We start from the raw sequence: 56,893 nt of genomic DNA on the forward strand, positions 1-56,893 counted from the left end.
TTTTGATATGATTTGACAGGTCAGGCACACCTTGGTTTAATTAAACCTTATACAGAAAATTAAAAGGAAAAGAAAATGCCCAGCAACCCACCAACAATTGGTTACCCAAGATGGAGTCAATCTACAGTTGACGAAGGGGGCTGGAGGAGCAGATGGGGATGTGGACAAAAGTCCAGACTCAGCAGATGCTCCTGCGTGGCTGCCCTGATGGAGCAACGGCAAATGTCAATATGCTTATTGGCATCTTCTCATAATGTGGCCTTTAGGAGGCAAGCCGTTTGCACACGGTGATGGATGATTTTGCTGGCAGGAGTGAACGCCACGTCGAGAAACCAATATCACTTAGTCCTCCCTTGGAGGAGCCAGAATGCTGAAACCGGCAACCTCAGAGCAGCCATCAGAAGGAGCATGTAGAAACCGATGATGATTGTCTTCCCAACAAAAGGGAGACAGTCCTGAAACCTGGTGGAGAAGTATCATCAGGGTGAGCTTCTTGGTGGCACTTTCCGAGTTTTCTACCCCCCAAGCTCAGCAGGATCTCCTCGCTTTTTGTTACATTCTGTTAGAGAGATCTCAGTGGAATCTTTCAGTTTTCAACCATATCCCCCCTGTCCTCTGGACGTGGGTGTGAATCTTTGAGGAGGTAGGCCTAGGGTAAACTCAAGTAACTGTCCAATTCAGAATGGTATCTCCACCAGGGGACACTGAGGTTTGTTGCTCCATCAGGCTAGTCACCTGATATGCCCTCTCCCCAGAGGACAGCTTCTCACTCAGGGGTCCTCGGTCCCACCCAACATCTGCTAGACATGGCCAGACATGTCTCAGAGCCAGAAGTGGATAAGCCCCAGGTGGCAAATGAGTAGCACACAGACCTGCCTCCTCACTGCCTGGTCCATGGCAGACATTACCAATCCATCCCTGCATGTTCTCTTGATGGGGAGGAAGTGGGAAGCCTGAAGCCCAGCCCTTCCCGCCCATGCAAACTACAGGAAGTTCCAGGTAGACAGGGAAGGGCAGGAAGTGGAGAAATGCAGAGGAGAGGTAGGAGGGGAGCACGTGTGTCCCCGTACCCCCTCTCCAGACTTTGGTCTGGAGACCAAAGTTAAATGTTTAGTCTAGAAAGCAAGGGATACTTCCAAGTCCTATGAAGTGCTACATTGGTCCAGAGGAAAATTGGGAGCAGGGAGGTTTCTGTCCAAGTTCACATTTGAAACTCTGGGAAAAGATCACTTCCCAGGCTGCCCGCAGCCAACCTGGGAAACCCTGGCCCCTGCAGCTCCCCTATGGCCTGGATGGGTTGCAGCGACCCCACATGCCCGGAAGCAGCTGAGAGTCTGTGGGACCAGCTCGCAAAGCCGTGAGGACCCTGCCGCCGAGGCTGCGGGGGTTGATAAGAGGCCAGGGGTCCCTTGGAGCACACGGGGGAGACACAGAAGGGCTGGGAAGGCGGACCGGGCTAGCCAGAGAGCAAGCACCCCAGGGCCCAGGCAAGAGGGACCGCCGGGACATTACCTGAAGCCTCACCAGTAGTGCTCAGTCCTGAGGGCTCCTGGGCAGCCACCCCCTGCAGAGAGTGGCGAGGAGGGAGCTGCTGTGCCCCCGCAGAGCCCTGCCCTCAGCCGCCGCCCCATTTCCTGCACCACCAGCAGGCAGGTTGGGGTAGAGTAGGGCCGTGTGGGACTCGGGAAGTTCGTCTGCCCGAAGCGACGGGCTGATGGTTTCATGAGGGTGGGTCTATCCGAGCGGAACTCCCAACTCCCACTCACAGAGTGAGCAGAGGAGAAGAGTCTCCATTTCCGCACAGCAGGCAGAGGAGGCCAAACAGGAGGTCCAGCCAGCAGTTCCCCCAGCTCCGGCTCCCAGGCAACTCGTGCAGCTGACCTTGCGCCTGTCCCTGGAGCTCAGACTCTGCGGTGGTCGGCAGGCTTCCAAGAGCCGCTCATCCTCTCCGGCACAGCCCTGCTCGCCTCTGCTGGCCCAGCATCTGTCCCACCTGATTTGGAGGCAGCGCGCCGAGGTGGCGTTGGGAGCCCCCGGCCCAGGCCAGACACACACATGCTGTCTTGGAAGGGCTGTCATTGGAGGCGCCCCCTTCCCCTGAACAAGGGATGGACACAGGACCCTCACCAAGCCAGCTGACCCCCGCTCCCTGGGATGCTGACCCCTGAGCTGAGTGATCCGAGGGCTGGACGCCGGCTGCAGCCTCTTCTCCCTCAGAGCCAAGAAGCGCCTGGCCTCGCTCCCGTTTCCCTCGCCCCCGAGCTGCCTCCCACCTGCCCTTTCCGCCACCGACTTCTTCACCTTTGCTTTGTATTTTTCAGTTTAATTTTTCTTATTGTAGCAAAATACACATCACATGAGATTTACCATTTTAACCATTTTTTAAATGGTTTTTTTAAATTTTTTAATTTAATTTTATTTATTTTTGGCTGCGTTGGGGCTTCGTTGCTGCCTGTGGGCTGTCTCTAGTTGCGGCGAGCGGGGGGCTACTATTCATTGCAGCGCATGGGCTTCTCATTGCGGTGGCTTCTCTTGTTGCAGAGCACGGGCTCTAGGCGCGCAGGCTTCAGTAGTTGTGGCACGTGGGCTTCAGTAGTTGTGGCATGTGGGCTTCAGTAGTTGTGGCTCGCGGGCTCTAGAGCGCAGGCTCAGTAGTTGTGGCGCAAGGGCTTAGTTGCTCCGCGGCATGTGGGATCTTCCCGGACCAGGGCTCGAACCCGTGTCCCCTGCATTGGCAGGAGGATTCTTAATCACTGCACCACCAGGGAAGCCCAGTTTTAACCATTTTTAAGTGCACAGTTCATTGGCATTAAGTACATTCACGGTCCTGTGGCCCCGTCACCACGATACATCCACAGAACTTTCCATCTTCCCAAACTGAAACTCTGCCCCCATGAAACGCTAATTCCCCCTCCCCCCAGCCCCTGCACCCACTGTTCTACTCCCTGCCTCTGAGGATTGGGCCACTCTCGATAGCCCACAACGGTGAAGTCATACAGTATTTATCCTTTTGCGTCTGGCTTATTTCCCTTCCGTAATGTCTTTAAGGTTCATCCACGTTGCAGCTTGTGTTGGGATTTCCTTCCTTTTTAAGACTGAGTAACGTTCTGTCGTGTGGATGGACCGCGTTTTGTTTATCTGTCATCCGTCAAGGGACACTTACGTTGCGTCCGCCTCTTGGCCGTTGTGAATAATGCTGCTGTGAACACGGGTGTACAAACATCTGTTCAAGCCCCTGTCTTTGATTCTTTTGAGAATACACCCAGGATGGAATGACTGGATCAAATGGCAGTTCTGTGTTTAATTTTGTGAGGACCCCTCCACAGCGGCTGCACCATTTTACGTTCCCACCAGCAGCGCACGAGGGTTCATAATCGTCCGCACCCTCACCATACCTGCTGTATTCTGGCTTTTTGACCGTTGCCGTCCTGGTGGGTGTGAGACGTTTACTGCTGCTTTCGATTCTGTGAGCCCCATTTCCTTTCACAAATCCTTCTGTATTCTTCCTGATTCTTCACTTTCCGTTGCGTAGACCCCAGTAACCCTGACGGATCCAAGAGGGGAGACTGTCACGTGTGTCCGAACCGCGGGGCCACGAGGAGCCCATCGGAGCCCATCGGAGCCACAGCCCCCTCTCAGCTGCCGTAGGACCTCCCGTGTGCAGGGCCCTGGGGGGAGCGGGGAGGAGCTACGTCCATGCTCAGAGGACACCCCTGCTGGACAGGAGCGCGGGGCTATTTGGAGGATGAGCTGCGTGCCTGGAAAGCACACCCCGCACTCCCTTCAATCTGAATTTCCAGGGCCGGGAACCCGAATGTACGCTGGCATTGAGAACCGTGGGCCACCGAGAGGCTGCGGTGGCTGCTGGCCCGGAGGGTGTGGCTGAGGGAGGACCGGCGAGGCTGGGGGATGGGCACGGGTCGAAGCAGCATCACAGACGTTGCCCCACGGGCGATGGTGCGCAGAGGGCCCGGGCCGCAGCCGGGCAGCCCAGAACGAGAGGGGGGGTCCCCAGGTCACCCAGACGCCACCGTGACCCGGCCGGCCGCTCCCTGGCCCGGGTCTCTGGGAAAGTCACTTCCTCTGAGTTTCACAGCCCTCGTCTGCTAAGTGGTAGTAAAACATGGCGTCCCAGCCAGGGCAGCTGGGACCTGGGCGCGCTGGGCCGCCGCGGGGAGCTAGGCCGGCAGCGGCTCCCAGGGGTTTCCTTTCGGGGTCCTGGGACTCCGGCCCAGGCGGGGCTTGGGGCCCAGCTGTGCCCTGAGAGGAGGCCGTCACGGCAGCCGTCTGGCCCAGGCGGCTCTGGCCCTGTTGCACCTTGTGTCTCCTGCTGAAGTGGGTTGAATGGTGCCCCGCGCCCCGCCCCCCCGACCAAAGGTGTGTCCACCCAGAACCTCAGCTCAACCTTACTGGGAATAAGAGTCTTTGCAGCTGTAATTAAGGTAAGGATCTTGAGATCGTCTTGAATTAGGGTGGGCCCTGAATCCAGTGACACGTGTCCTTATAGAAAGGAGAGACACAGATAGAGAAACAGCGTGTGGAGCTGGAGGCAGAGACCGCGGTGACGTGTCCACAAACCAGGGGAGGCTGGGGTGTTGCCGGAGCCCCCAGACGCCAGGAGAGGGGAAGCCACGGGTCCCCCCCGGAGCCTGCTGACACTTTGCGCGCGGCCTCCTGAACTGTGAGGAGGCGCGTTGCTGTCATCGTGAGCCACGCGGCCTGGTGGCATCTGTTACGGGTACATCGCCCTCCCGGGTCCATCTCCCGCTTCTCTGAGGGCCGGGGTGCCCAGTGGCCACGCACCCACCTCCACTCCCTCGCTTTGCCTCTGCCCTGCCCCCCGCTGATCCCGCTCTTGAGGCCTGGACGGAGCGACTCAGCACCTCCCGTCCAGGAGCCGGACCACCCGCCACTGGGCCGGGGCCGTGGGCTGGGAGTGGCCGTCTCGTCAGCTGCACAGGAGGCTCGTGGTGTGGCTGAAACCATCCCCACCCGAGGTGACCGTCTCACGACAAACCTGGCGCTGGCATCGGCTGTTCTCGAGGAGCATCTTGGAACGCGCTCGAGACACACGGGCCAGGGTTTTTTGTTGTTACCCCCTCCCCTGCCTTTAAAGACATTTGTCACATCTGCGCCTGGCAGAGAATCAGAGAGACGGGGCGCTGGGGAGGGGCGGGGAGCGGAGCGCCCAGGGCTCGGCCGGCACGGGCGGGGGGCACGGGCGGGGGGCTCTCGCGGCGGCCCCACGGCGGCCCGGAAAGCCGCATCGCTGCTCCTCCGCCCAGAGGGAGCTGGCGGCCAGCCGCCGGGGCCTTTGATTCCTCTCTGACGGGGTGTTGACAGATTGATCTGGCGCCCGTACATAATTCATGAGCCTTGAGCGAGCAGCTGTGAATCCTGAGCAGGCCTCTTCCACCGCGGAGCTGGGCTGGAGCGAAGGCTTTGGGGAGCGGGTATGGGTGGGGAGACGGGACCTGCCCCTGCCTGTCCCTCTGCCGGCCGCCCCCCCCCCACTGCTGTCACCCCCAGATGTTTCTCCAGGAGGAGGGGAAGAGCTAAAGCGAGGTTCCGGGGCTGGGAGAGGGCGGTCCTCGGAAAAGCGGTCCAGGGTCTCTGCCGTCTCAGAGGCAAGGGCCATGGGACACAGCCCGCTCCCTTCCAGAGGGCCTACGGAGTCGGGGCTGCAGGACCCCTCAGTCCCGCAGCCCCGCTAGCTGGTGACCTTGGACAGGTCACACGGGCTGCCTGAGCCCCGCCCTCTCCCTGCAGAATCCCAGGGACAATGTGGGGTGAGGCGCTTTCCCTCCAGGGGCAAGCACCTTGGGCCATGGCTGTGAGAGGTGATGGATTCTTCTAGCACATCCCATCTTTCCCCCTTGGCTCCCCGGGGGTGAGGGCACCACTTCCTGGGGTCTGGCCGCAGACGGGCTCTAACGACCCAGTTCACACTCGGATCAGGATGCAAACCAAACAGCAGTAGAGCCACAGCAGGTGAAGGAGGCCTTTGCAAACGCAGTGTCAAGGAACCTAGAGATGGGTTCCCAAGCCCAGTGAACCGTCAGACCACCTGGAATTTTTACCGTGCAGCGCCCGCGCCCCCGGGGGTTCCGAGTCGGAGGCCTGGGTGGCCAGGAACCCACGCAGTCCTCCCGGTCACGACCCCGGTGGCCACCCGGCCAGAAACGCGTTCCTCAGAAGAGGCCCCGGCATGTTCCACACAGTATTTTCCAATTGGAGTACGACTTGAGGTGTTTTTGCAAAAAAGGAGGTTGTCCTTATTTTTCCAATATTGCTGTTTGGTTGAGGACATTGATTTTTTTTTTTCCCCTCATAGTATTTATTGTTAATAGAATTTTTTTCCAAATTACAGAAGTAATATGTACATAAATGTTTGTTTTATTTTCTCCATGCTTTTCTGTATTTGAAATTTTTCACATTAAAAAAGCAATATATACCCCATGCCAAAAAAAAGTGGGAAATAGAAAAGCAGAAAGAGACCTATCTCCCACAATCCCTTCACCCGGAGGTGACGGCCATGAATGAGCGGGTCGGGCTGTGCCTTTCCAAGACTGTGACCGTGTGAACACAGAGACATCCTATTTTATTGTTTTTTGTTGTTGTTTTTTTTTTTTTTTTTTTTTTTTTACTGTGGTAAAATATACGTAGCACAAAATTTACCATTCTAACCATTTTTAAGTGTACAGTTCAGGGGCATTCAGTACATTCATATTGCTGTGCAGCCGTCACCACCATCCATCTCCACACCTTTTCATCTCCCCAGACTGAAACTCTGCCCCATTAAACACTAATTCCCAGTTTCCCCTCCCCCAGCCCCTGACAACCACCATTCTACTTCCTGTCTGTATGGATTCGATTTCTCTAGGGACCTCATACACGTGGAATCATAACGGTGTTTGTCCTTCTGTGTCTGGCTTGTTTCACGTAGCAAAATACCCTCCAGGTTCATCCAAGCTGTAGCATGAGTCAGGATTTCCTTACTTTTTAATGCTGAGACATCCTATTTATGAAATGAAATTATGTCGCGTGGTACAGACTGCTCTGTACCCACTTCTTTTTCGCACAGCGTCAGATTGCAAACATTCTCCCGTCAGAAAGTGAAATGTAACTTGCTTCCTCCTACTTCTTCTCCCACCAGTCACACCCTCCTGGAAGCAGCCCCGGTCCAGGGGCAGCAAGCTGTGATCCTCTGTGTCGGGGGTCCTCAAGACCACCCCCCTCCAGGACTGATGATTCAGTGACAGGCTGGCAGGACCCAGCACGTCGTTGTATCGCAGCTGTGACTTATTGCAGCAAAAGGACACAAGGCAAAATCAGCAAAGGGGAAGGCGGATGGGACGAAACCCAAAGGAAGCCAGGTGCGGGCCTCCAAGAGCCTTCTCCCGGTGGAGTCATGCAGGATGCTCTTGTAGTGTGTCCCCCAGGGAAGCTCCTTAGAGACGCAGCACCCAGGGTTTTTATTGGCAGCTGGTCACGTAGCCACCTTCAGCCCAGCACGTGCCAGAAATCCAGATTCCCCGGGACTTCCCTGGTGGTGCAGCAGTTAAGACTCCACGCTTCCAGTGCAGGGGGCCCGGGTTCGATCCCTGGTCGGGGAACTAGATCCCACATGTTGGTGCAAACCAACACTTCGGGCACAGTGAGCCACTCTTATACGTTAGGGAGTAGTGGGTGCTCTCCCAAAATCCAAGTTCCCAGATGCCAGTCCAAGGCCCACCTTGCATGCAGGCCTTTCAAAGGGTAGCTGTCTCAGGCCTGCTATGGCACAGCTACCTCTTTCCTGCACACACACCAAAGTCTAGGGTTTTTATAGTCCAAGATTTAGGGCTTCCCTGGTGGTGCAGTGGTTGAGGGCCTGCCTGCCGATGCGGGGGACGCGGGTTCGTGCCCCGGTCCGGGAAGATCCCACGTGCCGCAGAGCGGCTGGGCCTGTGAGCCGTGGCCGCTGAGCCTGCGCGTCCGGAGCCTGTGCTCCGCAACGGGAGAGGCCACAGCAGTGAGAGGCCCGCGTACCGCAAGGAAAAAAAAAAAAAGTCCAAGATTTAAAACAAAATTGAAGACCATCTGGCCATGATGGGCCCCTCTCCCACAGGCCAACTCAGCTGGGGCAGAACAGCTGTCTCTTTAGGGCAGGTGGGCAAGGTTTAGAATTGCCATTATTTTATTCTTGTGAATTAGCTGTACATTTGAAAGTCGGAAGAAGTCTAATGAAGACACCCAAGACCTTTACACTGAAACATACAAAATGTTATTGAGAGAGATTAATGAGGTTATAGAGGAATATACTATGTTCATGGACTGGAAAACTACAGTACTGTAAATCTGCTTTCCCCTGATTAATACCTAAACTCAATGCAATGCCAACCGAAATGCAAGTGGTTTCTTTTTGGTAGAAATTGACAAGCTGATATAAAATTTTATATGGAAAAGCAAAGAGCCAAGAACAAACAAGAAGATCTTGAAAACAGAGCAAGATGGCACCTATTATGAGGCCGTGGTAATTAGGACAGCATGGAATTGACACAAGGATAGACATTCTGACCAATGGAACAGAGAGAGATTCCAAAAACAGAAGCTTCCCCCGCCCACCCAACACAGTCAACAGGGGCACCCCTACAGTATAACGGTGAAAGGAAGTCACCTCAAAAACATACCTCACAAATTACAGAAAGCACACTCCACATGGATCACAGCTCTACGTGTGAAAGGCAAAGCAATAAAGCATTTAGAGGATACATCTTTGTGACCTCAGAATAGGCAAAGATGTCTTAAATATGGCAAAAAAAAAAAAAAGCACTAACCATAAATTTAAAAAATTAGTAGATTGGACTGTTGTAAGAATATCTACTCGGTCTGCCTGCCGATGCAGGGGACACGGGTTCGTGCCCCGGTCCGGGAAGATCCCACATGCAGCAGAGCAGCTGGGCCCGTGAGCCATGGCCGCTGAGCCAGCACATCCAGAGGCTGTGCTCCGCAGTGGGAGAGACCACAGCAGTGAGAGGCCAGCGTACCGCTAAAAAAAAAAAAGAATATCTACTCAACAGAAGAACCTACTAAGAGAAGGAAAAGGTAAATCCACAGAATAGAAGTTATTTGCAATAAAAGGACTTGTATTTAAAACATGCCTATAAACCAGTAAGAAAAAGACAAACATACCAGGAGAAAAAAAGGGCCAGAACCATGGCCCAGAAAAATGGTCAATAACCGTACAACAAGAGGCTCAACCTCACTGGCCATTGGGGAAATGCAAAGAGCAGCCGTGGTGTGATCCCACTACACATCCCCTGGAACAGCTAAAATGAAAAGATGGAGAATACCAAGAAGTTGGCAAGGATGTGGAACAACTGCAGCTGTCATGCATTGCCGGTAGAAGGTAGATTGGAGCAACACTTTGGAAAACTGTGTGGCAAATCTAATAAAGCTGAACATATGCATACCCAATGACCCAGCAGTTCTGCTCCAACCAGAAACGCATGAACACATTCAGGAAAGACATGCCTCAGACCATTCATAGCATGTTTATAATTACCCAGAGGCCCAACAACAGTAGCATGGGTAAAATGTCGTATTCTCACCCAAAGGAATACTACACAGCAGTGAGAATGAGTCATCTACCATGACAGGCAACAACACGGGTGAATCTCCCAGGCATGATTTTGAGTGATACGGGCCAGACACAAAGAGGACATGCTGTACGATTTCACTTACAAGAAATGCACACATAGATGGGAGGGGCCTTCTGGGGTGCTGGTTACACGGGCGTCCGGTGTGTGTAAATTCATACACTCGTGGGCACTCATTCACATACTCACTTACACTCTGGGCACTTTTCTATGTGTGTTATACTTAGAGGCAAACAAACAAAAACTGGGGGGGAGAAAGGTGGGGCATGCTCTGGGTTACCATACCCCACCAGGAGCCTTCTTCCTTATTTGCCATTGTGACCTCTGACCTGGGTGACCTCTGAGGTGCCTTCACCCCTTGTCCCTGGAGGCCTCCAGTAGAATGTATGTGTTCCCAGCTGCAGTCCAGACTCGTGCCAACGAGCCAGTGGATCAAAGTGTCATCATTTTTTGCTACGTTCTAAAGGTTCTGGCAGTCCGGGGAGCTCTAAAACCTCCTGGGTGAGACCCAGCCCTGCCTCAGGGTCCAGCTCCAAGACTAGGAGTCCAAGAGGGACCAAGGGAAGGAATTGGGAAGACCCCACCCATACGTCCCCTGGGAGAGAGGCTCCAGCTCCCTCCTGACCCGGGGCTGGCCCTATCGCCTTACACACCAAAGCCAGGGCAGCCCAGTCCCACCACAGATGCGTCTAGTAGCAGAGGCTTTAGAAGCCAGCGGCAATAATCCCAGCCCTGCCTCTTACTGACTGTGTGACCCCCGGCAAGTCACACACCCTCTCTGGACTTCCATCCCCTCATCTGTGACTAGTCACACCACCCATCAATGGGGCTGTTGCAGAAATTAACCGAATCACTTAGCACAGAGCCTGGCACGAGGTCGGCCCCCGGCACGTGGCCCCTGGCACGCCCCTGTGATTACCATCACCACTGCCTTTCTTACTCTCCTGTTCATTTCCACTTCCAGATTCCTCTGCTCTGAATGAGGACCGTGCGCTCCCGTTTCCTGAGCCCTGTAAGGTAGGACAATCAAAGGCGGAAAACCAGTTTCCGAGGCGAACTCTTTTTAGCCAATGTGGTCAGCACAGCTAAGCAGGTCCAGTGCCGAACTGGCACACTTGTTCCTTCCTTTCTCTGACACACGTAATATACCCTCGATGTCGCAAGGTCCTGCGCCGCCTCCCAACACCCACAGCGGGTCGGGGAAATGCACCTCTGCACGCTTCACGGAGGAAGATTTATTATTGCAGCATTGAGATGCAGAAGCAGCCCGAGGTTGTGGTTTGGCAGCCAAAGGCAGCTGGAGCTTGAATTTCATTTGGTTCTTATGAAAATGGTGCAGTAGATTCCGAATGGCCCTCCTCGTCTTCAGATCCCAGGGCAGTTCTTCTATGATAATACAGACCAGCTCCAAAAGCTGTTCTCTGGAAAGGTTTATTAAAACCCCCAGCATTCTCCCTGCTGTGGCTCAGGCTAAGACCCAAAGTGCAGAAAGCCTTGGGCACCAGGGCATCACCGCTAACGCCCAGTGGCTGCGCCAGCTCAGGTTCTCGAAGGCTGTCACAGTCCCCTAAGTCCCTCCGTGAAGCCCCCAGACTGTAGCTCTAGGACCGATGGGCCTGTAAGGCCCCCAGGGAAATCAAATTGACTTCTTGACTGCCAGGGTAGGAAGGCGTCCGTCAGCTCAGGGCTAGCAGGGTATGATCCAGCAGGGCAACGTGTGACAGGCAGGCCGCTGCTCCCCTGCCCACACCCTTGGCAGACATTGCTAATCAACCCCAGTGCCCTTTCCCACTGGGCCCAAACATGGCTTCTGAATCCTTCTTAGCCCAGGGCTCCAGGCAGCCAGATCGACTCATGGCAGGCAGCCAGTGAAATGTCTGCCATCCCAGGTCAAGAGGAAGATCCCCAGGCTCTAGATCTACCCGATTACCCGTGATACCTCGAGGTGGTCATTGAACTCACTGGCCTCTATTTTCTGGTCTCTAAAATGGGGATGAATTCAGGGGCGGGGCTGGTCATTCATCTGGCTTCGAACGCTCCCCATTGGCTGAGAGACAGTTCCTGCCGTGGCTGTGAGACCCTGGGCCACTTCCAGGCCTCTGTTTCGTAAGGTGGGGACAGTGTCAGGCCCCTCTCAGACGTGCATGCGTAGGAGGCGCTGCAAGTAAGAAGTGCTGAAAAAATGGGGGGCAGCATGGCTGTTTTCTTACTCAATGTACTAAAGGGCGATCTTGCATCATTCCTGCCACTAAATCAGCCTAAGAAAAAGAGTCAAAGTCTCTTCCTCCCTCCCCCTCCTTCCCTGCCCCCAGTGTGTCAGACACACGCAGAGGAAAGACTGGTCCATCTCAGGATGCTGACTGGGAACTTGGGAAGCTGCTTGGACACCGTCAGGCCATCAGAACTGGATGGTTCACTATGAAGGGTCCACTATTCCATGGGTGTGAAATGACCTGCGCCCCCTCCACCCCTCCATATGCCTCATGGCAACTGCTTAGAGTGTGGCCGGCCCAGAGGGGTAAAGGTGCTCAGTGGAGCTGAGGGCAATCCAGGAAGGCTTCCTGGGGGAGGAGAGGTGGGCCCCACCTGGGACAGGGTCATAGGAGTGTGACCCTTGGAGTGGCCACCATAGTGGCCACTTGGTCACCTAATTACTTCTTCTGCCAGGATGGTGTCAAACCCCAGAGGAAGATGGCATTGAGGGAGGGGAGGAAACCCTGGCCATTTCACGGGAAAAGCACTGCTCCCGGGCCATGACAGCGTGTGATGACCTCCCTCACTCCTGCTTAATGGCCAAGGAGGCCCCCCACCTTGTCTCTCTTTCCCCTCCCCGTCTCCATCTCCCTGCTTTCCCTCCTCATCTTGCCCATCTGCTTGTCTGCAGGAAGGGGAGATGGGGACAGAGTTGCCTGTCACCCAGCTGTGCCCTCGCCATCTCCCTCTCCACGCCTGGCCCTGGTCAGCCTTCCCCCTCCGCCTTCTGGGCGGAGACAGGCGGCTCCCCCGCCGCCCCCCCGTAAGAATGTTTGGAAGCTGCCTCTGGGTCGGTGCCAGGAGCTCTGCACAGACTGGCAGGTTGGCCAGGGTCTGTGCTCCTGCAGGCAGGTCCTGGAAAATTCCAACCGTCCCGTCCCATGGCCTCAAGATGCTGGCTGTCCAGAGCCCCCCCCTCCCCAGTGCTCTCACCGGCCGGGCCCTCAGGAACACCAGCAGTGCTGGGGGAAGGCAGCTTGGCTTACGGAGAAACATAGGTTCTGGGGCACAGTGACCTTGGCCGAGTCCACTCCCTCCAGAAGCCAGTCCAGCCGTGAAACACGGCTGCCCAGTCCAAGGGCAAAAAGCTAGATATTTTCTCAAAGCAGCCAGGTTGGTAGGAGCCTGGAAACGTCTGCCCCTCCCCGGGCCTCGAGCTGTATCCCCGTAGCCCTGCTGCTGCTGCTGGCAGACGAGGTTTTGGGGCTGATGAGTTTTTCGAACACTCTGCTAGCTCCTGGTATAGAAAGTAAGCACAGCAGCAGCGGCAACTAGGACGGGCAGGGCGTGCCGCATGCCGGGCCCCACCCTAAAGCCTTCACCTGTGGAGCCCATGTGGTCCTCAGAGCAGCCCTGGGGGATAGGAATCGGCACCGGTTACCACCCACATTTCACAGAGGAGGAAGCTCAGAGAGGTCAAGAGGCTTATCCAGGGTCACACAGCCAGGGAGTGGAGAAGCTGGGCTTTCACGCCTTATCTCTGGGGACACCAGCCCCTCCTCACTCTCCCTCCTCCCACCCCCTCATTCGTCCCATTCAGCCTGAAAATCTCTTGCCCCAAGAGCCAGTCCTGAAATGTCACCGTTACTGCCCAGTTCCCATGGCTAATGGCAAAGTCTTCCTCATCAACGCTGCCTCCTGCTGGGGAGAAGCCGCTCTGTGCCTGAACTCTGCTGTCGGAAGGGGATTGGGAGCCCCTCCTAAGACCAGAGAGAAGGACCCTGCTTCTAGGATGGAGGTGAGGGGGACAGGAGCACGGTGCAGGGAAGTTGTGGGCTGAGAGTCAGGAACCGAGACTATTAAGGACCTATTTCGTGCCAGGCAGTTTTGTGAATGTCTTCTCGTTGCGCACAGTAGGGATTTCCACCCCCAAGCCACAGATGAGGAAACCGAGCCTCCAGAGGTGAAGCGAGCCCCTCGAGATTGTGCTGCTGGCTTCCCTCCCAGCTGGGCATCTCCCGGGGTCTGAGCAGCTCTGGGGAAGGCCATGGGCTTTCGGGGCAGCGGGTCCGGGCGGGCGTAGGTAGCCGGCTTCCTCCAGGGCGCCCAGCCCCCCTTGTTCTTCCCAAAGGCTCCGCTGGCCCTGGACGCAGAGGGGCCGGTGGTGAGTGCCAGTAGCTCCTCTCAGAGTCATTGGGCTGGACTGGAGCCACTGCCACCGACTGTGCCTGCAGCCCAGAGCCTTCCAGGTCTCCACAGGGCCCTGCCTGCCCGGCCAGCTCGGGGCAGCTGCCGCTTTGCATGGCTCCGGGGCAGCCAGAGGAGGTCCCCTGCCCCCACCCCGGGGCAAGAGTAAACAGCATCCAGGCCTGCAGAGAGCGCGGGACCCGCAGAATCGCTGGCCCCACTGCCAGCCAAGCCCGCCCCGTGCCAGGCCCTGCACCCAGGGCGCCTTGTCCTTTATATTCTCACTGACTCCTCCCACCGCTGTGTTCAGGGAACAGGTGACACCACCTCTCAGAGAGAGAGGTCACCTGACTTACCTGAAGCCACCACTAAGTCAGTCAATGGCAGAATGGAAATTTGAACCCAGGGCCGGGTCTAGGAACACTCTCTAAACCACTGAACCCCCTTGTCAGGAATTCCGGCCACTCCAAGGAGCACGGGCTCCTGCTCTGGTGGCATCACTCCTCTGAGAAAGCCTGTGAGCCAAGCTTGTGCTGGCCTCTGGGGATAAAACAGTGACCAAGTAAGACAGCGTCCCCTCTCCCGGGAATCCTACAGCCAGGCGGGCACATGGCACGTGATTCAGAGTGTGGCATCAAGCTGGGAGTCCCACTCTGGGGGAAAGCGGTGAGGTTTGGTGAGAACCCAGGACGAAGGGCCCTGGGCTGGCCTGGGAGTCAGGGAAGGCAGGAAAGGAAGGCTCGATTTGACATCTGATCATGTTGGCATCAAAAGACAGAGGTCGGCAGCTGGGGGAGGGGAGGAGAGAGCCCTGGAGCAGAGGGAACAGTGTGTGCAAAGGCCCTGTGGTGAGGGGTCACAGACATGGAGGATTCAGGGAAGCACAGGCCAGGGCAGCTGGAGGGCAGGGCCGGGCTCTGATAGAACGTGGTGAGGGTCCTAAAACCAGCAGGGTTTGTTGGAGATTTGTTGAGCACGTTAACAAGTCGACTGTCCTGCGAGGTGCCTCCCCTGCAGAAATGGCCCCTAGTGTAGTGTCCTCCGCCCGCGTCCTTTGTTGACAGATGTCGTCTCTCTGCTACTGGGGGCCGCCTGCTCTCACAGGAGCCGAGGCCTTCTCTGCTCAGCTGCGGGCTGGGCACAGACTCCTTCGTGTCTGCCTGTTGCTGGAAGAGCTCTGTCTGAGCAAGACGTCTGGTTTTCGCAGCCCCTCTTCTGACCCCCACGAGGGATTCTGCTTACTCTCTGCTGGAGCCTGGCCTCTGGGTGGCGCCTGCCCTCATGAGCTCCCGTCTTTAGGCACACACCCTCTCACAGAGAAGTCAGGTGCCTGCCCAGCGGCAAACACCCCCCCCCCCCGCCCCCGCCGCCCCCTGCCACCGCTCCACACACACACCCTCCAGCAGCGTGTCCGGCCTTGGGGAATCCCGGGGCGCTGCCATCAGCGTGTGGCTGTCCTCCCAGGCTCCCACCAAGAGATTGAACGCCCATAGGTGACCAGTCCTGGTGACACCCTGGCCCACCCCCTGGGCGCTTCTCCATCACCCCACAATTAATGACAAGTTGTTAATTATTCATGACAAGCGTCAAGCACTGTGCTCAAGGGGCCCGTGGGAGACACGTCCAGGTGAGGAAAAGCTCACGCTACCGTGGACCAAGTGCTAAACCTGAAACGGGCCCAGAGAGCTGTGGGTCCTCCGTTCCAACCTCGAGCAACGCGGTGCAAAAGGCCTTCCTTGCATTTAGCTGACAGCTGTCTCCTTGTCGCTTTCCCCCTCCTGATACCAATTCAAGCGCCATCCAGGCTCCTTGACTGCAGGATTCTAGATTCATTCTGGAAGCAGGACCCAGAAGGGCAGTCAAGAGGCCTCTCCTCCACCGAGGGAAAACAGAACACTCACAAAACTATTTGTCAAGCAGATTCATGCTAAGCTGGTTTGGTTTTTTTAATTGGCCGGGGGCCTAGAATCCACTGGCAGCAAATAGAGCGGACAGATGGGAGCCTATATGAAGCTACTGATGCGTTCAACTTAGAAAGAGAAGAAAACCTTATTAGTCAAGGTTTCAAAGGCTGCGACTTCACAGGAAGCCTTCTCCGGCCCAGCCAGCTGGGCCTGCATCCCTGGCCGGTGCCGCCCGGCTTTGCCAGGCCCTGCTCGAGGCTCCCAGCGTCTCAGTCAGGTGCCAGCAGCCGAAAGCCGGCCCCATTCTTGTCCCCCAAGAGCTGCTGCTTCCTGAGCCCCTGAGCGTTTCTGTCTGCCCTCCCGCGGGCTGGACCAGGCAGGAAGCTCTCCACAGCTACCGCACTCTCCCATCCTTTTGCTCTGAGCTCACAGTGACCTGTTCTAGGTTGAAGTGTGCCCCCCACCCAAATGCATATTTTTTTGGGGGGGGGACACCCAAATCTCTCTTACTGCGGGGGGGAGCGGAGTGGTCTCTCACTGCACGGTTTGCTCTTTGGCACAAGGCGTCCTGAGTCCCGCGGCTTCGTCACAGCCAGAAGCTCGCGCGCGCTGGAGAAGGGCTCCGTGCGCAGGGCCTCAGAGGCTTCATGTGCCCTGAAGGCCAGCCCCACGCTGGCTGGGGCCTGTGGCTGTGCTGTCTGGCTGGTGAAGCCACACTCGCCCGGTGTCTTGCCATCTTCCGGAAGCTGGGTGTCCTGGCACAAGCCGCTGCGCCTCCGGCGGCCGCTTGAGGATGCCCTCGCCGACGCGTTTCAGCTCGAACCCGGTGCTCGATTCCTTGGCGTCCGTGAAGATGGCGGTCTTGTGGCGCTGGATGGCGCGGAACACACCCATCACGGCTGCTGCCTCTCCCCCTCGACGCGCCGGCGCGGCCGCGCCTCCGGATTCGCATGTTGATGTCCTAACCCCCGGTATCTCAGAGTGTGACCTTGTTTGGAGACAAGGTCTTTGTAGAGGTCATAGTTAAAGAGAGGTCCTTAGGGCGGGCTCTACTCCAAGATGATGTCCTTACAAAAGAGGGAGACGTGGACACAGACACACGCACCGAGAGAAGAGACTCAGGTAGAAGGCGGCCCTCCACAAGCCAAGGATGGAGGCCTGGGGCAGATCCTTTCCTTGGGGCCCTCGGGAGGAATCAGTCCTGCCGACACACTGATCTCAAGCTTCTGGCCTCCAGACAAATGTCAGTTGTTTAAGTCGCCCGCTTTGCAGTCCTGTGTCAGAGCAGCCCTGGCGAAGGAATACACGGCCTTACCCAAGAGGCCTCCCATCTCATGGGCTCCACCCCCCAGGATCCCAGCATGTGGCCTGGACGCAGACGTCTGCCCAGCCCGGGGATGCTCGCCAGACCTGCTCTCCTGTCACGCCCACCTGGCCCCCCGCCACGGCCACCCACTGGTCCGTATATCCCCTCGCTGTGGCCAGGCGGAAATCTCCCTTCCGAGGAGCTGGGGGCGTGGTCTGGGCTTGCCTTCATCATCACCTTCTGAGAGCCCTGGAAGAGGTGTCCGAACCCTCAGTGCCGAGCCAGGCACCCCGGGACAGAGCCTCGGAGCGCCCTGAGTCCCAGATGCCCCACCTCGCCCGACATCTGCGCACCTGCAGGGTTCCTGGTACCGGGCAGCCCTGTCGAAGACACTAGAATGGGTGAGACTGGGCTTCCCTGTGGCTACAGCACTCCCAGTAAAATCCTTCACGTCTGTTTTCAAGGCACGTGCTTTCAGGAGGTCAACAAGCAAAGCGTACTATACAGCGTTATATCCTCGCTCACCAGGGTGGAGACAACCAGGTCAGCCCTCCTTCTACGGCTCATCGTGAGCGCCCACTCCACGCCACGCATCAGCGCCCTCACGCAAGCCCTTCAAAGATCCTTGCAGGGTAGCTAAGATCATCCCACGCCACAGATGAGGAAAGGCGCTGCTCTGAGAGGTTGTGAGTTCGCAGAAGGGGACAGAGCTGCTAAGGGACCCATTTGGGGTTCAAACGTGACCCCAGAGTTTGTGCTGAGACCACCCTGGCACGCTCCCTCTCCAGGCTCGGCCCACATGCTCTGCACAGGGTGTCTGTCTTTCTGAGGACCAGGAGGCACAGTTCCACCAGGCTGTGGGCTCTGGGCTCACCCCCTACCCCCAACCTCTCTCAGAGCACCTGGCGTTTCCGAATTTTGCTTTATGGAAAAGTTTCGAGTCGCACAGCCACTGAGCAAATAGAAGAGTGGCTTCGTTTTACAGTGTGTGGAGCTGGTTTCCCGTACTCCTGACAGCTTCACATCATTCTCCTCCGGGAGTTGGGAGGGGGGGCCAGGCGGCCCTCATCCCGCTACGCAGTGTTTGTGCTGGACCACAGAGGTGGATAAACCCGGGACCCCGCCCTCAGCCCCCCCCCCGACCCCCGATGGCTGTTTGACAGCCATCACACAAAACTCTCAGGTCCCGCATGGGTGCATATCAAGGTCTGCGGGCGCCCCAGGGGAGGGCCTGGGCCTCCCAGCCGCCCACAGCCCAGCGGCTGCTGCTCTGCTGCACGACAATGAGGGCGACGGTCCTGGGAAGGAGGAAGGAGAGCTCAGCTTCACGGGGCTTCCAGTCCAGGCGGGCCGAGGGGCTGGGAGGGTGGGGGAGACGATGAAGAGTTTGGGGGGGCTCTTCGGACAAAGCTTTCTTAGGAAACACTGCACTTAATCTCCCCATTTAGAAGCGAGGAAAACTGAGGTCCACTGGTCGCGGTGGGAGATCCTGGGCCAAGCCACGTGACGGGCCTCCCCCTACACTCCCCCACTCCCGGCCCACCCGGGCACTGGGAAACCTCAGCTTCCCGCCCCCGCCCCGACCCCTGCCTGACTAACGGAGCCAGGTTCGTCAGGCTCGCTGATCCATTCAGGTCAGAGCCACCAGCCGGAGGCCAGGCAGAGAGGTCACTGCTAACTGTATGCTAATGACAGCAGGGACCAATCAATCTCCCCCTTAATCAGGCAATCAGTGCGCGTGGGCTGCAGGTGTGTCCGATCCAGGCCTGCAACTGAGGGAGAAGGGAAGCGGGAGGGAGGGGAGGGAGGGGAGGGAGGGGGCGAGGAGGCTGGGTAGCCGGGGAGCTCACTCCCAGCCCCGTCCGCCGCTAGTTGAAATCACTTCTCAGGAAATAACTGAAGGGGAAAGAGAAAGGGAATAAAAGATGGCATCTTTTTTTTTTTTTTTTTTTTAGCATCTGTATCGGAGTATAACTGCTTTACAATGGTGTGTTAGTTTCTGCTTTATAACAAAGTGGATCAGTTATACATATACACATGTCCCCATATCTCTTCCCTCTTGCGTCTCCCTCCCTCCCACCCTCCCTATCACCCTCCTCTAGGTGGTCACAAGGCACCAAGCTGATCTCCCTGTGCTATGCGGCAGCTTCCCACTAGCTAGCTACTTTACGTTAGGTAGTGTATATACGTCCCTGCCACTCTCTCACTTCGTCACATCTTACCCTTCCCCCTCCCCATATCCTCAAGTCCATGCTCTAGTAGGTCTGCGTCTCCATTCCCGTCTTACCCCTAGGTTCTTCATGACCTTTTTTTTTCTCTTAGATTCCATATATATGTGTTAGCGTACGGTATTTGTTGTTCTCCTTCTGACTTACTTCACTCTGTATGACAGACTCTAGGTCCACCCACCCCACTACAAACAACTCAATTTCGTTTCTCTTTATGGCTGAGTAATATTCCATTGTATATATGTGCCACATCTTCTTTATCCATTCATCTGTCAATGGGCATTTAGGTAGCTTCCATCTCCTGGCTTTTTTTTTTTTTTTTTTGCGGTATGCGGGCCTCTCACTGTTGTGGCCTCTCCCGTTGCGGAGCACAGGCTCCGGACGCACAGGCTCAGCGGCCATGGCTCACGGGCTTAGTTGCTCCGCGGCATGTGGGATCTTCCCGGACCAGGGCACGAACCCGTGTCTCCTGCATTGGCAGGCGGATTCTCAACCACTGCGCCACCAGGGAAGCCCCATCTCCTGGCTATTGTAAATAGAGCTGCAATGAACATTGTGGTACATGACTCTTTTTGAATTATGGTTTTCTCAGGGTATATGCCCAGTAGTGGGATTGCTGGGTCATATGGTAGTTTTATTTGTAGTTTTTTAAGGAACCTCCATACTGTTCTCCACAGTGGCTGTATCAATTTACATTCCCACCAGCAGTGCAAGAGTGTTCCCTTTTCTGCACACCCTCTCCAGCATTTATTGTTTCTAGATTTTTTGATGATGGCCATTCTGACCGGTGTGAGGTGATACCTCATTGTAGTTTTGATTTGCATTTCTCTAATGATTAGTGATGTTGAGCATTCTTTCATGTGTTTGTTGGCAATCTGTATATCCTCTTTGGAGAAATGTCTCAAAATGGTTTAAAGACCTAAATGTAAGGCCAGAAACTATCAAACTCTTAGAGGAAAACATAGGCAGAGCACTCTATGAAGTAAATCACAGCAAGATCCTTTCTGACCCACCTCCTAGAGAAATGGAAATAAAAACAAAAATAAACAAATGGGACCTAATGAAACTTAAAAGCTTTTGCACAGCAAAGGAAACCAGAAACAAGACCAAAAGACAACCCTCAGAATGGGAGAAAATATTTACAAATGAAGCAACTGACAAAGGATTAATCTCCAAAATCTACAAGCAGCTCATGCAGCTCAACATCCAAAAAACAAACAACCCAATCCAAAAATGGGCAGAAGACCTCAAAGATGGCATCTTTCTAATCAAGGCTTAGAGCTGCAGTCGCTAATGAAGTCAACGTTCTCGGGAACCCCAGGGCAAGTCAGGGTGGATAGAAGCCAAGACGCTTCCTCCTTCCCCTCCCCTGCGTGTCCCCTTAACCGGGGGAGGGGGGGCGCGTTTAAACCTTCGACTGGAGGACCAGGAGGTTCCCCGTGTCCTCCTGCTTTTTAGAGTCGGAAGGGTCACCCAAGGTCACGGCCAGCCCCCTCCCGCCCAGGACTCCTCCGTCAGGGTCCCTCTCAGCCTTGCTTTAGGAGGGACAGTTCTTAGGAGAGGTGCCAACAGGCTGTTTCCTGGCTCTTTCTCTGAACAGCCCTCCTCTGCGCCCGCTGGAGTTTTCAACATTTACCACTGATTACGTACCTACTGTGCGCCGGCTTTAGCTCTCACAGCCCCCTCATGTATGTAACCTAGTTGCTAAGATTATCCCATTTTACAGATGAGAAAACCAAGGCTCAGTCAGGATCAGGGAATCTGCCAACATTGCAGCCAAGGTGGGAGGGCGGGGACACAGCCCCTTGGCCTCCAAATTCTCTCCCCAGGAGCCCGGCAGCCACTCCAGCTCCAAGATCCTAGTTAGGGTCACAGCACCCCCCACCCCCCATGCTCTGAGGTGCCCTGATGCTGCCCCCGAGCTCTGCAGCTCCTCAGCCCCCCACCACCGGCCTCAGCTTTTCCCCTTTTACAGAGTAGCCTAGGATTCAGATCTCATTGTCTGTGGAGTTCCTTCACTTCCCAAGCGTGAAGGTACCGAGTTCTGGCAGTTGGCACTTAGGCTGTGTTTGCTCCTTACCGGCTGTGTGCTTATAGGCAAGTTGCTGGCTGTCTCTGGGCTCAGCAGGCAACGTGTGGCGTGACCCGGCTACCAGGCCCTGGCCCGCTGTGCCTCACTTCCCCATCTCGACAGACGAGTCGTCTGAGACCCAGAGAGGTTAACTCACTTGCCCAGGGTCACCCAGCAAACCCAGGCAGCACAGGCGCTGAGCACGTCTCTGTGCCCAGAAAACCTGAGAAACTTCCACTCCCACCTCTTCGCCGCCCCCAGAGCCGTCAGATGAAGGAGTAGATTGCAGAGCTGGCCGGAGAAGGAAAGGGGTAAATGACGCTGGTTAAGGAATTCGCCGCGGCCTGGGAGACGCATTCCCAGGGCGGCTCACTTCCAAAGTTCTGTCGTTAAGGGCTCTACGCAGGGAAACCGTGCAAAAACTGAGGTTCTGGGCCTCGCCCGTGGAGGGGAGAAGGCGGGCCTCATCTGCTTCTCCACCAGGCCTGCCCGGCCTCACCTCCCTTCCCGAGTGGCATATGCTCTCCCACCGTGCACAGACACACGCACGCAGCTATAGCCTTGGGAGGCCCCGGCCCCCAGCCTGAGACCCGCCCCCCCGCCCCCGGGGCAGCTTAACCGCGGAGGCAGGGGTCGCTCCTGGCCCCTCTACCCAGGAAAGACCTCGGCCTGGAGGAACGGCAGCTTGGCCGTCCGAGGTGACCTCCAGCTGCCACATTTGAATTAGAACTAATTTAACGAAATAAGTGTGGGCAGAGTTTACGTTCCTCTCACCTAACTGAAGCTGTCCATCGGCTCAGCTGCCCTTGTCACACCTCAGGAGGTCAGTAGCCACACATCATAACCGAGCCCGAGCCTGAGAGCCGCCGCCCGCCCGCCCCGGCCGGCCGTGCAGACACAGCACATCACAAGGTGCTACTGGACAGCCTGTCGCCCAGAGACGCGGGTTTCCCTCTTCCTGGGTCTGCCTCACTCTCCTCTCTCGTTGGACATTCCTGTGTTTGCTCCTCTGGTACGTGGTCCAGCGTGACCGTCGGCAGCATTCCTCACAGCCTCTCCGCTAACACGCCATCCTGGTCCCTCCTACAGGTCAGAATCCCAGGAGAGAGAGGGGGATGGCTCAGCCCCATCTGCAGATGAGCACGGCCTCCCCGGTGCAGGCAGCGGTGCCCAGGGTGTCAGGGCTGTGCCTGGGAACCCGGGGCTGTGGGCAGGGTATCCTCAGGAGGGATAGGGCTCCGGGGGCCAAAGCACTGAGAATACGAGCGAGCGAGAAGGGACGCCATATGTAAATGCCACTGGGGAGGGGGTGGGGACATGCCTCCCTGCCGAAGGTCCCATATTACCAGCAACTCTAGGAGAGAGGTCCTCCTGATCACGTTTTACAGATGAGAAAACTGAAGCTTGGGGAGGGAGAGTTAAGTAATGTATCCAGCATCACACAGCCGGTAATTGACAAACCCTCAAGGTCACGTTCCCTCAGATGGTCGTCCTGAGAACAAGGCTGCCTCTCCAAGACCAACGGGCTGGCACCAGTACGGGCTGCCCATGGGCCTCCCTGTCCCCACACTCAGGTCTTCTTACTATTTTATCTCCCGTGAAGAGACAAGGGTCCCCACCACTCTGTAAAAGTAACCTCACGCAGACCACAGTTCAAGGGCACCAGGCCTAAGTGACTGTGGTCCCGCAGGAGCCCTGGCCTGGAGACAAGCCTCCTTACCAGGGTGTGCAGGACACAGGGGGAGAGGACGGACTGGCAGCCGTGTTTCTGCTGCTTCCAGAATCGGAGCTCTGGGCAGTGCGTATTCACGACCCCCAACCTCAGTAGCTCAACACGGTGAAGGTTTCTTTCTTGTTTGTGGCACATTCCAGTGAAGCTTATTGCAGGAGGGGAGACGGTGCTCCATGAAGCCATCCAGAGACCCAGGCTTCTTCCACCTAGTGGCCCCACCGTCCCCCAGAGCAGGAGACAATAAGCTTTTTCTGTAGAGGGCTAGATAGCAAATATTCTAGGCTTTGCAGGCCATACAGAGGCAACTACTCAATTCTGCCATTGTGGTATGAAAGCAGACATAGACAACACAGGAAGGAATGAGCATGACCATGTTCCAATAAAACTTTATTTACAAAAACAGAGGGAGTGTCATAACTTTCCCACCACCGCCCTAGAGCCTTGCAGTCCCTCGTTGGGCCTCTGTATCTGATGAGGAGACCAAGAAAGAGAAAACTAGGGGGGGATCATACAGGAGGCTTTGGGGGCCAGGCCTGGAAGTGGCATACATTACTTCCACCCACAGAAATAAGTGCTTATTTTTGCATGCCACTGAGATTTAGGGGTTGTTTGTTACGCAGCATTATTGTAGCAATAAACGATACACTTTTTTTTTTTTTTTTTTTTTGGCTGCTTTGGGTCTTCGCTGTTGGGTCTTCATTGCTGCACACGGGCTTTCTCTAGTTGTGGCGAGTGGGGGCTTCTCTTCATTGCGGTGCGCGGGCTTTCTCATTGCGGTAGCTTCTCTTGTTTCGGAGCTCGGGCTCTAGGTGCGCGGGCTTCAGTAGTTGTGGCTCGCGGGCTCCAGAGCACAGGCTCAGTAGTTGTGGCTCATGGGCTTAGTTGCTCCACGGCATGTGGGATCTTCCCAGGCCAGGGCTTGAACCTGTATTCCCTGCATTGGTGGGCGGATTCTTAACCACTGCGCCACCAGGGAAGCCCTGACAATACACTCTTGTTCTCTCCATTTTGAAGATGGAAAAAAGAGGGTTATTTGCTCAAGGTCTGACGGCTGGTAAATGGCAAAGCCACTCCAGGAGAGCCAAAGCTTTTGTCTAAAGATTCGACATCTGCTTGATCCCCTCAACTATAATGGTGTCTAGCATGCAGTAGGCGCTAGTATTTGTGGAGTGATAGAATCCTGCTTTTGAGTGGTCGTGACTGAGAGGCCCTTCTCACTCTCAAGGACAGCATGGGGGCATTGACTCCCCTACAGCAGGGAGAGGAGGCAGCCACTGAGCCAGCAATCGAAACTCCCCCCGTCGACAGGAGCCTGAAATGAAGGCTGACACGAGGGACCCATTCCGTTCCCACTCACTCATGCACTTTGTTCTCTAGCAGACCCGGGGGAGACAGGGGCAGAATCAAAGGATGAGGAGAGAAAGGCTTTTTTAAAAGCCCTGGGCTTCAGACATGATGACAGCCCCTTTGGGAAAGATACAGAGAAGAGTGTGCAAGGGGCAGGGGAGGCTCAGAGCAGGAAGGAACTGCCCAGAGGGCCATGTTGGAGGATCATGGAGGGAGAGAAGCTTGACCGGGCCCCTTCACAGGCATCTTACTGGCCCTGTTCACCCCAACCTTGCAACTCCGAGAGCTGCCCAGATAGCCCCTGCGTTGTTCAGCATCAGCTCTGAGAGCTGCGGAAGCAGTATTTTCTCATTGGCTGGATATTTTATACACACACACACACACACACACACACAGACACCACACACACACAGACACCACACACACACACACACACACACCACACACGCAGACACACCACACACACACACCCATCCTGATGCACCGGCTTGGCCCCCTGGCTGGTTTGACGTTATATCCAACAGCCTGACAAGGCAAAGCAGCCACCAGATAAGGCGCATCTATGGTCCACTGTCTCCTGGAAACTCCGGCGCCCCAGTCCCAGATGCCCCTCTTGTCTCTCCAGGAGTCCATGCAGTTTTCAGAATGCTCCAAGGTCTTTCTGAAAGCAGAGAAGCTGGTGCCACCTATTGGCTGGGCCTCCGGCTCCTCTCCTGATTCCCTAAGATCTTCTGTCACGGGTTGGCAGCGCCAGCGTGTGTTGTATTTGTGACTGTCTGACTCACACTGCACGATGCATGGCACGCAATGCGGACTCCATAAATGTTTGTAGAAATTAGTGCAACTCTTAGAGGCAGGGGAGGATTGCAGTGCTCTGCTCCATCCCGGTAAAAAAACGTACTATCTCTGACTCTTCTCGCATTGATTCTCTGGGGGGTAGAGTTTCACCGTAAGTAGAGAGCAGAGCTGAGCTGGTTTCAGTGTGTGTTTCAGTTATGGGTCATTGCTGTGAATCTGATGGACTGGCGGTTAAGAGCTGGACTCTGAGGTCAGACAGAGCTTCTCTTGAACCCTGGCTCTGGTGCATCTATGGCTTCGGGCAAGTTACTCAACCCCTCTGAGCCTCCCATTATAATGACGATAGGAACTGGACCTGCTGCAGAGTTATTCTGAGTTTTCGGTGAGATAAAGCATGAAGAGTGCCGGCACGGCCTCTGCACGGCGTTCGCGCTCGTTCATGGCGGCTGATGGTCTGCTGACGGTGATGATGACCGGGATGTCCTCGCACAGTCCAGGCTCAGCTCTTCTGGGCAAGAATCGGGTCCTCCGAGAGCCCACGGCTGGGCGGTGAGAAAGAGAGAGCTCGTGGGGAACAGCGAGAGCAGCACTGCTTGCTAAACCTGGCTCTCAGTTCAGGGGGAGGTCAGAAGAGCAAGAGGGCAGAGTAGCTGAAATGGTCAAGGGCGGCTTCCTGGGGGAGGCCGCACTGAGGATGGGCCCGGAAGGATGTAAGGGGCGGGCAGATGAGACAGGCCTGGGCTGAAAGGACAGAGGGAGTGCGACGGCCTGCAAAGAGCTGGTGGGCAAGGGGAAGGGCTGTGAGCCCAGATCCTGGGCCTGGAGACGTGGGATGGGTTTGCTTTTCCCCATAAAGGTGTCGTCCGAGCACAGTGGGCGGGGGAGAAGTGCCCACGTTGCCCACAGTGGGGAGTTACTGCTTGGGGGTTGCGGTAACGTGAGAAGGAAAGTCCCACCCTCCAGGAGTCCGGCATTGGCTGTGTCTGGCCAGCAGCCTTTGTCTGGTGTCACCTCTCACTCTCTATCCTCCCTTCGCCGCCCCGCCACTTCTTGTGTCCCCTGGCTCGGAATTCCTGAAAGAAGGCGGAGAGGCTTCAGCTGAGCCCAGGCAGAGGCGAGGCTGCTGGGCCCCTGGTCCAAGATGGTGGTTCAGCACCGCGGAGAGTACCCAGGGGGCAGCCCCGCCTAGACGGTGGGCTCGAAATGCCAGTGATTTCCATGCCCCCGTAAAAGCCCCGTCTCCTCTGACTGCTGGTCACCGCTCTCCTACTGTGCCCACTCCCGGGGTGTGTGTGTGTGCGTGTGTGTGTGTGTGTGTGTGTATCATACTCACAAAGCCTAGTTCTCAGTCTTCCAAGAGGTCAACAAAAACATCTGCCCATGCATTCTGCAAGCATTTGCCGAGTGTCCTATGTGTGTCAAGCAAGGTACTGATGCAAGGCCCCGGCTTACCTGCCCGTGGCAGCGGGCCACAGAGGGCCCCTCTGGTATCAGCTAACGCGCATTTTCCCCAAAGTCTCTGGAAGCTCCGGGGTGCCTTTGCCAGAAAAGCAACTCTGAAGAAGCGAGTGCTGGGAAAGCTAGCAGGAGGACAGCCACAGCCCACCAGTGCCCCTACAAGTTGCCGGTTAATGCTGAAACAGCTGCTGTTGACCGTGGCCTGGCTCTGCAGCGACCACCGAGGCAGGTCGTGAAGCCTGCGGGTGCAGGGAAGCTGCGTGCCCTCCCTGTGAGGCGGTGCCACGATTGCTTGTGTTCGAGAAGCAGGCGCGGAGCAATGAGGCCCAGCTCCCCGCAGCCCAGCTGACCAGTGGTAGAGCAGGATCGGCCCTGGCTTCTGACTCCTCTCTCCTCCTCCTCCTCCCCTCCCTCTCTACAGGAGCAACTTAGATGGTCCTATTAGGTTGAAATGCCATTTTCCTGAGCCGACAAATGGCTGAATTTCAGAAATATCGTATGGCTCATCTTAATATCTTCTCCTTTGAGAACATGCCCCCCCCCCCCCCGCCAGGGATCTGCTTCCCTCCACAGGCTCCAGCCACTGGGTCTGGCCAGTAGTGACCTTCCAGTGACCCCCCCACTCTCGCAGTGGGCAAGGTGGGGAGAGCTTCCCTCCAGGGGGCCTGTCTGCTCAGAGATGGGCTCTCTGAGCCAGCGGAACTGTGTGACCCTTGCAGCAGCTAATGAACGCAAGTCCCAGAGGAAAGCGGCTCTGTGAAAGAATCCTTGATCTGGGAGGCTGCCTGGCTCAAGCATGCGGCTTCATGAGAACGTTTCTGGAGGGGAACTGATCATGAAACGCACTGGGGTCACCAGTGGTGGAGAGGGGGGGTGAGGAAGGTGGCAGAGTTTGGGGTGGGGGGCTGTGCCATCTCAGCAGTCAACACTGGAAAGGATTCTGTCACCGTCAGTTGTCCCAACGCAGTCTGGAGGCTGGTCGAGGACACCAGAAAGCAGGAAAAGCCAGTCGAGGGAGAAATAACCCATCGTCCTCTGCAGCTGGAGAACAGAAGGGTTGCTGGCCTTCATTTATTCACTCATTCAACTTCGAGTCCATTAGACAGTATTTATGGAGGTCCTTCACGCGCTTGCTGGGTGCTGGCACGGTTACCCGGGCGGCAGGACAGGCATAGCCCGGCCTTCGAGACTGAACGCAAGAGCCACTGAGAACCCAGCTCGGAGATTGTGAACCTATTTACAACGCCCTAAGTTGCCCCACATCTCCCCTGACCTCTGTGGTGTTTCACCCTCATCATGTATGGAGCCCTTACCCTGTGCCACGCACCCTGTGGGGCTCTCAGTACATCCTGTCAATGCATTTGGGGAGGAGACACAATTATTCTGGTGTTACAGCTGGGAGAACAAGGCTCCGAGAGGCTAAAGAACTCACCCAGGTTCCCCGAGTTAGCAAGTGGCGATCTGGGTTTCAAACCCAGGCCGGTCTAGGTCCAGAGCCCACTCTCTTAGCCACGCTCACCTGCCACCTCGTGAAGGGAACAAAACTGTTTAATGCTGTGACCAGACTCTCCATTTCCCTTGGCCTCTGCATACCCACATCCTCACCTCTTCCAGCTCACAGCGCTGACGTAAGTTTCTCTTGGCCCTCCTTAACCCTTTGTGTCCTCTCACTGACTGTTCACCTGGACGATAATTAAGCAAAATGGAAAGATTTCAAGGAAAACGGAAGTTCTTTGAAGACACGGAGAGGTAACTCCTGATGTCTAAGCGTGTGGCAGTGACTCTGGCCTGTGGTACCCTCTCCTTGGCACCCCTATCTGAGAGCCTCTCGGGGCCCCCCGCCTGTGCCCTCCCATCCTGTCCTGAGGACTTGCCGACGGCCAGCCAATCTGCAGGGACCCTTCTAGCTCTTACTGTCTGTGGGACCTCCTGGGCACTCCTCACCCTGGGATCGGAAGATGCAGCACGAGGCAGGGGTGGCCCTGGCTGTGCCCTTTCTCACCTCCTTTCCGAGAGCCTGGCAGCCTCAGGGTTCATCCTGCACAGTCACAGTGTACCTGCCCTGGCTGGACACCGCAGAGGCAGCCGGAGGAGCCCGATCCAGTCTTGGTTCCCATAGACCTGAAAGTCCAACAGGAAAGACAGGCATCCAACAGATAATTACACCAATAACGGATTAGTTCCAATTGTGATGGATTTTCTACAGCCAGGGGATGAGTTGAATAGCGTCCTCCCAAAAAGCGCTGTCCACCTGGAACCTCAGAATGTGACCTTATTTGGAGTAAGGGTCTTTGCAGATGTAATCGGGTAAAAGGATCTTGGATTGAGATCACCCTGGATTAGGGTGGGCCCTAAAGCCAATGACAGTGTCCCTATAAGAGGCTGAAAAGAAGACCCAGACCCACAGAGGAAAGGGTGATGTCAAGATGGGGGCGGAGATTGGAGTCGATTCGGCCAAAAGCCAAGGAACGGCAGTGATTACCAGAAGCTGGGAGAGAGGCGTGGAACAGGTTAACCCAGAGCCTCCAGAGGGAACCAACCCTGTAGGGAGGCAGGGGCAGCCCCTTGAGGAGGTGGCGTTTGAGCAGAGACCCGAGGCTGTATGGGAGCAAACAGCAGAGGGCGTGCGAGGCAGAAGAAATTGCAGGTGCAAAGGCCCGGAGCCCGGAGGGAGGAGCTGAAGGAAGGACCCAGGAGGCCGGGGCCCTGGGGAGAGAGGAGGTCATGCCAGACGTGTCCGGAGAGGGGGCACAGACAGCCCCCGAGGAGCGCGGGCTTCCTGCCGAGAGAAGCAGGATGGTGCTTCAAGCTGGGAGCCCGACAGATCTCGGCCCCGTGGGATCCGAGCCTTGCGGGTCTCTGCCCTTTGCACACATGAGGTGCCGGATACATATTAGTTTGAGTGTTTCATCGTGTGTTTGAGTGTGTCTGCAGTGTGCATATACCACACCACCTCCCAGGACAGCAAGTCACACCTGCCCCCGAACCCTGGCTTCACCCTGTGGGCTGCAGCTTCATTCCACCCTTTCAAACACGTTTCCTGGAAGCCCCCTCCGGGTCCCTGCATCCATCCGGGGTCCTTTGTCCGTGTTAGACAAGCTCTGAGTTCCTGTCCCCCACCTCCAAATTCCTGTCCCCCAAGCTCATCATGTTAACAGAGGACTTCCTCTCCTTTGGTCATCCTCAGACTGAATTAAAATAGCGTCGCGGGCTTCCCTGGGGGCGCAGTGGTTGGGAGTCCGCCTGCCGATGCAGGGGACGCGGGTTCGTGCCCCGGTCCGGGAGGATCCCACGTGCCGCGGAGCGGCTGGACCCGTGAGCCACGGCCGCTGAGCCTGCGCGTCCGGAGCCCGTGCTCCGCGACGGGGGAGGCCCGCGTACCTCAAAAAAAAACCCCAAAAAACAAAAAAAAAGCGCCGCCACGGAGCCGAGTCAGATGTGCCCAAGGAATTTCGAGTCTCCGGTGACTACATTAGCTCCAGTGCGTTGAGAAACTGAGCGACAGTGCTTTCTTGTCCCGGCCCCTCCCTCCTGTAGATGGGGCCTCATTAGCTGGGAAAGATGAACCGCTTAATAGTTCCATTAACTTGGAGCTTCCAACGCGTTTCATCTCTGCCTTTCTTCCCGCTCTGCCCTGTCACCTGTGGTTCTCTGCCTCTCTGCTCATTAGCCAGAGGTGCCCCCGCATGACGACTCCCCCCTCACTCTCCCTGTCTCTCTTCCCCTTCCCCTCCTGATTTTGCCCATGCATTTCAAACCTGAACATTTGGACATCTTGAACCAGCACCTTCTCCTGTAGTGAATCTAAAATGCCCACTGGCCGGGGGGTTCAGAGTTTGGGATGTGGGGAGTGGGGCCTGGGTCAGAAAGGCCTCCGCTACCGTTTTGTCTCTGCCGCTTCCAGGCTGCATGACCCTGGGTAAGTAGCTTCACCCTCTCGGGGCCTCAGTTTTGTCATCTGTAAAGTGGGGGGTAGCAACAACCCCGTGTAGTTGTAAGAATGAGATGACGTGGCTTGTTTAGGACCACCGCTCAGTGCCCAGCACACAGCACCTCACAAGGTCTGTTGCGGCCGCTGCCCTCACAAGGGCGTACGTGGACGTGGGAGTAGAAGCGTGGACGTGGGAGTAGAAGCGTGGACGTGAAGGAGGGTGACGTTCTGACCGGCGCTTAAGCTGAGCCTAAGAGGACCCGGACGTTGCATTAGGTGAGAAGCATTTGTGTCCCGGGTCCACGGATCAGCCAAGGAGGGTCGGCGAGTCTGAGCGTGGCAGCTTGGGCATCCCTCCTCGGGGGCTCATTTACTGAGCTCCTGATTGGTGCAGGGAGCGGCCCCGCCAAGGCGCACAAGCCCAAGGGGCACCGCGCCCGCACGGCCCGAGCTGATGGGCACCCCCTGGGGTTGTGCGACCCGGCAGCCCTGCGCGGACCGTGCTGGCCGGGCACCGAGACCCCGGCGATGCGCAGAGCAGCTCCGACGCTCACGAGAGCCAAGGCTCTGCGGGAAGGAGACGGGAGACCCCTGACACGGAGCCCCAGCCGTGAGTCGGCGCTGCCCCGCCGTTTACCAGGTGTCGGGCCCCCAGCGTCCCCGCAGACGTGGCTGTTCTTCCTGCGTTTCAGTTGCGTGGTCCCGGCGGGTCAGGAAAGTAGCAAGCAAGCTTGCCCGCCCCTCACTTAGCCCATAGCTCTGCGAGGCCAATTAAAGCGCATGCTAATCACCTATAGCCAGGGAAGAGCAGACCTGGGTCAGTTGAAGCAAAAATATCCACATGCTTCATTGCGGGGAGGGGGGTTGTCACCCTAAACCCGGCTCTCACAGCCGTGCCTTCTGGGCAGGTTTCCTCTGCAGGAACTCGGGCAGCTGAGCCTTGCAGGCGGTCTCTATGGTGCTGCAGGATGCAAACACCCACCCTCCCATCCACCCACCCACCCACCCATCCATCCACACACCAACCCACCCACCCACACACCCAGCCATCCACCCACCCATCCATCCATCCACTCACCCATCCATCCATCCACACACCCACCCATCCATTCATCCACACACCCACCCACCCATCCACACACACACCCAGCCACCCAGCCACCCCCCCACACACACACCCATCCACCAATCCACGCAGCCATCCACCCACCCACCCATCCATCCATCCATCCATCCATCCACCCATCCATCCACAAACCCACCCACCTATCCACCCACCCACCCACCTATCCACCCACCCATCCACCCACCCACCCATCCACCCACCCATCCATCCATCCACCCACCCACCCATCCACCCACCCATCCATCCATCCATCCACCCATCCATCCATCCATCCACCCACCCATCCATCTATCCACCCACCCATCCATCCATCCACACACCCACCCACCCACCCACCTATTCATACACCCACCCACCCACCCATCCACCCATCCATCCATCCATCCACCCATCCATCCACCCACCCATCCATCCATGCACCCACCCACCCATCCACCCACCCATCCATCCACCCACCCACCCACCTATCAATCCATCCATTTATCCACCCATCCATACATCCATCCATCCACCCACCCACCCATCCACCCATCTATCCACCCCGTCTCGTCTTTGCTCCACTGTAATGGTGGGTCTGGCTGCTCAGCAGCCCCAGCCTTCAGGGCGCCGCTGGTGGACACTGGTGGTGCTGCATCCTTTTCACCCGTGTGTCACCCCGAGCCCAGCATCACTCCTGCCGCCTCTGGGGGCTCAGTAGGCATTTACTGAACAGACAGATGAGGAAATGATTGATGTGTCTTTATATTTACGGTTTAGCTACAGTCTGGATACACGTTTATGTCCATAACCTCCATTTCCTGTTTATATCGATCTCTATTAAATCCATATAGAGCCATAAACTCAATTTCCAGTGCATCTGTGTCACTGACTCTCTCTGTGAACCTAACTAAGCTCCTGGGACGGTATAGGCACCAGTCAACCCACCAGGTCCTCCGGGTCCCCAATGGGCTGACAGATCAGCAGCCTCTGCCAGCCCCTCCACCCAGGCTGGCCTGCTTCCAAAGACCCTCTGCCACTTCCCCCTTCTCGCCTTTCTTGTCCTCTGCCAGTGTGGGTGTCTGCCCCCTGCTCTAACGTATTGCATAGAGCTCAGGGATTCTGAGGTCAGGTTCTGAGCTGAAGAGTGCTCGGTTTGATTTCTGGCTCTGCTGTGTGACCTCGAGCAAGTCACTTATTCTCCAGGCCTCAATTTACTCATCTGCGAAATAGGGTAGTATCAGCACCAGCCTCGTAGGGATGTCAGGGGGACCAGGTGAGGTTTTGCTCGTAAAGGTCTGAGCTGGGTGCATGAGGGGAACTGGCCAGCCAGGCACACCCTGTGTGCCCCCCAGGGGGTGTGTGAGTTGAGAGGGGTCTCCAGATGCAGCGTGATGCCAGCCTTGCCCCACCCCTGCACCCGGGCAGCCTCCGGTGGCCTTCTCAGCACAAAGAGGGTTTTCAGCTCAGACCAAATAGCCCTGAGCTAATTTAAAAATAAGGCTCGCGTGATGGCTACAATTAATAATACTGTTGTATATTCGAAGGCTGCTACGAGAGTAGATCTTAAATGTTCTCACCACAAAAAAAGAGACGGCAATTATGAGAGGTGATGGAGGTGTTAGCTAACGCTATGGTGATAATCATTCTGCAGTGTGTAAGTGTATCAAATCCACACATTGTATATCTTAAACCTATACAATGTCATATGTCAATTATATCTCAATAAAACTGAGGAAAAACATTTTAGTACAAAAAATTAGAAGGACAAAGGTTTTTAATAAGTCTGTCATTTAAATTAAAAGAAAATTAACAAAATGATTTATATTTTTTTAAAAAATGGGGGGGACTTCCCTGGTGGCGCAGTGGTTAGGAATCCGCCTGCCAATGCAGGGGACACGGGTTCGAGCCCTGGTCCGGGAAGATCCCACGTGCTGTGGAGCAACTAAGCCCGCGAGCTGCAACTACTGAAGCCCGTGCGCCTAGAGCCCGTGCTCAGCAACAAAGACAAGCCACCGCAGTGAGAAGCCCGTGCACCGCAACGAAGACCCACCGCAGCCAAAGTAAAAAAATAAAAAAATAAAAAATAAATTGGGACTTCCCTGGCAGTCCAGTGGTTAAGACTCTGCGCTTCCACTGCAGGGGGCGTGGGATGGGTCCAGTCTCTGGTCGGTGAGCTAAGCTCCTGTGGGCCGTAAGGCTCAGCCAAAAAAAAAAAAAGAAGGCGGATTGGAGACCGCAGACCGCCCACCCCCACCCAACTACAAGAGAAAAAGCAGAAATGAAAATTTTGAAAAAATGGTGGCCAAATGCTGGTGTGAACCTCGGTTCTGGGCAGAAAGGGGAACGTGTCCTGAACGTGGCGAAGCTCATTTCTCTTTCCTGGTGGAGGCAGCAACCAAAGGCCATTTACCTGAGCAAGGACAGAGAGGCGGGGCCATGTAATCAGCCCACAGAGCTGGGACCTGGGTTGTTGCCCGGGCTCCACCCCTTCCTCAAAGCTGTGTGACCTCTAGTAAGTCACTGAACCTCTCTGAAGTGTTTGTCTGCTTCGGTCCCAGGTCCCTCCGCAGGGCTGGCCATAAGTGGGATGCTTGACACAGACTTGGTAGAGAATGAAGGACAGTCTGAGCTGGGGGGGAAACTGAGGCACGGAGGGGTTGCTTAGGGTGACTGCAGAGGAGCATGGAGATGCAGTGCCAGATGTCACCCCAGATGCTGAAGTCGAAGTCCCTGTGGGCGTGTGTCTTCCCTCTCCTGTGCACTCTCACAGCCCTGATCATCGCACAAGAAATATATGTCCAGGAGAAATTAGGAACTATAGGAAAATACAAAGAAAAACATCGCCCAAATCCCGCCACCCCAAGCCAGGTAGAGGTGAGACTGCAATGCACCTTCTCGGCCCTTCCACGCACGTGTTCACATATCCCCTGGCGGGCACGATTTTAGACACATGGACTCAAGCTCCCCCGGCTTCAGGCCCCGCCTTGTTCACACAACAGTAACTGTGCGCATCTTTTTACATCAATAAAAACGCACCTCTGGCGTCATTTTTACTGGCTGTGTGATACTCGGTTGTGTGGACAGATCCTAATTTAATCAGTAAATCTCCAGTTGGGGTAGAGGTCCCTCAGTGGTGTTTGTTTGTTTTCAGATATAAACACTGGAAGTAGGTGCCCCTGGCAGGTGGACATCCTTCCCTGAATCAGCCCAGGTGACAGATGCCTGCTGTTCCCAAGGCAGCCTCATCCCATTGTCAGGTGGCCCCAGGGCTGGGGAATCTTCCCTGAAGTGGACCCCAAACCTGTCTCCCAAGAACTGCCACAAGCTGGTGTCAATTCTGCATTGGGGTGACTCGGACTGTCCACCCCTTGGCCTCGGCCTCGGCCTCCTCCTCCCCTGAAGACAGCCAGCATTTCCCCAGCTCACCGCACACCCGCCCTTTTCTCTCACTCAGTTCCAGGGAAGGACGCCTTCCCCACAGGCCTTGGGAAGCCTCCCAGGTGGGTGTGAGGTTTGCGGGTTTAGAGAGCCCTGTCTTTAGAGCCAGGCAGAGCTGAATTCAAACCCAGCTCCACCACTTCCTGGCTCTGTGACCTGGGGAAGGCCCTCGACCTGCCTGAGCCTCACTTTCCTCATCTGCGAAATGGGTTTAATAACAGCGCTGACCTCATGGGGCTGTTGCAAGGATTTCACAGTGCCATCCTCATAAACCACTTGGCTCCGGGCCAGCTCCTGGTAAGGACTCAATAAACAGTGGATAACGATGCCCTAGACGGCGGTAGTTCCTGTCCGCGAGGATCCTGGGGGGGGCGGGCTCAGCCGGGCTGCGGGGTGTCCCCGAGACACGCAGCACTGCCCCCTGCCCTCTGGCTGTCAAAGGCCAGTGATGAGCTCATCTCTCATATAGGGGAGGATCCCAGCGCGGCTCAGGGGCTGCAGACGCTGAAAGCGATCAATACATTATTTAACAGCGAGAATGCAAATGAGGAGAAATTAATGAAGGCACTTCCTCCGCCCCCGCCCCCCCCAGCCCCCACTCTTCCTCGACTCTGCGATTGCTGACAAATTCTCTAGAAAATATCAAAACAGCCTCCGGCTGGAGCCTGCCACCGCGATGCACCACCGTTATCTATTATTGATGTAAACCCTGACAAGTTCTCTTTTTGAGGAAGGGGAGCTGGGGAGAGAGCTGCTAATCCGTGTTTAAAGGGAGAGTCTCTCGTTTCCCCCTCCCCAGGGCCACAGGAGCAGCTGCAAAGTGCAGCCTCCGCCATTTGCCCCCTCGTCCTAGCCAGGCAGCGAGGAGGAGAGGGTGGGCAACAGGTAGGGGGGGCTCTTGCCTCTCACCAACGTCCCCTTGGCTGTGCCTCAGTTTCCCTTTGTGTGCATTTGCCAAGGCCAGCAGTTAATGGCATGGCCTGGGGACAGGGGCGGGTGGGGGAGAGCTGCGGGGGTCCTGCGAGAAGCGGGACAGCTCTGACTCTCGCCTCTGGGCAGTGAAAGAGGGCCCCCCCCCCCCCGGGGCAGAGGACTGTCTGTGGCGCTCCAGCATCTCACTCTAAGGACCGAGGACCCTAAGGTCCATTCTGCAAAATGGAGTCCGTCCAAAGCTGGTGATTTTTTAATGTTTAATATTAGAAATAGCCTCAGTCATCCAGAAATCACTGGATGAACAACTCGAGTGGCCTGGAATATTGAAAAGAATCCAAAAGGGAAGCTGAAAAATCCTCCCAAGGGGCCATTTCAAGGTCGCAAAACCCAAGAATTCAAGTGCGTGCCCTTGACCCGCAAGTGAGTTCCTCGGGCCCCATCAGTCTCATTTCAGACTCGTTTCTAACAAGCATGGGATTTTCTTCTCGTTTCTTCTCACGGGTGTGAAATGGCGATACTTGCAAAGGCAGAAGGGGGCCATTGTGGAGATCAGACGCTATAAACAAGCACAACTCGACAAGGGGCAGCTAGACCAGAAGGAGGGGAGAGGGTGTGTAACAGGTGGAGGTCAGAGGCGAAGAGGCAGGACCAGCCGGGGCCACTTACGGGGGCCAGTGCCCTTGCGGGACCTCTGGTTTCACAAAGGAGTTGGATATTAAGCAAGTCTGACTTGCTTGAATTTAAAGCAGTTCGAAAAAGGGCTCCAGAGACCTCACTGCTGTCTTACAGCCTAGGGATCACGGGAGGCAAAGGTAGAGAATTTGACTCACAGACTCGGGTGCCTTTGTGGGAGCAGCCAGGTCATATAAGTGAATGGGGCAGGAGGGGTGCGGTCACGGGGAGCAGCAGTGACTGTCGCAAGCTGGGGACCACAGGCCTGGTCTCAAAAGGGCAGCTGGCCCTGAGCTCTGGTCACCCCCGCAGTGGAAGAACTGGGCCCATTTCTTCAAAAGAAGGTAGAAATAGAATTTTAAGATGCGATTCCCAATTTTCAAACCTGGACAACTCATTTTTATTTTCTCAGCAGTGAGCAGGCTAAACAAAGCCTGTCTGTCGGCCGAGCCCAGCCTGAGAGCCGGGCCCGCAATGTCGCATCTTCACAGACAAGGAAAGTGAGGCCTGGAGACGGGTGATGACATCTGTGGCCAGCTGCCCAGCCTGGCGCCCTTTAAACAGTTTGGGACCTTTTCCAAATTAAGCAAGAGGAGCTTGGGCCTGGAGCAGCTCATGCTAACATCAACGCGTCAGGCCTGTGCTGCGGCCCGTACACATTCTACCTTGTGAACCCTCCACAAGAGCCCCGTGGGGTGGGGGTCACTCTTCTCCTTTTACTGATGAGAAAAACAGGCCCAGAGGCGTCAAGCGGCTTCCTAAGGCCACATAGCTACGGGGTGGCACTTCACCGTAAAATGGAAATCAGGAACTTCCCTGGTGGTCCAGTGGTTAAGGCTCTGCACTCCCAATGCAGGGGGCCCAGGTTCGATCCCTCGTCAGGGAACTAGATCCCGCATGCTGCAAGTAAAAGATTCCTCGTGCTGCAACTAAAGATCCCACATGCCGCAACTAAAGATCCCTCACGCGGCAACAAAGATCCCGTGTGCTGCAGCTAAGAGCGGGTGCAGCCAAATGAATAAATAAATATTAAAATGGAAATCAAGGGTGTGGGGGGGCGCGTACAAAATTGCATAGTTGTTATATATAGTAGTTGCCCAGAGCTGCTCTGACAAATTACCACAGCCGTGGTGGCTTGAAACAACACATTTGCTGCCCTCCACTTCTGGAGGTCAGAAGTCCCCAAATCAAGGTGTCAGCAGGGCTGGTTCCTTCTGGAGACTCCAGAGAGACTCTGTCCCTTGCCTTTTTCAGCTTCTAGAGGCTTCCTTGGCTCCCGGCCCCTTCCTCCATGTTCAAAGTCAATCTCTGTCTCTGACCTCTGCTTGTGTCATCACATTTTCTTTCTCTGACTCTGACCCTCCCGCCTCCCTCTTATAAGCACCTTTGTGATCACATCGGGCCTACCCACATGATCCAGGATAATTCTTACCTTAATCCCATCTGCACTGTCCCTTTGCCGTGTTAGGTAACATACTCACAGGCTCCGGAGACCAGGATGTGGCCTTCTTGGGGGGAGCACTGTTCTGTCCCCCACAACTGTCTTCCCTGCAGAGTTAGAGGGGTGGGGAAAGAGACCAACGGTGGAGGGTTCCTTTAGAAAGCTCGGGCTTCAATTCGAGGGCAGGCAGATCCCCCGAGAGGATGCGGGAAGGCCGTGCAGGGGGCCAGTCGCCGGTGACCCCAGGAGCAGCTCAGGGAAAGCTGGGGCAGAGGTGCTGCCACCTCCTGCCAACCCCAGGTTGGAGCGATAGTTACCCAGTGTCAGGCGAGGCCTTGATCACCTTTTAGCCCCTGTCAGCCCTGAGGGGTCGCTCCCCGGGGAGAGGGGCTGGGGCCTGAATCCCACATTCTCTGTGCCAATACCCGCCCTGGGCTCGAGGCCTCATCTGAGCCTGGCTCCGTGGGCGTGGGGAGCTCGGAAACTCCCTGGCTGGGCGGGGAGCGCCGGGTCATTTCACCCAGGGACGCGGCTGTAATCGAGGCCGACGGGGCCCAGGCCCGTGCAGAGCCGCCCGTTTGGCAAGAGAGTTGGGTACCAAGCACGCAGTCATTTCATCGCAGATATGAAACGGTGGTTGGGGACGTGGAATATTTGAGAAGTGAGAGCCCTCGTGTGCATTTTCTGGAGAACTGGAGGTCCCTCCTTGGAGGAATAATACAGGCAGTTGGAGAAGGAAGAGGAGAAGGAGAAGAGGGGAAATCTCTCTGAAATGCACCCCTCCCCTTCCCCACCGCACAGCTCCCATCCCAGACAGTACAGCTGTCAGCACTGTGGTCTGGCCTTTAACCTCTGACTCACGCTTGTTCTGGGCTCTGAGGTGCTGACTCCCTTCTCTCGTTTCGGGTGTCTCCGGTTTTTTGCTTCTACATCCCTTTCCTGACTGCCAACCCCACTTCTCCCAGGGGAAGGGGCCTGGCTTTTGCAGCGTCACCTCCACCGCTCTGCTGCTAGTGGCCGGGGGCCCAGGTGTGGGCCGGCGTACACCGGGACCGAGCTTCTCCAGGAGCCCAGGGCCCTGGAACTCACGAAGGCCCCGTATGTCACTCGCAGCCCGAGAGCCAGGTCCCAGGTCTGCCTGGTGGTGGACAATGGCGCTGGGCAAGTCTCACCCCGTCCCCGAGCCCCAGGGTCCCCATCGGAAAAGTGGGGAATATGGATCAGCCAGTGCGCAGGGCCCCCTGCTGCTCGCCTTGTACAGCCCTTTCTTGTATCATAAAAGCGAGCTCGTGGGTGTCGGGCTGTCTTCCTGGACTGGACTTCAGGCTCTTGGGGCACAGGACGGCCGGCCCACAGGAACACTGGCGTGAGCTGCCGCAGGGAACTCGGCCTCCCCACGTCCGCTGATGCACGCGGCAGGGGGGCACCGCCCCCGTGGCTTTGGCCCAAGGCTGCAGGCACCCCGCGGGGATGCGCCATCCTGCCACACCATGGGGAACTGCAGACACTGTGTCCTTGCCTGTGGCAGGGAGAGAGCCGAGGCCAGCTTGGGACTCCCAGGGCTGGCGCCTTCCCTGAATTCCTAAAGGGCTCCCAAGCCGGCTGCACATTCTCACCCCCTCCTGCCCAGAGGAGAGTGGTCTGAGGGGGGCAGCCTTCAAAGCTGGCACTTGGGAATCTAACAGCTCTGGGCTCCAGTCCTGCTCTCTCTCTTGCTAACAAGCAACCTCGGGCAAGTGGCATAACCTCCTACAGCCTCCGTTTTCTCATCTGCGAAAAGAGAGATGAGGACCCCCTCTCCGGGCCCTTGTGGGGCTAAATGAGCTAGTAAGGTGCGGTAGAGTGTTTAGCGTGTAGTAAGTGCTCCATAAGTAAACGGTGCCTATTAAAATGGTGAAACTGATCAATCAGCCTACTGGTTTCAAGGCTAGGCTGCTACTGACTCACTCGGTGACCTTGAGGAAGGCCTTCCTCCTTGGGGAGTGGGAGGGGGCAGCGGTCCTAACAGCCTCTCCGTCCCTTTCAAGCTCACATTCGGTGACCTGTACCATCAGTTACGCCCCTGTCACTCCTCTCCAGCACTGGATTGTGGCCTTCGAAGGCCAGGACCGCCTTGCCCCTGGCTGCTCAGCAAACAGTCAGTGCCCAGTAAGGACTGGTGGGCCGAAGAGGCAGAGCCGCCGGGGGAAGCGAGCGATGGCGTAGCCGGGGTGATAGAGGCGGGCGAGGCCACCCACCGCGAAGGGGGCGCGGCAGGGGGCAGCCCCACAGCTCCTGAACAAAGGTCACCCTTCCCCCCGTCAGAGGTCATCCGTCTCGAAATAGCAGAGCCCAACTTTCAGATGAGCCAAAAAAGCTCCCTGGATTTAAGAGCTTATGGAGAGTTTAATTAAAGAACCTCGTTGTTACTTTTGAGAAAAAAAAAAACCCTGCCTGCATTGATCCTTTTTTTTTTTGAAAGGTGTTTTCTCCAGCGGAGCATCAGGGGAAGTGGAGGGTGAGAGGAGGAAGGGGCCGCCCTTGACCTGCGTGGGCAAGAGGCCCGGCTCCCTAGGCGCCCAGGCCCTGCCGTCTGGGAGGGGTTTTCCTCCTGGAAAGATGACTCTGGGTTCAAAGAGGGCTGGAAACCTCCCCGCCCTGCCCCCAGGGCCCAGCTGGCCCGGTTGCCATTCTGTCTGTCCTCTCTCCCCTGGAGAGGCTGGGTGTGGCCGCAGTGACACAGCAAACGGTCTGGGCCCTGGGCACGGAGCTCGGGGGCAGCGAGCTCTCTCCAGCGGGGAGTCTCCTGAGACCTCACAGACGGCCCCAGCTCCCCTCCGCTCGGCCGAGTCTGGCTCAGCGAGGCCCTGAGTTACTGTACTGCAGCCCCTGCCTGACCCCTCCTTTGGAGCCCCTTTCCCCGCGGCCACTGGGGCCCCCAAACCCTGGGGCTGGCCGTTAGACCTGTCCGTGTCTCAGGGGATGGAGTCATCTGTAAAATGGGGGCTTTCACAAACCGCGGCAAGAGGCAGCGAGGCACCGGGGTACCGCGGAGGGCTTCGCATGCAAAGAGCAGGAACCCTTGGGTTCCTTGGGGGATGTTGGGAGTCACCGCGCGTCTCCGGGAAATCGGGAGCAAGAGGCTGCCAGGCCTGCGGACAGGGCAGAGCCTGACACCTGGAAACCAAGCCGCCCGTCAACTGGCTCCTTTCTTTGCTGAGCCTCCCTCTGGAGGGGCTGCCCTGTGGCCTCTTGCGTTCTTCAAACCACAGGGAGGAAAATGGCCGCTCACCAACCCCAACTGGACCTAGTGCCCTTTCTTGGTCCCGCCTCCAAGCCCCTGGGAAAGCAAATTGGATTGGTCCTCCTAGGGTCACGTGCCCACCTGGCCCAATCAGCCACACACACAGGCTGATTGCTCAGCTGAGAACCCAACCCTGAGATGAGGGAAGAGGGGTTCCCGGAGTCCCTCATCCTCCAGCAGGAAGTCGCTCCCAAGGGGTCCCTGACAACTGGCCTGTGGCCGTGGTCTGGGAGTCTGGAAGAGCTGGGGTGGGGGTCGGCGGGGGGCGAGTCTAGTGCAGTTCATCACCTTGGACAAGACACCCCAGTTTCTTACTTGGCAAAAGAGAGTGTGATACCACCTGACCTGCTGCTGCCTTGCCTTCCTCACAGTGAGGCCAGCAAGGGGCCACTGAATGGCCAGAAGTAGACTCACATCATAAACTCCTTACCCAGGGCGTGGACAAGAGCAGACTGTCTATCCAAGGTAGAGACTGATGCAGGCGTTCATGTGGGAACGTGTTCTCAAATGTAAGTTCTCTGATTATTCAGGTGTGGTTAGGCCAACAGATCAGGTGACAGCTGCCATTGAAAAGACGGTTTGTTATACTCACAGATGGGAAGAGGAGGGACATGCCACAGCATGCAGGGCCACAGCAGGAAGCACCAGCGTTGCTCAGAAGGCAGAGGAGTGAGGGGAGAACACGGGCAAGGGTCTTTTTGTGGTTTCTATGGGAAGGAACGGGTGAGGCAGCATAAGCAGGCTTAGGATTGGATAGTTTGAATAATTTCAGTATATGCTATGGGGCATGTGGGGCTATGTTAGCTGGCACCCGGCCCTGGGGAGATTAGGGCAGGTGGACAGAGGCCCAGAATACGAGAGCCCCATAAAGGAGGTCGAAGGTGTGGACTCTGCGTTGGGTGGCTGCATATGCTCACAGGTGAGTCCTTTACTGTCTCTAGGAATTGGCTAATCCTGGAAGGGCCAGTCCCTCCAGGGTCATCAAGGCCCCAAGGTGTCAAAGCATCAAAAATACAGACAATAAAAAGGCACGATGAATACAAAAGTGTGGATGTCTGGGCAGAGAAACCCCAGGGTCCAAACTCCTGAGCAGTGACGGGCCCCTCCGAGGTGCCCATCTGCCCAGCTGAGGAAAGACTGAGGTGCCCTGAGGAAGGGTGCTGGCGTGGGATGAGTCAGCCCCGCTGTCCATCCGCAGGGCCCACGTTATCCTGCCTGACATGCTCTCATTCATCTCTCCACATCCAGCCCTGGTCTTCCTCACCAGAGTGGCCTGGTCCAGCAGCACCCAGTCCAGTGCTAGGTGGGGGCTGTCAGGGGTGGCTCTCTGGCTTGACTTCCTATAGCCTGGCTGGTGAAAGCAAGGGTTCAGGAGTCAGACTGGGGGTAGAGACTAGGATGGGGAACCTAACCTCTTCAGACCTCAGTTTCCCATCTGCAAAATGGGACTAATGACATCGAATCACTGAGTACTAGGGGTGTGCTGTGGGTGAAATGAGATGGTGCTTGCAAAACTCTTAGCACAGGGCATGGCACAGAGCAAGCCCTCGGTAAGACGTAGTTAGTAATAGGATTATTTTAAAGGCCCTTTATGGCCTGTCTGCGTCACCAGCCTCACCTCTCTTTGCTGCCCACTCACTCACCCCTCTGCTCACATGGACATCCTAGAGTTTATTCATGTAATATGCTATCATTTGCCTCCCAACCTTCGCACATGCTGTCCTCTTTGCCCAGAATGCTCTTCCCTCCTCTGCTCCCGACTCCTTCCCTAGCTCACTCCTGCTCTAGCTCAGATAGTCTCTTCTTGAGAATGTCTTCTCTGACCCCGATTCCTCACCGTGAGAGATACCCCTCTCACAGGAACCCAGAGCACTCTGTCCCCATCCCCTGACTCGGCACTGACCACACTGGATTGTAACCACATGCCCTCCTCCTAGACCAACTAGACTGAGAGCTCCCAAATTTGTATTAGTTTCCTGTGGCTGCCATAACAAATTACTCCAAACTGGGTAGCTTATGATAAGCCCACAGCTAACATCATTTTCAATAGTGAAAACCTGAAAGCATTTTCTCTAAGATCAAGAACAAGACAAGGATTCCCACTTTAGCCACTTTTATTCAACATAGTATTGGAAGTCCTAGCCACAGCAATCAGACAAGAAAAAGAAATAAAAGGAATGCATACTGGAAAGGAAGAAATCAAACTGTTACTGTTTCTAGATGATATGATACTATACATAGAAAGTCCTAAAGATGCCACCAAAAAACTGCTACAGCTTGTCAATGAATCTGGTAAATTTTCAGGATACAAAATTTATATATATAAGTCTGTTGCATTTCTATACACTAACTGCAAGGAATCAGAAAGAGAAATTAAGAAAACAGTCCCATGTACCATCGCATCAAAAGGGATAAAACACCTAGGAATAAACCTACCTAAGGAGGTAAAAGATCTGTACTCAGAAAACTATAAAACACTGATGAGAGAAATTGAAAATGGTACAAATATATGGGAAGATATACCATGTTCATGGATTGGAAGAATTAATATTGTTTAAATGACCATACCATCCAAGGCGATCTACAGATTCAGTGCGATCCTTATCAAAATATCAACAGCTTTTTCACAGAACTAGAGCTAATAATTCTAAAATTTGTATGAAAACCCAGCCAAAACAATTTGAGAAAGAATAACAGAGCTGTAGATATCATTCTCTCTGACTTCAGACTATACTACAAAGCTACAGTAATTAAAACCATATGGTACTGGCACAAAAACAGACACATAGATCAATGGAACAGAATAGAGAACCCAGAAGTAAATGCACGCACTTATAGTCAATTAATCTACAACAAAGGAGGCAAGAATATACAATGGAAAAAAGACAGTCTCTTCAATAAATGGTGCTGGGAAAACTGGACAGCTACATGTAAAAGAATGAAATTAGAATGATTCCTAATGCCATACACAAAAATAAACTCAAAATGGATTAAAGCCCTAAATGTAAGGCCAGACACTATAAAACTCTTAGAGGAAATCGTAGGCAGAACACTCTATGACATAAATCACAGCAAGATCCTTTCTGACCCACTTCCTAGAGTAATGGAAATAAAAACAAAAATAAACAAATGGGACCTAATGAAACTTAAAAGCTTTTGCACAGCAAAGGAAACCAATAAACAAGACAAAAAGACAACCCTCAGAATGGGAGAAAATATTTGCAAACAAATCAACCGACAAAGGATTTATCTCCAAAATATACAAGCAGCACATGCAGCTCAATATCAGAAAAACAAACAACCCAATCCAAAAATGGGCAGAATACCTAAATAGACATTTCTCCAAAGAAGACATACAGATGGCCAACAAACACATGAAAAGGTGCTCAACATCACTAATCATTAGAGAAATGCAAATCAAAACCTCAATGAGGTATCACCTCACACCGGTCAGAATGGCCATCATCAAAAACTCTGCAAACAATATGTGCTGGAGAGGGTGTGGAGAAAAGGGAACCCTCCTGCACTGTTGGTGGGAATGTAAATTGATACAGCCACTATGGAGAACAGTATGGAGGTTCCTTAAAAAACTAAAAATAGAATTACCATATGAACCAGCAATCCCACTACTGGGCATATACCCTGAGAAAACCATAATTCAAAAAGAGACATGGACCACAATGTTTATTGCAGCACTATTTATAATAACTAGGACATGGAAGCAACCTAAGTGTCCATTGACAGATGAATGGATAAAGAAGATGTGGCACATATATACAATGGAATATTACTCAGCCATAAAAAGGAATGAAATTGACTTACTTGTAATGATGTGGATGGACCTTGAATCTGTCATACAGAGTGAAGTAAGTCAGAAAGAGAAAAATAAATACCATATGCTAACACACATATGTGGAATCTAAAAAAACGGTACTGATGAACCTAGTGACACAGCAGGAATAAAGACACAGACGTAGAGAATGGACTTGAGGACACAGGGCAGGGAGGGGAAGCTGGGACGAAGTGAGAGAGTAGCATTGGCATATATACACTACCAAATGTAAAATGGATGGCTAGTGGGAAGCTGCTGCATAGCACAGGGAGATCAGCTCGATGCTTTGTGATGACCTAGAGGTGTGGGATAGGGAGGGTGGGAGGGAGGCTCAAGAGGGAGGGGATATGGGGATATATGTATACATATAACTGATTCACTTTGTAGTACAGCAGAAACTAACACAACATTGTAAAGCAATTATACTCCAATAAAGACATAAAATTTTTTTTTAATTTTAAAAATGAATGCAAGTAAGTGTACTGGAAAAACTGAACAGCTACATGTAAAAGAGTGAAATTAAAACTTTTTTTCACACCAGACACAAAAATAAATTCAAAATGGATTAAAGACCTAAATGCATGCTCTTTAAATTTACAATTATAAAACTATAAAACTCCTTGAGGAAAACATAGGCAAAACACTCTTTGACATAAATCATAGCAATATTTTTTTGGATCTGTCTCCTAAAGCAAAGGAAACAAAAGCAAAACTAAATAAATGGGACCTTATTAAACGTAAAAGCTTTTGCACAGCAAAGGAAATCATTGACAAAACAAAAAGACAACTTAACTGAATGGGAAAATATATTTGTAAATGATATGACTGATAAGAGGTTAATATCATATATAAACAGCTCATACAACTCAATATCAATTAAAAATGGGGCAGAAGAACTGAATAGACATTTTTTCCAAAGAAGACGTACCAAAGATGACCAACAGGCACATGAAAAGATGCTCAACATCACTAAACATCAGAGAAATGCAAATCAGAACCACAATGAGATATCACCTCACACCTGTCAGAATAGCTGTCATCAAAAAGACCACAAGTAACAAGTGTTGGCAAGGACGTAGAGAAAAGGGAGCCCTTGTACACTGCTGGTGGGAGTGTAAATTGGTGCAGCCCCTATGGAAAACAGTATGGAGTTTCCTCAAAACACTGAAAATAGAACTATCATGTGATCCAGCAATCCCACACTCCTGGGTATATATCCAAAGAAAATAAAAACACGAATTCAGAAAGATACATGCACCCCAATGTTCTCAGCATTATCTGCAATAGGAAAGACATGAAAGCAACCTAAGTGTCCATTAACAGGCAAATGGATAAAGATGTGGTATATGTATATGATGGAATATTACTCAGCCATAAAAAAGAATGAAATTTTGCCATTTACAACAACATGGATAGACCTGGAGGGTATTATGCTAAGTGAAATAAATCGGATAGAGAAAGACAAATACTGTATGTTATCACTTATATGTGGAATCTAAAAAGTAAAACAAACAAATGAATAGAAACAAAAAAGGGAAAAAAAGGACACGTGATGCATTTAGGGCCCACCTAGAGAGTCCAGGATGATCTCATTTCATGATCCTTAACTTAATCACATCTACAAAGACCCTTTCCCCCCCCCCAAAATAGCATTTGCTCTTTTGCCATATAAGGCAATATTCACAGGCCCTGGAGACTGGGAAGTGAATATATCTTTGGGGACCATTTTTTTCACCTGACCACAGGGCCCATGTCTAGTTCACAGCTGGACTGCCAGCGCTTATCTCAGTGCCTGGCACATCGTTGGCGCTCAGTAAACACCCATTGCTGGAACGAGTGGGGTCGATGGTAGGGTGGAAGAGGGCCATTTCCCCTTGGTCAGGCTGGACGGGGCAGGAATCATAGGCTCAAAGCTGGAAAGAGCATTTGATTCAACCTCTCCATTTTCCTCCTCTTTTGAAGCCCAGAGAAGTAGAGACAGGCCAAGGCTGCAGAGCTAATTTGTGCCTTAGACACTGGGGAGCACGTTTCCAATGCCAGGGTCCCCATCACTGGCACCAGCCTCACAGTTTCACCAGCCAAAAGTGACACAGGCCTCGTCCACCGGCCCCCAGGGGCGCTGCTGGCTCCTGCCTACAGAGGAGGGATGGGCAGGACTTTCCACCACCACTCATGCTGGCCCCCTGGCCGCCCTGCCTTCTGAACCCCATTTTTGTGGCTTGACTTTGGAATACGGACTGTGCTCCTTGCTGGCTTTCCTATTTGTTAGTCAGGCTATTGGTTGGACACATCCTCCTGGAAGCAGCCTGGGGTCACCTTCGCATCCCGCCCGCCCCCACCAGAGGGTCTCCTGGCCACAGAGAAAGACGGGGAAGAAAGGCAGGACCCTGGGGAGACCCCGATCGATGGGAGTCTTTCTTCTGGCACAGCAGTGCCTGGCTTCCAGGATGCCTGTGTGCAGCTGTGGCTCTGCTGGCTGGAAGAGAAAAGCTGGACCCTGCAGAGGAACTGAGCCATTGTGGAGAGCCTGGGCGGAGCTCACGGTGCCACAGAAGTTCAGCACAGGCCAAGCTGGTGGGGGGATCAGGCCTGGGCCAGGGATGGGTCTGAAGGCTGGGCGTGCGGCCTCCAAGGGGAGTACACTTGCTGCCCAGTGCCCTCTGGATAAAACCAGGCCCCTGGAACACCAGGCTGCTCTGGAGTCAGGCCTGGGCTAAGCCCTTGGGCAAGGTATTCCACCCCTGGGTCTCAGTTACCACACCTGTAAAATGGGGATAATAACAGCGCTTCCTTATAGGCTGCAGGAGGAAGGAATGAGATGAATACAACTGACTCATTGTAAGGGCCCAATTATCAGTCATTCCCATTACAATAACCCCCCCCCACCCGCCACAACCCAGCTTTCTTGCTACTCTCCCACTCCACACTCTAGCCAGACTGAACTGTGTTTTTGCTTTTGGAAGCTTCCATGCTCTCTCTCCTCCAGGCTTGTGTATGTGGAATACTCTGCCAGCTCCTCTTACCCAGCTTCTAGGTCTCAATCTCCCTGTCACCTCCTCCAGGAAGCCCCCTGTGTTAGGCACTCTTGCTGTGTGCCTGTGCCTTCTGCATATCCCAGCACTCCTCACCGTCATGGTGGTGTCTCTGTTTGATTCTCTGCCTCCTCCTCTAGGCTGTGAGCCCGCTGGGGCTGGAAGCATCTGAACTGTGTACCGCTGTGTCTCTAGCACCAGGTACCTGAACATAGTTACACGTTGCAAATGAACATGCTTAGCGCACCAGGGAGCTCCGTCTCCAGTGTCGGGGGTTGTTATGATCGAGTTGGGCTGACAGGTGATGAAGTAATGAGACTGAAAAGTCCCTGGTGTCTGGGAGGGGTGGAGGGAGTGATGCTACCTTATTTACTTGGAGTTTTCAGCGGAAGGGGAGATACGTCCTAGGAAATAGGGTCATTCCCCACGAGGCTCAAGAGACCGCCTTGCACATGGGAAAGATGTGGATTCCAATCCAGATCCCCCCTCTCCCACTTCCTCCTCCAAGGCTGACGGACTCCCCCCCCCTTTTTTTAACATCTTTATTGGAATATAATTGCTTTACAATGGTGTGTTAGTTTCTGCTTTACAACAAAGTGAATCAGTTATACATGTACATATGTTCCCATATCTCTTCCCTTTTGCATCTCCTTCCCTCCCATCCTCCGTATCCCACCCCTCTAGGTGGCCACAAAGCACCAAGCTGAGCTCCCTGTGCTATGCAGCTGCTTCCCACTAGCTATCCACCCTACGTTTGGTAGTGTATATATGTCCCTGCCACTCTCTCACTTTGTCACAGCTTACCCTTCCCCCTCCCCATATCCTCAAGTCCATGCTCTAGTAGGTCTGTGTCTTTATTCCCATCCTACCCCTAGTCTCTTCATGACATTTTTTTTTCTTAGATTCCATATATATGTGTTAGCGTACGGTATTTGTTTTTCTCCTTCTGACTTACTTCACTCTGTATGACAGACTCCAGGTCCATCCACCTCACTACAAATAACTCGATTTTGTTTCTTTTTATGGCTGAGTAATATTCCATTGTATATATGTGCCACATCTTCTCTATCCATTCATCTGTTGATGGACACTTAGGTTGCTTCCAACATCATTAAGCATTAGAGAAGTGCAAATCGAAACTACAGTAAGATATCATCTCACACCGGTCAGAATGGCCATCATCAAAAAAAATCTAGAAACAATAAATGCTGGAGAGGGTGTGGAGAAAAGGCAACACTCTTGCACTGTTGGTGGGAATGTAAATTGGAACAGCCACTATGGAGAACAGTATGGAGGTTCCTTAAAAAAACTAAAAATAGAACTACCATACAACCCAGCAATCCCACTACTGGGCATATACCCTGAGAAAACCATAATTCAAAAAGAGTCGTGTACCACAATGTTCACTGCAGCACTATTTACAATAGCCAGGACATGGAAGCAACCGAAGTGTCCATCGACAGATGAACGGACTCCCCTTTGATAAAAAGCACACACCACAGAGGACTTTTGAGAGAGTTAAATATGATGTTCGAGTACCTAGCGCAGAGTCTGGTGTGGAGCAGGTGATCAATTTTTTTAAAGCAACAAATGTTCATTTTTTAAAAGACACCATAAGTCAAAAACCCGTTTTACATCTCGTCCCTCTGACTTCTTTTTGCCGATCCCCAATACGCAGTGCTTAATTCCTTCCCTATGACATTATCTTCAAGATAGTGTTTTCAATATATAGTTTATTGGGGGTTTTTTTCCCCCTGAGACAGACATCTTCTAGTTTTGATCTAAAGAATACAATCAATGAAATTAATATTTAAATCTATAAAATTCTAACTTTAGTGACTGATCTCAGGGATTTGAATTAACAGGAAGATTTTTAGACCTTCCAGGCTCTGCACATTTCCTGTGATTCTCCTGGCCAAGGAGGGCAGGAAAACTAACCCCCTTCCACTGCCCCAACCTCATGGCCAGAAAGCTCAGCAAGGAAAGGGGCTGTTAGTGGTGACACTGGGAAGACAGCCATGAGCCAGGACAGCTGCGGCAAACAGGGAGTCCCGGTACCCCTCCTGACAGCCGTCATCACTCAGGAGTCACAGCCTCCTCCCCACAGAGCCCCACCAGCCTCAGAATCCTCTCCGATCCCAGGCTGCCTGTCTCAATCCACCTTCCAGACCGCTAGACGGGATCCCCCGTGCGGTCAGCAAGTACGTCCGTTTTGCTTGAAGTGTATCCCCAGAACGTGGTCTAGAATGGTGCCTGGGAGTGGCCGGTGCTCAGCAAATGCATGTGGAATAAATGAACGAGTCAGGGTTGGCACGCAGGATGAAGCCCGTTGCAGAGCCTGCAGCAAACAGCGGTGACTTCTGCTTTAAAAGCATCGTTACCTCCAATAAACTCTGTATTTCTTCACTTTGGGTCTTCCTGCACACGCCTTTGAATTCATTAACGGAAACCGTTGTTTGAAAAAATCCTTAGCAACCAAGAGGCCCTTCAGTAGACGACTGGACGGACGAATTGTGGTACATCCATACAGTGGAGTATTACGCGGAGCTGTCCCGCAAGGAGAGTTAAATGCATATCACTCAGTGAAAGAAGCCCATCTGAAAAGGCTACATATTATATGATTCCAAATATATGACATTCTGGAAAAGACAAAACTATGCAGACAGTAAAAAGATCAGTGTTTGCCAGGTGTTGTGCAGAGGAAGGAAGGAATAGGCAGACACAGGACTTTTAGGGCAGTGAAAATACTCTATATGCGTACACGTCATTATACCTCTGTCCAAACCCACAGACTGTACAACACCGGGAGTGAACCCTCATGTAAAGTAGGGACTCTGGGGGACACTGATGTGTCAACGTAGGTTCGGTGATTGTAACAAATGTACCATCTGGCGGGGATGTTGATGGTGGGGGGAGGTATACGGGAAATCTCTGTACTTTCTGCTCAGTTTTACTGTGAACCTAAAACAGCTCTAAAAATATGAAGTCTATTTTTAAAAAAATAATTCAGTTCTTACGCTTGTTTTCTAGCCAAAATTGGAATGACTGTAAGAACACTTACCACATCAGAACTAATTACTGAAGTCTCCTGGCATTTAGAGAAACCTCTGCTCCCCTGCCAGGATGTCCTGAGACTGGCCCCTCTCCCCCTTTTAAAGTGCTTCTTATCATTCAAAATATAGAACAATATGAATGCAGAATCATTCTCCAATGTGTGTCTCCAGCTCTGCCCTCTCCCAGGGGGGCTTCCCCCATCCTGGCTTCTTTCCAGCTCTCTGCAGCGGGTCCTCACCACCCCTCCTGCCACCCTGCGGGCCCCCCCCCCCGACTCTCGGCACATATCAGCCCCCAAGTGTGACACATTTGTTTACTTGTCTCTCTAAAGGCTCTCTGGAGGAGTAATTGACATACACATATTTGAAGTGTTCAATCTGATGCTTTCCATGCCTGTGAAGTCATCACTACCATAAACATAGTGACCCTACTTGTTATGGGCTGAATTGTGTCCTTCTGAAAATTCATAAGTCGGTGTCCTAACCCTCAGGGCCTCAGAATGTGACCATGTTTGGAGATGGCGTCTTTGTAGAGGAGATTACGTTAAAATGAGGGCACTAGGAAGGGTGCTAATCCAACATGACCGGTGTCCTTACAAGAAGAGGCGGTTAGGACACAGACGGGCAGAGAGGGAGGACCGCGCATGGACACGGTGGGGAGACGGATGTCTACGTGCCAAGGAGAGAGGCCTCGGAGGGAACCAACCCTGACAACACCTCCATCTCAGACTTCTAGCCCCGGAGACAGAAAATAGACTTCTGCTGCTTCAGCCACCTGGCCTGTGCTGCTTCATTACAGCAGCCCAGCAAACTCATACACCACCCCTCACCCCCCGAAAGTTCTCTCGTGCCCCTGCGTGGCCCCTCCCAGCCCCCAGCGTCCCCGCACAACCACTGACCTACTTTCTTTCACCGTCAGTTAGTCTGCATTTTCTAGAATTGTATATAATGAAATTCTCTAATAATACTCTTTTCTTTTTTTTTAATCTAACTTCTTTCATTCAGCATCATCGCGTGGTGTGTACCGGTAGTTCCTTCCATTTGTTTGCTGAGCACTGGTCCAGTGAATTGATACGCCGTAGCTTTTAAATTCGTGACAGCCCCAAACTGGGGGGAATCCAAATTAATCCAAATTAACAGATGAATGGACGTGTACTTGGTTTAATCTCTTTCTCCACTTGGAGTGCACACTCCATGATGTCAGGGACTTGGTTTATGGCTATACCCATAGCACCCAGGAGCCCGTGCTGGCACATAGTAGGCCCTCAATCGCTAGCAATTGCATTAATCATTTAAAGGCTCATTCCCGTGGAGAGGACACGCCCTCACCCCTACCCCCCGCAGCCGGGCTGACCTCTCTCCCTGGACGACAGCCCCACTGGCACACCGGCCTGAGCCGTCTCTGGGCTGCCTTGCTCCGTCTCCTGCCCGTGTCCTCAAGCCCCAGATGGCAGGTTCGTCTCATCCCCTGCCTGCCCACCGGCGCCCCCCACCCCCAGGGGGCCTGGTCCTGGGCCAGGCGCAGGGTGTAGCCCCCCGGGAAGCGTTTCTGTCAGCTCCTGCCCACGAGGAAGCCCCTTTCACTTGTGCTCTGTCCCTGTGGTCCAGCTGTTCAGTTAGCTCATCAGCTGATGTTCGCATTTATTCAACAAACAATCACCGGGCACCCGTTGTGAGCCCTGGGCTGGAGGCCGGGGCAGACAGACGCCGATGTCACAGTCCAGTCGGGGAAGCCAAGATTGAACAAATAATACGTAATCACCCTCTTAGAGCTGCTGTCCTGTGCCACGAAGGGCGAGGGTCCCGAGAGGGGGTGATGGTCATGGAGGAACTTAATTTCCTTTGGGGGTTCTCTGATGGGTGACGGTCAGGCCAGCGAGGGTCGAGGGGAGACTGGGGGCGTGGGGTCCACGTGGGCAGGGCTGGAGGGTACCAGAGGTTGGCCCATTGCCGTCGCTCAAGGAGGGTCCGTGTGGCCAGAGAACAGTGAGCAGATGTGAGGGGGTCCCCCAGGCAGGACGGGAGCTCAGGCATGGCCTTGAGGGTCGGGGCAAAGATGTGGCTTTTGTTCTGAACACCCCCTCTCTTAGCGTTCAGGCTGCATTTCATGCTGTGCCCAAAGCCAAGGCCGTGCCCCTCTCAAGCCACAGTTCTGTCTTGCATGTCCAGACCCTCAGTTTTCTTACAGCTCCTAACACTACGAGGTCCACGTGAGGCAAACGATGTGCACGTCTGGTTGCTCAGTGGCTGCTGTGATTGATCATCTCATTCTCATGCTGGGGAGACTGTTGTGAAGGACGCTGCGTCCTTCAGAGGACGGTGATGTCTGTAGAAAGGGTGAGACTCTCCTTCAGAGCTGGGCTGTGCGTTAGGCTGGAAGAGTTTATTTACAGGTAAAGTGGGCTTTCTCACCACGTTACTTTATTCCCCAGCAGAATAGGGGCCATTAAAATGCTCTCAGAAGTGCTAGGGTCAAAATGCACCCTCTTTCTCATATACCCTGAAAACTGCTTAAAATGCGGAATTTATTCAAGTAAAATGGATTCATCTCTGCATTCAAAAGAGAAGGTTGGAAGCATAGATCAGAAAATGATGATGAAAAAAAAATGTGCATATATATGTGAGCCTCTTTTTCCTTTGTTTCTTTTTCCTTTTTCCTCTTTCCGGCCTCACTTGTTAATAGCAAATTCTCTTCCACCAGTCCCTGGAACGCCACGTGGCCTTCTAGTAGCTGTTCTGTGAGAAATATCGCAGATTTGGGCTAGGAAAGGGCCAGATCGATTATGTTAAAGGGTGGTCTTGTGAAGAACCCCAGAGGGGAAGGTTAGGTTTCCAATCCAGAATGAGAAAACAGGAGGAATGTGGCTGGAGCCAGTGAGGTCATGAAAATAGAGCCAGAAACACGGTAGAATAGAGACTTCATCGAAAAAGCTGGGGCCTCCAAAACTGGATGTGCAGGTGGGGAGTGCCTGCAACGCGAGATCTGCACTCAGTAGGGAAAAGGTAAATTGAACTTACCAGCTAAAAATAGAAATAGGTTCAAGAAAGGTTTTCATAACATATTTAGAACTCAGAGGGACCTCAGGAATTATCTAGTCTAGTGGTTTTAAACATTTGGGGGGTTAATTTTAGCATCAGAACTCTTTTCCCAGAATAAAGTATACAAAGCCCGTAAGAGCTGCTCTGGCAGGAAGTGGGGAGGAGGGCTCGACACCACAGGACTCCAAACCTACCCCGGGTCCCTCTGACCCACAGGACCTTTGAGGCACCTCCAAGGGGCATTGATTGAAAAGCACTGATTCTGGGCTTCCCTGGTGGCGCAGTGGTTAAGAATCCTCCTGCCAATGCAGGGGACACAGGTTCGAGCCCTGGTCCGGGAGGATCCCACGTGCTGCAGAGCAACTAAGCCCGTGCGCCACAACTACTGAGCCTGTGCTCTAGAGCCCGTGCTCCGCAGCAAGAGAAGCCCCCGCAATGAGAAGCCCAGGCACCACAACAAAGACCACTTGCCGCAACTAGAGAAAGCCTGCACGCAGCTGCAAAGACCCAACGCAGCCAAAAATAATACATAAATTAACTAAGTAAATTTATTTTAAAAAAGAAAAGAAAAGCACTGATTCTCCTCTAGCTCCTCACACTGCGGGGAGAGGAGCAAGGTTGGGGGTTGGGGGAGAGCGGTGAGCCCTGGGAAGCCAGCTCTGGGTTTGCAGCTGCCCTTTTGCTGCCCGACATCACGATAACAGTAGTACAGGTGCCACCTGGGGAGGTGACAGCCACGTATGCACACGATGCCTCAGGCCTCACAAACAACCCAGTGACTCGGGTCAGGGGCTCTGCGGCCAGACTGCATGGGTGGAGTCGGGGAACCCCAGCCTGGCTCCTACGACTCGGTGGGTCGGTTTGACCCTCAGTTTCCCCCTCTGTGCAGTGGGGGGCTGTGGGGTAAAGGAGGGAGCTGAGTGCGTGTCCAGCAAGGCGCAGGGCACCTAGCATGGGCTTACGGGGGGCGGGAGGGTGTATAGATGTGGCTGCTGTCGTGGCTCCTCACCCCCCCTCCCCTCCCAGGTCCTCAGAGGGCAGAGGTGAGGATTCTAGGGGAGAATGCTTCAGAGCACCAGCCTCAAGTGCCGCACAGACTCCAGCTGAGAGTAAAAGCACCTGACAGATCATAGAAGTTACCGATAATTATTACTGGCACCAAGCCTCACGATAGACCCACAAAGTGAGCAAGACGTTATTATTGCCATTTTACAGGTGTGGAAACTGAGGCACAGAGGAGCTGAATGATCCTCCCACATCCCAAAGCTGGTGAGGGGCGGGAGCCAAGCGGGCCTTGGATCTCCTGCCCAGGGCCCAGCTCAGCACCCCAGGGTGGGAGGCGGGGAGAAAGGAGGGTCCCTGAGGAGTGAGAAGCAAGGTCGGCCACTGCCGCCCAGCTCCTCTCTGTGTGCCCGGCCGACGCGTGGAGCCGGGCCGCACGGTCCTTCTGCGGGGCTGTGTCGCCCCCTAGTGTTTCCACACAGGACTCTGGCCACAGCCAGGCCATCCAGAGGGACACTCGCCCTTGCCCTTCACACCCTAGAGCTGCAGAGACTTCTCGCGTTGCCCGGTCCTGTGCGGGCAGGACCACTCAGTGACCCCCATCCAGGACATAAGTCAGCCACCCCCGGAGCAGCCTGCAAGACCTCACCAGGCGCTGGGAAGAGTGTGTGACTACAAATTGGGCTGGATCAGGTGCCTTGGCTCGGGTGTGCGTGTGCGTGTGCATGTGCGTGTGCGTGGGGAGGGGGGCACGTGGAGGCAGTGTACATAAGTGAGAAGGAAAACGGAAAGACAGAACTCCAGTGCATATGGTGTCCACTCTAGTGCATTTAAGGTGTCACCTTAAATGGAGTTGAGGGAAATAGTGGGACTCCTTGCAGGTGTGTGTTTTGCGATTACCTACATCATCACGGCTCGTTCTAAGAGCCAAGAGACAGGCAGGAGTGTAAACTGACGCAACCACTTGGGGAAAATGTTTGGCAGTACCTACTGAAGCTAAGGATACATACACCCTGAGACCCAGCAAGGCCGTTCACTGGGTATGTACCTGGACTCAGGAAACACACACACTCTGTCCACCAAAAGACAGGTACAAGGTCCATGACTGCTTTAGTGGTAATGGCCCAAACCTGGAAACAACCCAAATATCCATCAGTGGTAAAACAGATGCACAAGTTGTGGTGTTGTGCACATTTCCTGTAATGGAATATTAGGCAGCAATGTAAAAGGGCTACATGCACAGCATACATGAATGTCACAGTCGTAA

General features: G+C 54.2%; 1 pseudogene; it reads right to left on the reverse strand.

Annotated features, from left to right (window-relative positions):
- Positions 1–16,431: 16,431 nt before the first annotated feature.
- Positions 16,432–16,819, reverse strand: LOC131761506 (elongin-B pseudogene; annotated as a pseudogene).
- Positions 16,820–56,893: the final 40,074 nt, after the last annotated feature.

The sequence above is a fragment of the Kogia breviceps genome, chromosome 8, assembly GCF_026419965.1.
Source record: "Kogia breviceps isolate mKogBre1 chromosome 8, mKogBre1 haplotype 1, whole genome shotgun sequence".
NCBI lineage: Eukaryota > Metazoa > Chordata > Mammalia > Artiodactyla > Physeteridae > Kogia > Kogia breviceps.